The following is a 72,089-nucleotide window of genomic DNA, read 5'->3' on the forward strand; positions in this document are numbered from 1 at the left end:
TCAGCCACTCCTCCTGGTCTGGTGACATCAGCGAACCTGCTAGGGGTGCTCTCTGCCCCATCATCAACATCATTAATGAAGAAGTTAAACAGGACTGGACCCAACATAGATCCCTGGGGGTCCACCACTAGCTACCGGCCTCCAACTAGACTTTGCCCTGCTGATCACTACCCTCTGGGCCTGGCCATTCTGCCACTTTTCAAACCACCTCACTGTCTGCTCATCCAGCCTGTACATCAACAGTTTCTGTATGAGGATGTTATGGAAGACAGCGTCAAAGGCCTTACTGAAGTCCAGGTAGACAATATGCAATGCTCTCCTCTCATCTACCAGGCCAGTCACTACATCATAGAATTTTATCAAGTTGGTCAAGCATGACTTCCTGTCCTGGTTTTGGCTGGGATAGAGTTAATTTTCCTCCCAGTAGCTGCTGTGGTTTGGACTTAGTATGAGAACAATGTTAATAACACTCATGTTTTCAGTTGCTCAGAAATCAAGAATTTTTTCCAGTTTCTCATGTTCAGCTAATGATCGGGTGTGCAGGAGCTGAGAGGGAACATAGCCATATAGATAGCCCAAGGTGGCCAACGGAAGTATTCAATAACATAGACGTCACGCTGAGTTTATGAATGGGGATTGGCTGGGGGTTAGGAATCTTGCTTTCTTGTTTCCATGAGTTTCAATCCTCTGTTGTCCAGGATTTCAAACTTTTTTTGGAATTTAGTGAAATTTGCAATTTCTGGGATTGCTACTTCGGGATTGGCTGTGAATTGGTCAATGGGTGGTGAGAAAAACTGTAAATAGTTTGTTTTGCATATCCATTAATATTATTATTGTTTTATTTATTAGCAGTACTATTAGTAGTAGTATTAGTATTTACTTTGTTGTCTTATTGAACTGTCTTATGTCAACCCATAAGTTTTACCTTTTGTCCATTTCTCCTCCCCATCCTGCTTGGACGGGAGGGCAGAGATGAGCGAGTGGCTCGCTAGTGCTTAGTTGCCAACTGCTGGGTTAAACTATGACACTTCCTCTTGGTGGAGCCATGCTGACTATTCCTGATGATTTTCTCATCCTTAATGTGCCTGGAAGTGGCTTCTAGGATTAGCTGCTCCATCACCTTCCTAGGGATCAAGGTGAGGCCTATTGTTCTGTAGTTACCTCGGTCTTCCTTCTTGCCCTTTTTGAAGATGGGGATGACATTTGGTTTCCTCCAGTCTCTATGCACTTCTCACGGTTGCCATGATTGATTAAAGATTATTGAGAATGGCCTTGCAATGACATGTGCTAGTTGCCACAGCACTCGTGGGTGCATCCCATCTGGTCTTGAGCCCAGATAACGAGAGTTATTTACTTCATGTTATATGCTAGGGACTTCATATCCAGTCTAGTCTCACTGCAAGCAAATAAGACTGCTGACTCCTACTGGCTTTTGGTTTAACGCATCTGTGAGAGGAGAGTCCAAGTCACAACACAAAATAAGCACTTAGGCAAACAAATACTGTCCCTGCAGACAGTACCCCTCCAACATGACCTTCAAATAGAGCATCAAAGTGAAGAGTATTCATCATCCTGCAACCCCTCCCCCCCCGCCCTGGGTCCTTTTTTTGCAGCTTGGGACACTGATGCACAGAGGAAGTCGCTTTCCATTGCAAGAAAAGAAGACAATTTCCTCCATATTGTCTTTTCTGCTCTTAGCACAACACTGTAAAAAGTCTTCTGAAACTGGCAAGAAATGTATAGCAAAAAAATGAAGATAAAATTGCTTTCCACTACTTTTGACTTATATGGTTATTTAATGAAACAGATGAAACATGGGCACAGATTGAATGAATTACTCAGAAACTATTTGAGAATTGAATTGTATTTTCCCAGGCTGGTAAAGTGTTTCAACAGCAAAGAGTCTTAGAAATTACAAGCAGGCATGGCTACCTAATCTCAGGTGGGTTTGAACAACCTGAATTCTGAGAGCCACTGAAGGTCATTGTTTTTTCTCTATGCAAAAAATATGAAGATAGGGGAGATGAAAATAAAGATTATCCTGACTTCATAGACAGCAAGATGTCACTGATATTGTGTATATTAAACTTGATCTATAGTCGTGGCCTTTGCTTGTACCGTAGCCTGGACAGCAGTATGATTTGAAACCACCACTGTATGAAAGTACAACAACATTTTCACACCAGGATCCCTGGCTACTGGCCCTAAAGAATGACCCTTGGTTGTAGGGAAGAGTCTCAGACAACATGGAGGGGCAGCTCCTGATTCCTTTCTGCAGCGAGCAGTAACACATCATCTCACTTACTCTGTTGTGATTTCTGCAGCTCCTTTCATGCTAGGATTTTAAACCTCCTTACACATGAATTCTCATACCTTGCTGCAGTTACATATAAAAGATTTTCTTTCTGAAGCAAATCAGCAATAAACCAAAAAGAGATTCCAGATTTTCCAGCACTTGCTGTGCTGTTTGCCAGCTTCTGGATGAACTTCCATGATACAGATGGCATGACGTGAAATAAGACTGAAAAGTAGAAGAGATGTTACTAGGCTGCACCAGCAGCCTGCATGGTGTGAAGTGTTTTGTGCATTTCAAAGCCTTTGCACTTCAGCTCAGTAACCTGTGAGGCTTGCCATTTCCCTCTCATTGCTATCGTCAGATTGCAAGATCCCATGAGGGATAAAGCTGAGAATGTCTTGTCAGTCTCTGCTGCCTCCAAAATCACAAATTCAAAACAAGCAACTGTCAGTGGACATTTGTTTGTTTACACAGAAGAAACAGATGGGCATGAGCCGTACAATCATATGGTGCCCTCCTTCTTTTCATGCATCAATCAATTGCAAAATCTACAGCCGTGGGGGTTCGGTATTGATTGCTTGTTCTCCATTGCAATTTTCATGTGCTGACAGTCTAACACAAAATTACCTATATTGCCTTAGCCGTCCCCCTCTGTCAGAAGCAGATGGCACTGAAGGGTTTAGCTATCTCCAGCCACATCTCATAGATTGGCCTCAACAGAACGGATATAGTATTCAAGGCATTATGTAGATATCACATTCCTCCAAGATCTCAAGCTATATATTTCTGAAACATGACAGTACACAGTTGTCTAATCTTGAATGACATCGTTTTTATGGTCTCACCAAACAAAGTATTCCAGTGCTAAGTTATTGCTGTACTTAAAAAGCTTTGCCTATTTTCCGCTTTGCTGGTCTGTAATCCTGTTGCTTCTTGCTGTATTCAGAGTGGATATGGAGAAAGTGGGCTCCTTTCCTTTTTCTAGTTACTTTTTTCTGTACTTGTCCTTTGCAGCTCACACTAACCCACCTAATGCCTTTAATCTTTCCTTTAAGATCATGTATTTTGACCAGATACGCTGATTTCTGGACTTCTTTTTCTGCTGTCTTACACATTTTCTTCTAATGCAGGGTCTGAAACTGCCAGCTGAGGCTGGCCTAATATGGTAGCGTAAAAAAGTCACTTCAGAAGTCTCTCATACAATCCAACGCTTTTCCTGCAATGAGATCCTGATGATTCAAACTCCGGTTATGATTCCCCTACAGCTCTAAGGGTGATGCAGGTGGATAGAGGGGCCACCAGACAGGGAGGCAAGAATGCAGCAATAAGAGTAATATGGTCTTTTGTGAGTGAGACTACAGCCAGGGTGTGGTGTGATAAACAGATACAGGCTGTGATGACAGCCCAGCAGGTACTTGAAAGCATTTTGCTGCCACCTAGTACTCTGCATTAGTAGAAGCACTACTCTTTGGAAAAGCACTGAAGAGTAACATAAAAAAAGAGATGCCAGCCCTAAGTATGTAACATCTAACATGAGCTTCATGTCAGAAATGGAAGAACAAACCATGTGAGCCAATGCCTCTGTGTGGTATACCACTGTCCATATGGAAATAAGATGCATAATGTAGCAGTGTTTCTGTGAATGGTAATATTGCCGGTCTAACTTAATCTAGACCTCTAAACATAGGGAATTAGATAACTTTACTGCTTACTGCAGTATCTTTAAAATGTGCTCTTGATAATTCTTCTATCTTCCTAGTGCATGAACTTTTCTCAAGTCACTTGTTTACAGTGCTGACAGTCCAGACTCATCCAAGCTCAGCTTCCCTATCTATCTGTGAAATGTGTCAGTCAAAATATTATCTGCGACACAACCCAAGGGCTTGTCAAACAATCTTTGCCCTGTACTTCTCCTTCATTTGAAATCTAGGTAAAAAGCATCTCATTAACACACCAAGGGGTTGTACTCTAGCTAATTCTGCTAGCTATAAAGAAAAAACCCAACCTAATCAACTCCCTTCCTCACTTTGGTAGTCAGTAGATACCTCTCTGAATATACCGAATTCTATTGCATTTCTACTACCCAGAAACATGTATTCCCTTGCAAAGTACAAAGTATCTCCATTCTTTTACCCACGGCTGATACTCCTAATCAATCCTTACCCTTATGCTAATATGGCAATCATTTTTTACTTTACCTCACCAAACTTCTTTCATGCTATTTAAGTACTATCCAGCAGATTTGTGAATTATGTCCTACCAGGATATATTACCTGGATTTTCTTACACAGACAATTTGTGTCAGTGTCCCTCAAGTACCACTTTTGAGATATCCTTGACACTTAAACATGGAACCAAGAACCCTAAAAATTACTTTTAGGATCTGAAAAATGCATTTACGTATTTCACACTCTGAGTCTTTGGTAGAGAGAACTGCTATTCTTTCCTACATCTGCTTGCAAGTAATGCGGGCAAACCCCTCAGACATAGTTGAAGGACATGATGAGAAAATGTAAGAGTACTGAGAAGTGTACAAATTCCTTCCCTGAAAATTTACATTTGTGATAATATACATTAATAATGTACATAAAGAAATGTGTATTACACAATAGCAATTATGTAATATGCGTGACTTTAAAACAGTTACATATACATACGGAAAGGACCCTAGTTTATTGCCCTTTCAAGTGTAGGTAGTTTTTTTTGATGCTCTACACACCATTTTGTCTTTCTGTAGTGGCTACAAGACCAAAAATAAATTTCTGGCAAACTACCAAATAGAAGTCCTGACATTTTTTACAAATACTGGTTGCTGTCTTATTAACCTTTGTTACCCACCTACAACCCCAAGATAGGCTGAAATGTGCATGAGTGGATGCACAAATACAAATCTTAGTAAGAGCTGTTATTGTAACTTTCCCTCATGGGGACTAAGTTGCAGTGTTTTGCAGAGCTCCACCGAGTGACGAAAATTCTGGGGTCAATGCACAATGTATTTATCTTTAGAAGATACTAGCACTTTTTATGCATTGAGAGAATTTGACCTTTCGGATAACTTGCCTTCAGCATAGTGACATTAAATAAGGATGTTCAATTTAGTTCCACACTGTGATTCCATTTCTGAAAGCTGACATGCTTGGAAAAGGTTCTGTAACCTGTCTTCATCTACAGGCAACAGAATGTAAAGGGACTTTGTTTAGTCTGCACGACCATGAGCCTTGGCTTTATATTTTATGTATAATTTAAATCCTCTAAAGTGTTTTGTTTTGTTTTGCCTTTATTTTTGGTTCTCATTTGAAAGTTTAAACTCTTGCCGCAGGGATTTAAAACATCTGTTGTTTTTTAGCACAAGTAATGATGGATTTTTGCTCTTTAGTGTGAGAGAGTTATTGGATAAAAGGATATATTAAATTTGACTGGCCTACAGATTAGAAATACGTTTAGAATTCAAATACTTCTCTATATTTCGCACAAGCTTTTGAAGGAAAACAGGTACAACATTTGTCTTAGATATAAACAAGAGGCACACGAAAAAAGATACTTAGCATTAGTAGTGTTTTGACTTCAAACAAAAAACTTATCAAATTTGTCATTTTTCAAAAATGTGTTTTGGAAATTGTATATGAACATAGAATGCAATTTGGAAAGAAATGACTGGTTAGAAATTAAGCAGCTTTCTACTTTCCGTTTTTTCATAGTATCTCATTGGTTGTTGTGCTTACTTGGATATGATATTCACATTTATCCAAGTACATTACAAACTTACCTGGGCTAAACCTATATGTAACATAGAGCATGTGTATACTCTGTCATCAAAATATTTTGACTATCATGATGTTGTTTATTTGTCAGTTTATCTTAGAGAAAAACATTAAAGATAGATGCTATTTAGTACAGACTGAAATGTCTTTTGTCATCATTAAAAATATCTCCTATTTGTATTATGAGGGAAAGAATCTGGCACTAAACAGAAGCACGAGTCTGTTGAAGTATCTTTCCATTACATTGGACTCCGTATTACCAGTTTCTAAAAGCCTGTAGGCTTTACTAAGTGCTAAAGAATGATGCTGGCAGGTCTGACAGAGAGCAAAGTGCCAACAACTCCCATGGACTGCACTGAATCCATAACATAACTGCACTTGTTGGCCCATGAAAAAACCCATAAGCGTAAAAACAGTCCCAACCATGCAGAACTAGGAAACATCAGTACTTAATATCCCAGGGCTGTTTATGCATTTGGCTTGCCACTGCAGGGGAAAATATCAGCTCTTAGCAAGCATCTACAAAAGAATAGGTCACTTTTGCATTGATTACCTATTGTATTTTGTGTTTCACAGCACATGTAGGAGGAGAGTTGTATAATCAATGTGTTTGCCCTCTCACCTTAAGAAATGCCTCAATTGCTGCTCTGCCATGGCTTTGACGGATATCGCAGGAATTTTGTTGGACTCATCCAATCCAAACTGTTGACAGCTTTGCTAGCTTGAACTGGTGCAGCTGGCATTTGGCATTCTGCAATGGGAGGAAGGACAACACTTGAAGGATTTCTATAGACAATAATATCTACCTGAATTTTCAGCACTCCCTCTGCATGTCTTTGTGAGTGTTGTGGTTTAACCTGGCAGCTAACAACGAAGCACTAGACAGCCACTCGCTCACCCCTCCCCTTTCCGTGCAGCAAGACGGGGAGGAGAATTGACAAAAAGTAAAACTCATAGGTTGAGATAAAGACTGTTTAATAAGACAACAAAGGAAATAATACTACTAGTGATACTGAATATGCAAAACAAATTATAAACAATGCAATTTTCTCACCACACGATGACAGGTTTGCAGCCAGTCCCTGAGCACTGATCAGGGAAGCTGGAACTTGCGGGATTCACGAATTTAACTAAATTAGTGAAAAAGACTGATGTTCTGGACAAGAGAGGAGTTAAACTCATGGAAAAAACAAGATTTCTGCCCCCCAGCCAACCCCTATTTAGAAACTAAGCATGATTTTTGTGGCATGGCATATTTCCATTGGCCATATTGGGCTAGCTGTCTGGCTGTGCTCCCTCCCAGCTCCTGCACACCTGCTCATTAGATGAACATGGGACTAGATAAAGTCCCTAATTTCTTCGCAACAACTGAAAACATCATTGTTATCAATATTGTTCTTGTACTAAATCCAGACTTCTGTGGTACTGAGAGGAAAATTATCCCAGCCGAAATCAGGACAGTGAGTTTAGGACAATCTTTAAACACGTACTGATAATGAATGCACTGTCTGTTATTGTTGCATTTTTAAAAGAGATTCCCATTAAATCATTTGAGTTAACATCTGCAGGAAATTGGTGTGGATGATGAATTGTGTCAGCTCTTGCAAGAAAGAATTTCATTAAGTAAATGAAGATGTCCCAAAGAAACCCCAGGTGTATTCAGGGAAGAATTAGAGAATACAGCTAGTCTTAAAATGTCTTAACCCATTTAAATCCAAAGTAGTAAAGCCTTTACAGATTTCAACAAAATATGTGCTAATCTATGCACATAAACAGCAAATGTACTGTTTAGTCTGAAAATTGTGGTACATACCTGTGCATCCTCCAAATAAAGCTGACAAGAAAAAATAATAACCTACATTTTGTTTTAAAGATAAACAGTTAATTTGAAAGAAAAAAAATCTACCTCATATCTCATTAGAAAGCATGTATCTTTTAACTGGTATTAAACTCAATGTGCTACTCAATGAGAAAGTTACATGGAATTATTTTAAGTTGAGTGTAAGACTCATGATGGCCAAAAACATTAGGATGTAGCATTTACTTCCGTTTATTATTTCTTCCCTGTTCTGCTTTGTTTTGGCAAAATATCTACAGTCTTATCTTTGGAGCCTGTATAATTTTTTATTTCTACCTCATCTCCTATATGAAAAATGCTTTGAAATCCCTAGGTAATACAGGAGAGGAGCTGATTCTGAACTGGCTATTTAGTAATATAAACCCCTAGCCCTAGTCTGAAGTGATGGAGATCTACCTACTCAGCAACTCTGAAAGAAGAGGTGGAAATCAAATAGAAGAACTAGTATTAATGGTGGTATTAAAGATGTGTAATGCTAAAAGCTAAACATATTTTCTGTCAGACTTAATCACTTAACAATAGATATGTTTGCTACATGAACTAAGTGTAATAGATGCTAGTCACAAACTGAACAGAGCAGGATCTAGTTGCAGCAATATATTCTTTATGTTACTTTATTGGCAATACTGAGTTACAGCCAGGTACCTTGGGAGAAATCAGGTTATCCATAAATTGGATAATCTATTGATGGATAATGGAGAATTAGTAATATTACATGCTGTGAGTGTTCATCGCCTTAATATGTAAGGACTAGACCCTTAAAGGGATGCTGGTGAGTGCCTGCTTCTAGCTGCTTCGATTACTCAGGCACTAGTAAAACCTTAAAATTACTGCTCAGCTGCTTCTTAACCACATAAATGACTAGATTTCAAACCATGAATGTACCTAAAGATTTTAAACAAGTATCATCCTCCAAGCTCAGTAAATCTTCAACACCTGAGGTGGGACCCCTCAAATCAGTCCCTTTCACTGTGCTCATTGGTGGAATTTGATCTTGTGTATGTACCTGAGTGGATCAGTAGAATTTCCTGTCCCAGAATAGCTTACCTGGGGATACCCCTTTGATTGCAGAATGGAAAAAAAGGAGTGATGGAGACCTATAAAAAATAAAAATCAAGCTTCATTCAGACAAGTGGCCTGGAAAAAAAGAGTGCTTTTGTTGATAGCTCATTTTGTATCTTTACTTACCCTTCTCAGTCATGGAAGTAACCCAAAGCAACTGCCTCCTATATACTCAAGGAAGGAAGCTAACCTATGTTTTGCACGGAAACTGACTGCTAACACCCAAGGACACAGTTAATGATGCAAAAGTGTGCTGATGCCCTAATTTGACACATGCTCTTTGTCTCCTATGGCAATCTCTGGCCAAATGTGAGATTTCCAGCCTGATGTTTTGTTGAGACAGCAGTGCTGATGCAAGGTGAACTCAAGCTTTGTGCAAGGACAGTAAAATTGTACCCTGATGGTTCTTACAAAATTCTACCCTGAGAGAGTAGCAGTGGAGAGTACAGTGACAGAATCCTCAAATCAGTGGCTTTTCAAGCCATGATTTGTTCAAAAGCATGTAGTTTTATCAGGCTCTTATCTGACTGAGAGGGCACACCTCATGCAAGTCCAGGGACCAGGGGTTTACATATTGTGCAGGTTTTTTTCAAAATCACAGGTTCTTAGAATAGAACTATTTAAGAAAAGATCACTTTTGATATTTCAGACACAATGACCATCAACTTCATTTGTTGATGAGCCTCTCACAAAGATAACATTCTTGTGAGATTCATCCCTAACTTTGAGGGCAAAATATTCCAGCAGATTGGATTCTTCAGTCACGAAAGAAATAACAAATCATATATCAGCCATCATTGCCAGGAAAAAAAAAACAAAAATAAAGCCTCATTATTACGAAAGCCTTTGTGTCACCTTATTTTATTTTTCATCATCTTGGCGTGAAATGGCAGAGTTTTTTTTTCTTAAGGAAGAGAAAATGAGCGGCTGACTATTAGAAAGAGGAATTTATCTTAACGTGTCAATAAAACCTTTTAGTAAAAGATGCCAATAATTTATATGCTTCGGTTAGAAATCAAAATAGCTAACAAACAGCTAAATAAAAAATTACAATGAGCATGCAATGGGAATCTAATGCACAGAAACACAACACGTCAAAACACAAAAGAGAATATATGGATTTTTCAAGTTGTAATAAAAATAATGAATACTGGAAAAGTTCACTTGTATATAGAAATAACTGCACAGAGGAATTTATAGAACACAGACAACAAAGCTGTTTCTGCTGCAAGTTAAAACTCTGTGCTCCCACTCTTCTGATAGTCATGAATACTCCATTCTTAAAATAACTTCTGGAAATTTTCTATAACATTGTAAATTGGGAAAATCGGAAGTCCTTCAGCAGGTTTTCCTATTAGTTGGAGGGATGACCTGAGAGGCATGTCATCCTGTTCAAAACTAAGATGGCAAAATTTAGTCAGGATGTGCCTCAAAGGATAAAATTGTAATTAATATGCTGCATATCAAAGTTGAAGTATATAAGCAATGTTTGATTTCTTCAGTCCTTGATATCTCTTTTTTAAAGAGTTACATAGATCTTTTATATAGATAAGGATATAGCTTATTTATTAATTAGCACAGATGTGATTCTACAGAGTGATGATTTTAAGTATATATTCTTGGCTTTATGTTGACTGAGTACAGTTGTCAAGAGCTCACAGATCTGCAGATCTAGGAATAGCAAAACACTTGTCTTCATTGTTAACAGAAATTTGAAAAGAGTTTTGGGAAACATTGTTTTCCAGGAATAACTCCAGTTCCCTCTTCAGAGAAAGCCGACTTGAACCAGCAATAGCACTAAAAGGAGCATTTCTCACTGCCCCTTGGCTGTATGATCCTCTCTGCTCTGGTACTTCTGGACTAGCAATTATTTTTAGAAGATTAGTGTTTTGACGAAGTTGAGCTGACTCAATTGCAAATCAAGCATACTACAAATTTGCTTCATCCTTTTGCAGTTCCTATTTCCAGAAAGCTAAAACTAAAACAAACAAGAATACAGCTTCTGAAATTCGGATTACTTGTACACTATTAAGAAGAATATAAATTAAGTATTGTGAGAAGACAAACTTCCTTCTCAGTTTTATTTTATCACGTGACATCTGTCAGAGAGAGACATAAGCAGAACCAGAAAGATGTGAAGATTCAGATACAGCTTGGAGAAGTCCAGTACAGAATAGAGGAATGACTTTTAGGATCACTTGCCAGCTGGAAAATCTTTGCAAGAGTATGTGCTTTTGTTCACACCTAGAGAAGCTGAATTTTCTATAGTGTCTGTGAAAATCCAAACCAAACCAAGAAACAAATCTGCACTGATTTTTTTTTATAATTGGAGCAACCTATAAGACCCTGAAATATGTATCTGCTTTGAAGAGAAGGCTGAAGAAATACAGTCTTCACCATTTACACCTTGTTTGCATGGTCATACTTGCCCCTTTCATATTTCTAACTTTTAGGTTTTAACCTTTTGATTAAATCCCAAAAGATTTGATTCGATCTGATTGTTTCCACACTTAGACATAGACTCCAGGTGACAAATCTAATATGATTGCGTACCTTTCTAGTCACTAGATGTGTTTTACTCAGTATAAAATACTTGATATCGATGATTATTTATTTTAATTTTTATCTTCTAGACAGTCTAAGAGTATCAGACCTCTTGGAATGTTAAAAATTATGCAGTTTATAGCCTTGTTTGAATCACTCACAGGACAGAATAACACATTTTGCTCATTCTTTTTATAGTATTATCATTACAGACACAATTTTTCTTTTCTATTTTCATAGTAGAACCTGGGAAAGCAAACTGAAAACATTTTTTTGATTTTTCTAATTTGTGCTGAAGTAAACAGTATTTCATGCTTTTGACATACATTCTCATACTGCTTCTCTACTGTTTTTTTTTCTTTCTTCTTACTAGATTATATGTTCTTGGTTGTTGTCTGCTTTTTCCAAACTCAGAATAGAAATGGGTTTTGTGTACTTTTTGTAGTCAGGACGGGTCCAGGTGATAAAGATCTTCTGTCTGCTTTCAGATAGTTATATTATTTCATATTATTGTTCCAGGAACCATTCTTCCAAGTCACTGTTTTTTGTCTTCTGACATATTTTTAAAATTTTCTTTATATACTTTTTTCTTTTTTTTCCTCTCTGCATTATGTTGTGTTAGAAATAATTTCCTTCAGTTATCTCTGACCTGTGGATTTCACTTTTAGTTTCTTTTTCACTTTTTTATTTCTTTTGTATTTACTTTAGCATTTCTTTTTCAATTTTTTCCCTTCATGTTCAATACAATTGCTGCAGCTTCAAAAGTCCCATTAAATTACTGTGTTCTGACAATGCATATGAAACCTTAAAACGGTTGTTTTGACCCCTAAGTGGAAAAGAGGACGGAGGCACAAACCAAACCTCCCTCCTCTTCCATTTTAATCAAGAAGCACACCATGGCAAGAGATTTTAAATAGCAACTGTGTTTGTCTGGTAAAAAACAAGTCTTAATGCTGTTTATCAACATCTAAAATCAGCAAGATTAAAAATTTGAAACCACCAGTCTTGCTTGACAAGTGACAACTCATGTAAGATATCAAATAACAATTAAAATATTGTAAGAAAACAAGTGGAGCATTTTTACTCCAAGTCCCGTAACCTGAAAAGGATGTCAGCAGGCCCACATCTTTTAACAGTCTGGAGCTCCTTCCTGCTCCCTGGGGTAAGATGTTAAATGTGCTTTTTCTTGGCATAAACAAAGTGAATTCCAGAGAGAGGGCAACTTTCTTCTTTTCAGACTTTTGCTATAAAAGAGGGTGATGACCTTAGTGTTGATAATGTGGCAATATAGGTTTTTTCTTTATTGATTCCACCAAATGAAATGCCTAATCTTTACTGGTACTTCACTGAGAGGCATGAAGGTCTGGAACTTCATTTTATTAGCAATTGCAGATTTGTTTTACACAAAAGCTTGTATGACTTGTCATAATACAGAGCGAAGAAAAAGCCTCTTCACATGCACATGTGCATCACATATATCACTATGTTTCAGTCTTCAGACACACTTTAATTATCACCAAAGGACTCTGGTTTGGGCAGAAAGAGAATGAGAGAATGTAAACAATCAAAACAGTCAATGAATACCATACATACATCTTTCTATTATCTTTTCTGTATCAACTTCCTTGGGTTGGCACAAAATAGAGATCCTACTTCTGACCTCAGTAAAAGAAATGTTAACATTTCTGCTGATTTCAGTTTTGCTCACCAAACAAGTTATTGTTTCTATATCTATAAATTCCAGACAAAGATTTATGTTAGACTTTACAGCTGTATGGGTGTTGAGGGTACGTCTATATTAGTAAACTCAATTGTTCCCAGGAATGTTCTTAGGTATTGAAACAATTTCTTATACTAGTGATTTGTGCAGACGTTGCCTGGCATGTTTTTGATCCCTGTGTTCTCCCGGCAGATTGCTGGTGCTGCTCACAGATCTGCATGATGCAAAGACAAACTGCAATTAGCACCCTGCATGCAGACACACCATTTCCAGCACTAGTGAAGTCCACTGGCATAGGGGTGAGACATTCTTTCCCAGGTAGCCCAACCAGCCAATGACATTCCCAAGCAAAGGTTTTTACTAGTTAAGATGCAGCCAGAATTGCCAGCAGGAAACATGACAGAAAAAGAAAAATGACAAAGAAAAAACTGTAAAATAAAACACAGTGAAATCTTATCTCTTTCTCTTAATCCATATTAAAAAATAATTGCAAAAATTGATCTGCGTCTGTCTTCCTTGATTAATTTGTTCTATACATAACTGTGATGGAAAAATTGTGGAAAAGATTGGGTTTCCAAGGGGCTTCTTGGTGAACTTGCCAAAACTTGTCAAGCTTGGTTATCCAGGTTGGCATCTTCTGCACAGGATATTGCCAGTGTCAACAATGCCCTCACAAACTCAGCACAAGGGTGCTGCAGACTGGCCTGGGCAACTGGGGAACTACATTTTTTTCTCTATCTTTTTCTCCCTGAAGTCCTGCTCCCACGTGGTGGAGATTTGTTGCCCTATCAGCAACACACTTGCAAGCACAGCACAGCTGTAAGTCTGTATTAGTTTTTGCTTTATTAGTGATCCTATTTAATGCATGCTTTCCGTGGTAATAGAAGATACTTCAGGTAGAAATGAAGCAACTAATTGAGACAGACACCTGGCCTTTATGTTGTATTACCGCTTGAATTTATCTCCAGAATATTTAACTTGATTTGCTAATAAAACTTTAAAATCAGGACTCTGTTTCTTCACTGTGACTTTGATTCAGCTAACCTGAACCAAATTCTGGTTTCACAGTAAAGACAGATGCTTAGAAACAATCCCAGTGAGTACATTGTAGAAATGTAGATAGATTAAAATCTGATTTTCTGTTTGTAAATAAAGTCAGTTTTTCCTCATGGAAATAGTTTGCTTATGATTTTAAACTGATTTGGCCAAACTCATTTGTCAAAAATACCTAGAAAACAAAAAAATGTTCTATTGAGACATTTATTAACATAGCATTTCACAAATTTAATAATGTAAAAAACCGTTTATTTTCATATTCCATAACTTGGCTATGTTTAATTCAGGAAAAAAAAAAAGGTAATGAAATATGATCAACATTTCTGAAAGTAAAGCTAAGAACATTGGACTAAGAAAGCTTTCGTCATCATCATTAGGTCCCATCTTCTACTATTAAAGGCAACTAATCAATTTTATTTATGGATTTACTGAGATTTATTCTTGTTTGTCATACATGTTTTTGATACCAAAAAAATTTTTTTTTCATTTTACACTTAACCAGGAAAGCCACATTAAAAATGCTTAAAATAAATTTATTATATTATTAATCTCTATATTTAAATACCTCTCTTCTCATCTTCTGAAGAATCTTCTAAAGTTTTGAGACCATAGGCCTTTCCTATGCTTGTCAATAAAATAATACTAATCACAGAATCACAGAATCACAGAATAGTAGGGGTTGGAAGGGACCTCTGTGGGTCATCTAGTCCAACCCCCCTGCCGAAGCAGGGTCACGTACAGCAGGCTGCACAGGATCTTGTCCAGGCGGGGCTTGAATATCTCCAGAGAAGGAGACTCCACAACCTCCCTGGGCAGCCTGTTCCAGTGCTCCGTCACCCTCAGAGGGAAGAAGTTCCTCCTCATGTTCAGACGGAACTTCCTGTGCCTCAGTTTGTGCCCATTGCCCCTTGTCCTGTCACTGGGCACCACTGAAAAGAGCTTGGCCCCATCCTCCTGACACCCACCCTTCAGATATTTGTAGGCATTTATAAGGTCCCCTCGCAGCCTTCTCTTCTTCAGGCTGAACAAGCCCAGTTCCCTCAACCTCTCCTCGTAGTGGAGATGCTCCAGTCCCCTCACCATCCTTGTAGCCCTCCGCTGGACTCTCTCCAGTAGCTCTTCATCCTTCTTGAAGTGGGGAGCCCAGAACTGGACACAATACTCCAGATGAGGCCTCACCAGGGCAGTGTAGAGGGGAAGGAGAACCTCCCTCGTCCTGCTGGCCACACTCTTCTTGATGCACCCCAGGATCCCATTGGCTTTCTTGGCAGCCAGGGCACACTGCTGGCTCATGGTTAACCTGTCGTCCACCAGGACACCCAGGTCCCTCTCCGCAGAGCTGCTCTCCAGCAGGTCCACCCCAAGCCTGTACTGGTGCATGAGGTTGTTCCTCCCCAGGTGCAGGACCCTGCACTTGCCCTTGTTGAACCTGATCAGGTTCCTCTCTGCCCAGCTTTCCAGCCTATCCAGGTCACGCTGAATGGCAGCACAGCCTTCTGGTGTATCTACCACTCCTCCCAGTTTGGTGTCATCAGCAAACTTGCTGAGGGTACATTCTAACTCTTCATCCAGGTCGTTGATGAAGAAGTTAAACAAGACTGGGCCCAATACTGACCCCTGAGGGACACCACTTGTCACTAGCCTCCAACTAGACTCAGCGCCGCTGATGACAACCCTCTGAGTTCTGCCATTCAGCCAGTTCTCTATCCACTTCACCGACCACTCATCCAGCCCACACTTCCTGAGCTACCCTAGGAGGATATCATGGGAGACTGTGTCAAAAGCCTTGCTGAAGTCAAGGTAGATAACATCCACGGCTCTCCCTTCGTCTACCCAGCCAGTCATGTCATCGTAGAAAGCTATCAGATTGGTCAGGCATGATTTCCCCTTGGTGAATCCATGCTGACTACTCCTGATAACCTTCTTTTCTTCCACTTGCTTGATGATGGCCTCCAGGATAAGCTGCTCCATCACCTTTCCCGGGATGGAGGTGAGGCTGACCGGCCTGTAGTTCCCTGGGTCCTCCTTCTTGCCCTTTTTGAAGATTGGAGTGACACTGGCCTTTCTCCAGTCCTCGGGCACCTCTCCTGTCCTCCAGGACCTCTCAAAGATGATGGAGAGTGGCTCAGCAATGACATCCGCCAGCTCCCTCAGCACTCGTGGGTGCATTCCATCGGGGCCCATGGATTTGTGGACATCCAGATCGCTTAAGCGATCCCTCACACAGTCCTCCTCGACCAAGGGAAAGTCGTTCTCTTTGTAGGCTTCATCTCTTCCCTCCGGGGCCTGGGATTCCTGAGAGCCAGTCTTAGCACTGAAGACTGAAGCAAAGAAGGCATTCAGTAGCTCTGCCTTCTCCGCATCCTCCGTCACCAGGACACCCTCCTCACTCAGCAGCGGCCCCACATTGTCCCTAGCCTTCCTTTTGCTGCTGATGTAGTTGAAGAAGCCCTTCTTGTTGTTTTTGACATCCCTTGTCAGCTTCAATTCCACGTGAGCCTTGGCCTTCCTCGTCGCATCCCTGCATGCTCTCACCACGTTTCTGTACTCTTCCCAAGTGGCCTGTCCCTCTTTCCACATTCTATGCACCTTTCTCTTCTGCCTGATCTCCGCTAGAAGCTCCTTGTTTAACCATGCAGGTCTCCTGCCTCCTTTGCTCGATTTCTTTCTCAGGGGGATGCATTGCTCCTGTGCATGGAAGAAGTGTGGTTTAAAAAGCGACCAGCACTCATGGACCCCCCTGCCTTCGAGAGCCCTGGCCCACGGGATTCCTCCCAGTAGCTCCTTGAAGAGGGCAAAGTCAGTCCTCCTGAGGTCCAGGGTTTTGATCCTGCTTATCGCCCTGCTTCCTCCACGCAGGATCCTGAACTCGACCATTTCATGGTCACTGCAGCCGAGTCTACCTCCAACCTTCACGTCCTCCACCAGTCCCTCCTTGTTTGTTAACACGAGGTCCAGCAGCGCGCCTTTCCTTGTTGGTTCCTCCACCACTTGCATCAGAAAGTTATCATCGATGCTCTGTAGGAACCTCCTGGATTGCGCCTGCCTAGCTGTATGGTCTTCCCAGCTGGTGTCAGGGTGGTTGAAGTCCCCCATGAGAACCAGGGCCTGTGACTGTGAGGCTGCTTGCAGCTGCCTGTAGAAGGCCTCATCAACCTCCTCCTCCTGGTCAGGTGGCCTATAGTATAATCCCACCGTAATGTCACCCTTATGAGCCTGTCCCTTAATTCTAACCCACAAGCTTTCAACTCCTTCTTCACTTGCCCCCAGGCCAAGCTCAATGCATTCCAGTTGCTCCCTCACATATAGAGCAACTCCCCCACCTCTCCTTGTTGGTCTGTCTTTCCTAAAGAGTCTGTAGCCATCTATGACAGCATGCCAGTCATGCGAGTTGTCCCACCACGTTTCTGTGATGGCGACCAAGTCGTAGCCGTCCTGCTGTATAATGGCTTCCAGCTCCTCCTGTTTATTGCCCATACTACATGCATTGGTGTAAACACACTTGAGCTGGGCTGTCAATCTCACCCCTGGCCTTGGCACTCCAAGCCTAGGCTCATCCCTAGTGAGCTGGGCAATATCCCCTTCCCCCTTCGAACCTAGTTTAAAGCCCTCTCAATGAGCCCCGCCAGCTCGTGGCCAAGAATTCTTTTCCCCCTTTGTGATAGCTGAGCTCCACTTGTTGCCAGCAGGCCCGGTGCTGTGTATACCTCCCCATGATCAAAAAAGCCAAAATTTGACTGATAATATTAGCACCTAGCCCAAAAGAAAAATCAAAAGACAAGATATGCAAGTCTATTGGTATTGTGTTTTACACTATGAACATTACACTTTAAATTGTAAAACGTGATAAAATGTAAGCTGATAAATTGTTATTTTTTTCAATGCTGATAAATTGTTATTTTTTTCAATTCTTCCATAACAAAAAATGAGCTTTGTAAATTAATAGGCTAAGCGCATATCACTATAAAGTGGGAGAAGAGAGACTGCTCATTTTATATTTGTTTATTCAACAGATTACTTTTTTACAACCCACTTATCTGTAAGATCATGATAGTACAGCAAATACCATGGTTTATTCTTTAAGTGAAATAAAATGCATTTTTGTTAACACTGAATATGATTTTTTAATGAAAAATACACTTTTTTTCTCTTCTCACTATCACATATCTATACAAAGACTTCATTTGACCAGAAAGTAAATATTTTTCAGGAAAAAAAAATACGTAAAGCAAAGAAAATATAATTAACCAAATCAGTGCAACAACTAAATGAATAATTTTCCCTGGCTTCTTGGCACTTGAGTGTCTCACTACAGTGCCCTATTAATGTTCTCAGTTATAAATAATGAGAGCAATGAAAGTTTAAAGCAGGTTTACAACCCTATACATTTTTGCAGCCAGCTTAGCCAGCTATAAACCAACCTGAATATATACTTTTTAAATAAAAAAAAAAATCACAATTATCTTAGCTGTACTGAATTCTTTTCACCATCGTCCATTTGCCAGACTAGGATATGTCACTGTGAGCTGTAACGCAATATGGAAAATGACACAGTGCATAAATGCACTGATATATTCTAGGGTAGAAAACTTACTGGTATGGAAAAAGATCTAACCACTGCTTGCTAAAATGAAGTAGTTCAACTTCAGTCACTTTGAAGTCAGCCAAAGCAAATTTGACAATCTAGGTGATGAAGTTTGCATGGCAGATTATAAAAAGTTGTGTTGTAAGTACGGTTATACACTATTTCCATCTTGAAACTCTACTTCAGACCTACATGATTAATAACTGGAATTTAGCTATATATATAATCTATACATAATTTAAGCCTGAGGACAGTAGGACACATTCACCTCTCTGCAACAGGAATCTGAACTGTGCAAATACAGTTTCTGGTAACCCTGAGAGTTCTTTTATGAATGTCAGTGTTTTCTGTTCTGAAATGTTTACTTAGTTACAACAGATCAGCAGTGTCAGCAACCTGCACTGACACCTATACTGATATCTAGTGTTCCTGTAGCACTAGATTGAAATAGAGGTGGTCTGCAGGCCATCACTAGATGGTTAATTTTTTTGCTTTTGCTGACAGGGTCTGTCTCTTGGTGTGAGATCTCTCGGGATACCAGAACAAAATAGACATAGTACCAGTGCAGCACTATTACCTGTACAAGGGCCTTGTGCTAAGTTGACAGTTAATCTCTGAGCTGGCTCCTGATCTGACATTAGTAGAGAAGAATAGTAGTGCTTGATCAAAATGATCTCTTCTATAGAAGATGGAGAAGAAATAAGCTCACAGCCTGCTGCTAGCTCCTCTGTTAAGCAGCCAGGAACACGACAATTCTAGAGCCAAATTTGACATTCTGCTTTTTAATGGAACATATGTTTTATAAGCAATGAGACAGCTGGTCCAAAAAAGCATATCTTGGCAGATCCCATTTCTATGGTAGTGAGACAGAAAATCAATGTGAATGGGAGTTAATTTTAAAATGACACATTAACTTAAAACTTTCACTTCCATCTAATGATATTTCATCTGTTCCTCTTGCAAGATTGATTGTTGTAATTTATAATTGTGGATTATTTTAATTTATCTATTTAGTGACAATGACAGCGCTATACCAAAGCAGTCCCATTGACTTCATCATCCACTCTCAAAAAACAGCAGATGTATTGAAGCAGAGGTTTCAAAATGTCTAAGAGGAAATAATGTGTCACACAAATTTCATCCTCCTTCCTAGTTTGGTTAAATGTATAGATTGTGGATCACAAACCCATCTACAGTATCAGGCTTGAGTTTAATTCCTTCTGGAGAAGCAAAATGAAGTAACATTTTTGGAAAAGGAGAACTATCAAAAAATCAGATATTCTGAGATGTTACTCAACAAATAGGAAACAGAGAAGTCAGTAAAAACTTTGTATACACTCATATTTTATTGCTACATCCCTAGTCATGGTCTTAAAAGGTATGCTTATTGACTAGGTGAAAGGTGTGTATGTAGGATTGATTCAAGCTTTGTTTGTATCAGTATATTTTTTCCCTCTCAACAGCACTAATTCACCTGGCTTTGTTGTGGGACATGGACGTAAAAGTCTGATTCTGGTCACTTTTCTGGGTTGCCATGAGGTTTTGAGAGGTATTATAGAAAGACAATTACAAATTATGAATTCAAATCAGAGAAACTACATTTGCACTGTGAAGTAAAACCTTTAATGTTTTCAGCGAGTAGTAAGATCTTTACCTGATATAGTTTGCTTTTTCCATCTGCACGCTCTAATAGCTAATACTTCTTTTTTCACTTGTACCTGTAATTCGTATGGGATCTGACAGTACCACTACTACAGCTACTACTCTTTGCACTACATATTCACATTAGGGAGCTACAAAGTACCACTACTACTTTAACCAGTACTACAGCTACCTAACCACATCATGGCACTATTTGTATCATCCTTTATATCTGACACAGAAAGAAAAAATACTAGTGCAGGCAACATGGCATAGCCCTTCTCATCTCCGCTACTTATTCTGTGCCATTCAAGTTCTGTGCTCCAGACCGGACTGTCTTCATAGGCAGAGCTAAGAGCTTTAATTAGACAAAGACATGTCATGGTAAAAAGTAGGCAAACTTTTCAACTCGTGCATCTGAAATAGAAGCAGCAGACTCCAAAGGTGTGTTCAAGAGAAGAAAAATTACACACAGTTTGCTGGGCTACGTAAGAGAACAGGGAGTGAAAGTGACACAATGCAGTGGTTTCGCCAGAGGAAAACGAGAAAGAAAAGCTATTTGCTGCTTTTGGAATATAGAAAGATAAGTCAGGGTCAGAGGGCTTGTGATATAACACAAAGTGGTATTTCTATTGATTTTTGGTATCCAGCAGAGTTACAAATTTTGGTTTCAATCTCATTTTTGGAAGACGTTCCTTAGTTCTTTGGTGATCAAAATTAGAACAAGTTGTCCTGATCCAATATCAGGGAGGTTTCAATGCAATCCCAGGAGACGAGATTAAGATGCAAACGGAGTCAGATGCCATGCAACCTTGTAAACTTTATTTCAGTGAACTGGGAATCGGAGGTTGGGCGGGGACAGCAGCGGGGGGAGGATGTGAGAAAGAAAGGAGAAAAAAAAAAAGGAAAGAAAGGGTGAGAGAAAGAAAGAAAGGAGTAAAGTCGAGCAACCCCAGTGGGCGAGGAAAAGAAGTGCAGGGAGGAGGGATCGGTTACCCCCACCACAGATTCGGCAATGTCCAGCGATGTCCGGTTGGCTCAGTTTCCATGCAGGCATGGAGGTTCTGGCAAGGGCAGAGTCTGGTAGCAAGGCAGCGAGGAGGAGAGCAAGACAGCTCAGAGGCGCATGTGCTGTCCTTTTGTAGGGGCATTTGCCCATGTGCCGTACGTGCAGTTCATGCCATACATGCTGCCCGCTTAGACAAGTCCTCTCTTGCCGGTCCGCTTGCTAGTCCGTGCACAAGCGCTTTCCTGCAGGCGGTTGTGGCGGTTTTTGGAGGCCAGGAAGAGATGACAACAGCAATGTCAAGACGAAAACAGTTCGTAGCAGTATTCTACACAAGTATAGAGTAAATGTTTTGTAAAAGACATCCCTCCACTGGTAGCTTCAAACTTTGAACTCTCTACTAGTAACACGGAGACAAATAACAGGAAAAACCAAGGGCTCTGCTGATCTATTGGGATACAAAAAAAGCCTCAAAAAGAGCTGTTTGGGAGCATGGGTTGTAAGCAGGACTGAAAAGGTAGTTTTTGTGTATAAAGAAGTGTTTCATCTGGAAAACAGTACAGAAATTAAAAGGTTAAGATGCTATCAGTTGCTTCTGTATGACAGAGATCAGAAAGACCACGATTTACATTATAAGGCTGAATAGAAGAGTGTTTTAATCGTACAAAATATTTTTCATTCTTCCCTTAATATTTACTACAAGCCATTCATACATTTTTCTTCCTTTATGAATGTGCTGCTTTTTTTCAAGTATGTGTTTCATGCTTATTCTTCCTGAAGGAACCAAAAATTCGGTTAAAATCAAAGTTTCCCTGTTCTTGAGGAAAAGAAGATGTAGTAAAAATGGTATTTTCTGTCAGGAAATTATTCTAATAGGAGGTTGTCACTTTTCTCTCTATATACATAGAGGAATACATATCCAAGACCTATCTTACAAGATTACACCATCAGAAAAACAGGGGAAGAAGTGAGACACACTAGTTAGCTCTCCTAGGAAATATAAGCAGAAGGCAAGGCAAAGGCTGAATCAAGGAAATAGAACCCTTTTTTTTTTCTTTTTTTTTTTTCTTTTTTTTTTTCCTTTTTTTTTTTCTTTTTTTTTTTCAGCCTTAAAAGCTGACAGGAATGTATAGCTTGATGTCTCTATAGGTTTGAGCCATCTCATATGTCAGCCATTTTCCATCTGTTATGTGTCTGTGCACTGTTTTATAGTTTGTAGTCATCTGTCAGTGTGAAAAGCAGAGGCTCATCGACCCTTAGTTCTTCAGCCTTTGGTATTTCTTCAGGTCATGATGAATGATCATCCATGTAACTACTGCATTGTGTTCACTTTCAACTGCATTACTGTCTCTGGCCATCTTGCTAATATGCAGGAATCATAGTGATGTTTCAGTGTTTAAAAAATGGGCTGTAAAAACAATCAGAGGAAGTTTTCCTACTGTCAATTTCAATGTTGCTTCAACTAATAACACTGTCTCAAATCAGAAAGGATTCAGAAAAGGTTAACATTCCAATCAGTGGACTTGTAAGGAAGGATGTATAATAGAACAATGAAGTATAACATTGTTTATGCTACATTTACTAGCTAGCTAATAAGGCTAATATCTAGGAAGTTAGCTAGTGGCACAACACAGCAACCTGCAGTTTTAAATGCTGGTTAGCAAAATCATTTGGTTTAAATTAGCATTTTTGTCTGTTATGTGTGTTAAAGTATACTTCAGACACGACAAAGAGGCAAAATGCTTCCCCTTTTAGTGAACATTTGAAATATGCAAGCTTTTGTCTGAGGCTGTAGCTGCTGGGGCAAACTGGGCAGAGAGCTACGGTGATGTTGACTCTGGTTCTCCTTGCCTCCAGGACGCATGGTGGCACAGGCACTGGGCTAAGTAGCTGTCAGGCTAAGTGTGAAAAAGCTGTTCCTTCAAGGTGTCTACAGGACACTAAACAAATACAATACCAGGACTTGGTGGCAGAAGATACCCCGTAACACAGTGCAGTCTTACAGCATTTCACTCTACCTCAGCTTTAGCTCCTCCTGTTCTGACTTAGCTTCTCCTTTTTATCTTTTCTTCACCGTGCCACTTTATTTTACTATCAGTGTAAATCATTTACTTGCTCACTCCATCAGACTTTGCTTTCTCCAGGAGATATCACAGCAGAGAGGTCTGTTAGCTCCTGGCAATCTTCAGCAATTTGGACACCTTCCCTTCAGACTTAAGCCATGCTGCTGCTTGTTGGCAATTACCTACATTCCTAGACTTCACTGCACCCTTCCAAATTTTTGCATTTTCTACTAGTTGTCCTCTACCTGAGGCCTGATTTTGATCTCCATGGCTGTTTTCTTCTGAAATTCTTTTTGCCCTGCTCACTACCATCTTGGCAAGATGCGTTTACTTCACACAGCTCTAAATCTGTAACTCCAACGTGAATCCTCCACCTCATGATGTGAGTGTAGGATGGCCTAGATCCTAAAGGATCAGAAGGAAATCACAATGTGCTTCCACCATTTCACCCAAGTATTAGCAAATACAAACTTGGTTAACTAATAAAATTAAGTAAACAACAAACTGCTTCATGTGGGTGTGCATTGGCAATTTCTGGTGTTATGCAAGATTTTTTTCCCTCTCTTTCCTGCTAGGCAGCTGATATTATCAGTGACCCGACTGTGACGTTTTCAGAGGAGAACAGAAGCTTTTCCTTATTGAAACCAGTGGAAGATTTGATGTTCGCTTACAGAAGAGTAAGTTTTCAACTGCTGTCAAGTTCTTATGAAAAAGAGATTGAAATAAAAAGGATTCAAAAAAATCCCAAAACCTACCACCTCAACATTGAAAGGTAAGTGCTCTTTCACTTTTCCTTTTTTTTTTTTTTTACTTCATTCAGTTACCCATTCCATACAGGTTAAGTGAGAAGAAAGCCAACTGCTTCACAAGAGCACTTTGGAAAAACCTATTCGAAAGCTGTCAGGAAAACCAGAGGCTCTCAAGAAATCAGACCAGTAGCAGTTACAGAAAGCTTAAAGTGTCGCTAAAAGTGTGATGCACCTTGACAAAATATAGAATTAGGAATACTTCAAAAGGCTTTAATGGTTTACATCAATATATGGCAGTCTCTGTAAACAACTCTGATTAAAGTATGACAGTCCATTGAATCCTGTGGGTACGATACAGAGTGTGAACAGTGCTCATTATGCATGCAGTAAGAATGACAGATTTCATGGTACACAGAAAATTAAGATGCTTGTAGGAAAAGATTCTGGAAAAAAAAATACAGCTCGATGAAGTCTGTTATCAGTTACATAGCCCACTGGGTAGAATGCTGAAAGAAATTTTTAAAGAACTGAAGGTTTTAATTCATAAAATGGAAAAGTAACTAAAAATTTCATGAGTATAACTGCATATAGTTTTAAAAATCACTTCTAAGGTTCAAGCTTCTGTTATTTCAGCACAATTAAATATATTTGGAAAAGTCTTCTTGAAATAAAGTTAGTGGAGGTAATTTTTATCCTTCTTCAAGGATTATTTATGTGGAAGGCAATCAGATGTTAGGGTCATCAGTGACAGTGAACTCTAATAAAGATCCATCATTTTAACTAAAAATGTTATGACAAGAATTTGTGCAAATGTCAAATATCTATCAAAATATTTTGTTAATTAAAAAACTACAGGTTGTAGAATAAAGACAGACTATAACTATTTAAAAATAGATTACCAAGAATGATTTTCATATGCATGGAACACATGAGAAATCTGGACAGATTACAGAATCACAGAATCACAGAATAGTAGGGGTTGGAAGGGACCTCTGTGGGTCATCTAGTCCAACCCCCCCGCCGAAGCAGGGTCACCTACAGCAGGCTGCACAGGACCTTGTCCAGGCGGGTCTTGAATATCTCCAGAGAAGGAGACTCCACAACCTCCCTGGGCAGCCTGTTCCAGTGCTCCGTCACCCTCAGAGAGAAGAAGTTCCTCCTCATGTTCAGACGGAACTTCCTGTGCCTCAGTTTGTGCCCATTACCCCTTGTCCTGTCACTGGGCACCACTGAAAAGAGCTTGGCCCCATCCTCCTGACACCCACCCTTCAGATATTTGTAGGCATTTATAAGGTCCCCTCGCAGCCTTCTCTTCTTCAGGCTGAAGATTGTGTTAATTGAGAGAAATGGATAGCTGCTACCAAAACAAAGGACCTTGGGAATTCACCGAGTTAATTTTGCTAAGATGAAAATCTGTTGAGTCATAGAATATCCTGACTTCGACTCAGCACCTGGCTGATGGAAATGTTCTGCTTGGCTTTCATCTAGGAAAATGATAAAATCTGAGGTGGAGTTCTAGACTTCCACAAAATAACATTGCCTGATTTGCAACCTCAGTGCAATAGAATGAAACCTGTACGCCTAAACCATATCTGAACTTCAAATTCGAGTATTTGGTTTAGAGTATTTTGACATTAAAGCTCCTAAATGTTTGCAGCCTAAATTGAAGTGTCTGGCAGTGGTGGGGAAAACACGAATTTTTCCTTACCTGAGGGGACAACTTTCTGTAATAATTGTCACTTCAAATCCCTCAAAAAAGAGAGTGAAAGGAATGCTCATAAAGATTTCTGAATCTTTGAGCAACTGTTCTGGATATTGGGTTGCTTTAGAACCAGAACAGCTTTTTAAGGGTTGGGGGAGGGAAGCACGAAACCAAAACCCATACCCTATTTTTGAGGCTGCTGGTATCCTCAGCTGAGAGTAATCCTGATGTGGTTTTAACAAACTTCACTGAAGCATCTAGAGTGAAGGTATCAGCATTAGCTGGCCAACAATCTCAACTTCTTACTGTGTCAGCAGCAAAAAAAATGTTGGCTGCAATCTCATGGGTTTTGGAAGTAAATTAAATAAATGATGAATTGTGGTTTTGGATGCTCATCTGAATGTACTAGAGCTGTAATCTGAAAGGTAATTTATTTACTTGGTTGTACTTGTGTTATGATTAATTTGCTGCAAATGTTTTGGTTCAAATACTCTCAACTGAAGGATATCTCACAGAAGAAGAAAAATCTGATATGTTTAGAACAAAAACTGTAAGACAATAAAATGCATCCAGGAGATTTTAGGCATCCACCTCATTTTATCTCAGATTGCAGTATTAGAGATCAACTTATTTATTCAGAAAATACTTACATTTCTTGAGAAAGTAAACTTCTGCTTGTTGGTTTTGTGAAGGGAATTTCAACAGTGTGCTGTGCCCTCACAGTGTCTGAAACCAAAGAGGTGGCTGTGACGCCTACTTTGTAATGCAAGGTAGTTGTAGAGAAATCTGTGTTTTTCTTAGGTTCATCTGTTTCTTGTAATTTCAAAGAAATACTACTGGTTTAAGTGCATAACCTAGAAAGTATTAATTTTTTTTTTTTTATTTACTCAATACTTCCTGAATTGTGAAGCTAGATTGCAGTGATGACTTGTCCTTGATATCAGCTGGAGTACTGCAGGAGGAGAAAATATTATTTTTATCTTACTATTTTGGACACTTTTAATTGCAGCTGAGACAGACTGATGTGGTAGAAGTCAAGTGGGATTGAAAACCAGGAGTGAATACCTGGGAAACTGTTGAGAGAGTTTCCAACTGAAGACTTTACTACAGCTCTGAAGTTCTTGGTTGATGCATTTGGAAATGTACTGAAGAGTTTGCTCTAGAGGGACCAAAATACACTGCATATATTTTTCAAAGGATTTATGGCTTTTTTCAGTAAGTTCATGGCATACTGAACAGCATAGTGATCTTTGAAGATGTAGGTAAACCTGACTTGTAGAGACCATGGCATGGGATGTCTATGTCAGGCAGACTGGAGCAGAGCTCAGGAGGTCTCAGTCCAACCTCTAATTCATAGCAGGCTCAGCTGTGAGCTCAGACCGGGTTGCTCAGGGCTTTGTCCTGTCAGGTCTTTAAAACCTCCAAGCATAGCGACTGCACAGCTTCTCTGGGTGACCTGATCCACCACCTGACTGTCCTCAGGGTGAGAAAGGGATTCCTTAACCCCAGCTTGAACCTCTCTCATTTCAACTTCTGCCCATCGTCTCTCATCCTCCTGCCATGCACCACTGGGAAGAATCTGGCTCTGTCATCCTACTAATTCTGCCAGCAGGTGCTGGGGGGCTGCTATCAGCTGCTCCCCCACTCCCCTCCAATTTTCTCTGCCCCAGGCTGAACCAGCCCCTGTCCCTCAGCCTCTCCTCACACTTTCCATCCAAGGAATTGTTGTTTTATTTCATCCAGAAACCACTGAAGGATAAATCAAGTTCATTTAGACTAAAGACGCAGTTAAAAGTTCTAGATAATGTAATATATTGGACTATATCATAGGAAATACAGGTTGTATCTGTATAGCAGTACAGCACAATTCAGTACTCTGCATTGCATTAAAGCTTCCTTAGATTTTAATTCAGCTGTTGTAAGCCCTCTGACATCCATATACCAGCAATGCAGGCTTGCCAACAGTTAGTAAGCATATAATACAGGATTTGCATTCGATTGCATTGTCTTCACTGTGACAGGGATAATTATTTATCTCTGTGATTCCAAGGCAAATGAAGAGTTCAGTACGGTTTACATGGGCCCCACAACTCACAGTGGAAAATCTGCAGGACTGAGTTTCTGCTGAAGGTCTCTGCTCTGAATGTCTACTACTTTTGAAAAATCAGCGAGGCTGAAACAGATCATATTTGTTTCAAAAATATACTAACAGTAAGATATCTAAGTAGTATACCTAGGAATATTATGGTATTAAATGTGAGACTAAATCCCATAGTTAGCGTCTCTGATTGGGAGGATGTGTAGGGGCGGAGAGGCTTAACCTTGGCAAACAACCAAATGCCCACGCAGCTGCTCATGGATCAGGATGAAGACATGGAGGTTGCTTACAAGTTACTGTCATGAGCAAAATAGACTGGACTTGGAGAAAATTAATTTAATATATTGCCGATTAAAATTGATTTGAGTAGTAAGAAAGAGAAACATTAAAATAACACCCTTCTATTTCCCTTTCCCAATTCAACTTCAGTCCTTCACCCCCACTTCTCTCTACCTTGCCCCAAACAGTCTAGGGGTGGATGGGGCAGGTTATGTTCAGTACCTACAGATTTCTCTTTGCTGCGCCATCTTTCTCACACTTTTCCCCCGCTCCAGCATGATGCTCTCTAAAGGCTGCAGTGTGGCAGCCATTAGCTTCTCCTCACAGAGTCCACCCCTGCAGCCCCCGCTGACAGAACCTGGGCATGGACACTTGATACACCGATATAAATCAGTTAATCTATCAACTGTAGGACTTAAAACTGCAATGGATTCAGCGTGACCTGGATAGGCTGGAAAGCTGGGCAGAGAGGAACCTGATGAGGTTCAACAAGGGCAAGTGCAGGGTCCTGCACCTGGGGAGGAACAACCTCATGCACCAGTACAGGCTTGGGGTGGACCTGCTGGAGAGCAGCTCTGCGGAGAGGGACCTGGGTGTCCTGGTGGACGACAGGTTAACCATGAGCCAGCAGTGTGCCCTGGCTGCCAAGAAAGCCAATGGGATCCTGGGGTGCATCAAGAAGAGTGTGGCCAGCAGGACGAGGGAGGTTCTCCTTCCCCTCTACACTGCCCTGGTGAGGCCTCATCTGGAGTATTGTGTCCAGTTCTGGGCTCCCCAGTTCAAGAAAGATGAAGAGCTACTGGAGAGAGTCCAGCGGAGGGCTACAAGGATGGTGAGGGGACTGGAGCATCTCCCCTATGAGGAGAGGTTGAGGGAACTGGGCTTGTTCAGCCTGAAGGAGAGAAGGCTGCGAGGGGATCTAATAAATGCCTACAAATATCTGAAGGGTGGGTGTCAGGAGGATGGGGCCAAGCTCTTTTCAGTGGTGCCCAGTGACAGGACAAGGGGCAATGGGCACAAACTGAAGCACAGGAAGTTCCGTCTGAACACGAGGAAGAACTTCTTCCCTCTGAGGGTGACGGAGCACTGGAACAGGCTGCCCAGGGAGGTTGTGGAGTCTCCTTCTCTGGAGATATTCAAGATCCGCCTGGACAAGATCCTGTGCAGCCTGCTGTAGGTGACCGTGCTTTGGCAGGGGGGTTGGACTAGATCTCTTCCAACCCCTACTATTCTGTGATTCTGTGATTCTGTGAGTATTTGATGGTCTATGAAGCTGACTTTTGGATGAACTGTCCTTCTTTTTCATCCCTTTTCAGCCTTGATTCAGCTATTCACTGACCTGCTACAAAGAAATACAAGTCTTCTTTCTGTAATGCATATTTTTTGTATGTTAAATGCAGTAATAAACAGATGCATCCATAGTACGTGTATTCAACTCTTCACTGTTCATTTATACCAAAATCAAGAGCAGTTTCAACTAATTTCACTCAATTGTGTCATTCTAGGAAACATCTTTCTGATGAGTATGGTACAGCTAATATGCAGATGCAATAGGAATGTTTTCTACAATGAAATGCTGTTAGACATGTCTTTTTATAAACAGTATCTTTTTATACACAGTGAGTATATTGGCAACACAATATGTTATCAAGATATATTCATCATATATTTAATTTTTTTTTTATTGTTAAAGGCAGAAAAAGGAGTTATAGGTCTCTCTGTTTAGCTTACTTTCCCAAGACTGAATGATATTATATACAAATTCTGAGCCACATTGTGGGGACTAGGTTTACAAAAGGTCGGATACCTTTATTTCCGTGTAATAAAGAAAAACAAACCAAGTAGCACTAACTCCAGATCACCTTGTCAATAAAAGAACTCTCAAGTTCATCTGCAAGCAGGATTTAATCCAGTGCTTGTTGTAAATTATTTTTATAATGAATCCATTATATTTTGTGCAGGATGGTTTTGTGAATTTCAAAAGAACTTTTTCTGTAGCTCAGCATTAAGCATTAGTTATGAACACTTAGTTAGATACATGACTGTCAACTCACCAAGTTTTATACAACAGACACTGGGATTTATAGTGCATCGAAACGACACAATGACAGTCACAGTAAAAAATGCCACAAAGATAACATGAAGAACAATGCAGAGGTTTATTTCTGTAATGCACATTTCATTTTGTACTAACTCTGTCTCAAGAATCAGCATCTACTCTGCAATTCAGAACTCTTACTTCCAAGTACATTATATTCTTCCTCTCCTAACCAAGTGCTGTTCGCTGAAATTTAAAAATGACTAACCTGGCTTGTGGTGAGCTATTTCGTTAGGCAGGCCAAATGAACACTGACTTGTATAAGTCCTGATTCTGTAGTTGTTAATCATATAACAGCCACGTGAAATAAAGGAGACCAAAGTCTGATTGGTCTAAAAATTATTCCCTGTTATCATTCTGAAAGGTTCTTTGAGGACTTATTAAGACAAGCAGAAGACACTAGTTTTTTGAAAACTCTTTTACTTGTCACCCTGTGTAACTGTCTTAGAAAGAAGTACAATAGTGTTTTTTCTTTAGATATTTAAGCCTGAAAAAATACCAGCAAAAATAATTCTATCATGATCAATGGTACAGCACAGGTCCACACTTCAGCTGGTGTCTCTATTACATGTGTACCAAAGATCTATAAATAGGTACAGGTCATGGTACTTTGACTTCTTTATATCTTTCTATGTTACCCTTATTTACAGTATTATCAGTAAGTATTCTTTGGCAGGAAGTTAAGAGTACAGCACATTCATTTCCTTGCCTGACACTAAGGCAACTACATAGGATTATTACATGAACAGAAATAAAGAGTTTTTTAGAAGACTTGGCTTACTTCTGGAGTCACAGAAGTTCATATGATTGCTCAAAGTGATTACTACTTTAAACAGAAGTTTTCTTTGACCTACTGGATTTGGCATATGGCATTAAAATGACCCATGCAGAAACAATGAACTAAATGGCATGTAAGCAGAAAGAAGAGGAAATTGAATAAAGATGATCTGATAATAGTCTTTAGGGGCATGAAAAGTTATTGCTTTGTCTTCTCAAAGATCTAAACTACACCAAAGGAAAGGAAATTCAGCTGAGGTGCAGAAATAATTATCTGATGCGAAGAGACTCAAGCATACTACAGTTCATATGAGGAGACTGTAGCATCTCCCAAAATGAAGGTATTTAAGAAGCTTAAAAATGCTTTCTCAATAATTGTATATCTGGCTAGTCCTGCATCGGGCAGAATTATAGATTCAGTAGGTCTTACAGTGATTTGATGGTAATAAAGTCTTCAGTTTGTCCTGTACAGAATTTTTTCTTTTGGGACTTCTATCTTCCTGATCTTTGAGCACCATAACAATGTCTTACACACAAGTCCTTACAGGCTTTCTTCATGTAAATTCTGTAGTTAACAGATCACTGTTAACATCATGAATCAAAATCGTAAAAGTCAACAATATTTTTCCAGCTGGGAGTTTGGTCAGGAAATTGCACAAAGAAGCATGCAAGGGTGAAAGGGAGTGATCAGTATTGTGATTCTATACACCAGTTGGTTTGACACAAAAATTATTGCATACAAAAGACATATGTTTTATACCCATTTTAATTTGATTTGATACACGGGAGAAAAGAAGCTCAAGTACACAAATGGATTGACAAATACATTCTTTCACTTTAATCCTTCGATGTAATGACCAAAATGTCTGATAAGAACCATTGATTGGCTTCCAACTGTGATAAAACACTGCAAATGCAACCAGGAAGGGTGATAATGCTAAAACTGCTGCATGACAGCTCTGATTTACTGAACTAAAGATATGAATCCAGTAACGAAGCCTGATGAGGAGCCTACAAAGCACAAATCCCAGTTAAAATGACTGAATTTCAAGTCAAAGTTCTAAGACAACCCAAAATACCAAAATCATGAAAAAAAAAGATCTCATTCCTGACTGGGAGGACGTGGAATTGTTCTGTATTTTCTTCTCTGGTAAAATCTCTGTAGCTACATGTCTTCTTCTGAGTATTGTTGTAGTATATCTTTGTGGTTAGTATTTTTCATCCCTGTTAACAAACCCATTGTAACAGTACTTCTAGCTTTGAAAGAAGAATGTGTGGAGCATATTTCCCTGGAGTTCCTGCTTCCTGTAGGTTCTTTATCTTTCTAGTCAATTCCATTGGATTGAAAAGAATGCTTTAACATCTGTACCTCCCCTAAGCAACACAGATCTATTGTGGAAAAATAAAATGAGAAGCAGGTATGAGGGTTTCATTGCTTTTTTTTCTGAAACACAACAGTCACAAAAGGCGACAAGCACAATAAAAATTGTGTTCAGAATAGTAACTGCCATCAAGGATTTTGGTATCATTGTCCTGGAATGGAGTGGTAATTGTGGAGAATTAAAGTAAAACCTAACATTGTATGCTGGCAGCTATCACAGTGAGAAAATGCTACAGAAATTCACAAGGCTTCCATAAGCACTATGAGTTTATTTTAAAATTGATTGACTAAAACTGCATTTTCCAAAGGTGGTTTTTTTTTTTGGTTTCCAAAACCTGTTATGAAAAACAGTTTTCTCTAGTCAAAGACAGCATTTTGTTTAAAAACAGCAAGAAAGAAACAAACCCAAACCATAAAACTACAAACAAAACCTCTGACATGGGAAGGAAAATGTGAGACTGCTTGAGACTATTTCAGTAGGTTAGATGTTTTTGAATTATCCAGACCAAGTCTCATGAAGGAGAATTGGCTGAACAAGTGCTTTGACTTTCTTCCCTTCTTGTTTTCTTTCTTTTTGCTTTCTTTCTTTATTCCTTACTTTCTAAAAAAATATTTAAAACTTCATGAGTTCTTGTTTTTATCCTTGTACATATTGGGAATATCGTTGCAATTTCAATTATTTCACAACTAATTTTTCACTCAACTCCGACATTAGTATATTTTGTTTATACATTTTAAATCTAAGTCCAGCTTTTACCCTTGGAATGCTATTCAGTGTCATTATGAAAAAGCTATTGATCACACATGACTCATATGCATAGTTCTACTACAAGAATTGCTACAGATTTCCAAGAAACTTTGATAAGAACTTTTTTAAAAAACCCTTTTTATTAAATGCTGTAAAGCAGATTGTTAAGTCAATAATAATTTGGCTTGGAATTTGCTTCAGATTCCCTGTCTGCTACTTTCTTTGATGGCTAGCTCCACAATAGATATTTTTTTACGCCAGTAAGACTTCATTGTATTGAATGTGGTGCTTTGAGGAGGGTATGGCTCCTTCTCGAGTTGTGAGGTGATACGGGCTCAAGCACACAGGGTTGTTTTTTTAAAACCTTTTTTATGTGAGTTATATGTCAGCCTTTAACTGTCAACAGGGATACCAGCATGCTAATTTAGTCCTTTAATTTTGTTGTTATCATGCCTTCTAAAATATTGCTATAAATTTTTGTTTTTATTTAGGTGTCTGAACCTGGCTGTACAAATTGACAGGAAACCTCTGATGTTTCTGCAGCTCTGCCATTTTATACCAGGTAAGTATTTTGTCTCATGTTTACATTTTCTTAATTGTTGTAATGATGTATCACATGCTTCTTGTCTTGTTAAAGAACTTGCTTCACTTTATCTGCCCTCCAAGACAAGGTGTACCATTTGTAGACACTTCTATTTTTACTGATAGGGAAAAGTCACTTGATAAAATTATGGGAGAGAGGATAGAAGCACATAGTGTGTTATTTCTGTATCAGCTGCTCTACCTTCTCTGTGTTTGTAAGGCACTCAACTCAATATACTTTGTGGAGATAAAACTACCTTCTTTTAGCTGGTACAGAGGGGAAAGAGCAAAAAGGAATGGTGTCTTGTGAAGCCTCAGCAAGTAGCTTTCACCTGCACCCAGCCAAACTTCACCTAGGGAGGTTAAATTAAACTGCTGCCTGGAAAAGTCCTGTCAGACCGACTAAATGAATCCGAATGCCGAGAGCTCTTGCCAGCGCTGCTGTTTCTCTTCTGGCAGCCTGCACTCTGCAGCATGCTGGATCTTAGTCTTTCCTGCCTCTTACCTGAGGGCACAAGAAATCTCTCTACCTCCACCACCCCTTTAGCTGCAGTATAACTGTCACGACTATTGATCAATGACACACTTGAATGCAGCAATTGGGACGTAAATGAAGAAGAATGTACTGCACCGGGCATCATATAAAATGTTAAAAAGAAAGACTGGTTTTAATTACAAAACTTTATAAAAAACTATGCAACTATTTTGTCAGTGGTGGAGAAACAGACACTTCAAAATCATCACAGAGGCTAAAATAACATGATTTTACTGCGTTTGGTCCAAATGCAACCTAATGCTACTCTGTGAAGACACACATGGAATTTTTCATTTTTCTGTTACAGAACAAATGCTAGAACTGTACTCAGAGTATGAGTGGAAGAGATTGACATTTAAAACCTGTCCCCGTCTGCTTCCATTATATTCACATAGACACAAAGTCAGTTCAGTGGCTCCGAAACAGACCTCGGTGTAAGAAGTTGGGATGATTATCTGAATAGTACATAAGGACAAAAATGTTTCTAAAAAATTTAAAATAACTTCTGAACAAAACAAAGTCTTTTCCTCAGAGATGTTGTAAGCTAAAATATTTTCCCATAGAAACAGATTTTTTGGTTTAAGAATTTTGGTCATATGAAGGAGGTAATTGTTATCCCTGACTTGCACTAACAAAGATTTATCTAGAACTAACTAGAATTTAGGGGTTTTTTTAAGAGAGTTCAGTGCACTTTTTTCCTTCCTTAATTTTTTGCCTATAGCTTAGTCTGCCCTAGATGGCATCATAGTAGGTATCAGCGTTATTTTCCTTTACAGCTTGGACCAAATACCCTTCAATTACTTAGAAATAAAACTAATGAACAATAAAATCCAAAACTCTTTAAAAGTATTTGCTTTTAAATGTATACCTAAACATTCAGCTTTTCTTCTTGAAAATCCAGTTTCTTCTATCAGTCAAAAGAATACACTGAAAGCCACCCTACAGATTTTTGCTTAGCCAAATAAAGATTATTGCATCATTCTCTGATCCTGGCTATGCTCTACACTCGTTTCTGATCCACACCATGATGCGACTCATCTCCACGATGTTGAAGGAAGCAAGAGGTTTTCAGTTCTATTTGCCAAGTTCAGAGATTTCACCCTAAATCTGTGGGACTGGCAACTTGCCCTGCGGGCACTAAGTAAACGGTTGGTTGTGTGATCTTGCTTCGGTTGACTATTGTTTCAAAATAAAACCAAGAGTTTTTAACAATATTTTAGAAGGCATGATAGAAACAAAATGAAAGGACTGAAATAGTGTACTGCTGTCCCTATTGACATATCTTTGCTGGCAAATATCTCACAAAAAAAAGTTTTTCCAAAAATGTTGGGTTTGGATGAATTTATCACGAAACACTAAGAGCTGTAACAGCCACCTGAAGTTAGTTCCAAAGTCACTTGCTTGCAGAAGATTTATTTTTCATTCAGAAAATTTCTGAGAGCTGTGAATATTTTTAAGCAATCATACTTGATAACTTATCCTCAATGAAAGTGCAGAAATTAATCTTAAGATTTCAAAATTTAATTTAAAAACATATTTTATTGACAACATAAGAAAATTGATGTTTCAGATTCTCTGAGATAATACATAAACCCCTGAAATTATATGGATTGTGAAGTATCACAGTCATTTTACCATTTCAGTCTCTCAGAAAAAAGGTATGTTTAGCTCATATATTTATTCAACAGCAAGCATTCCTTCCCCTTTGCCCACTATCATCCTGAATATCATGAAGCCAGATTTACAATACTTAGACAAATGGATTCACTACTCCTAAATTTTTTTTTGGTCTTCCAGAAGGATATTTCTGATCTGTTTCAGATATAATATTTTATAGAATAAGGCAGAAATTGGAGGAGTTCTTATACAACAGAGATATTATAGAAGATAGAGATTAAAATTATTGCTCCGTTAAAATACATGCCAAACTATAGTCTTCTTTGACTGGTCTAGGATTTTACCATGAGTAAAGACACCGTATCATCATAAAGACAGCCTAAAACTGAGTTGAAAAAGCTGGTAATATCTTAATGTCATTAAACAACAACTGCTACATGCAGTAACACACACTTTGCAATCGCATGGATAAAGTGGGAGTTGAACTATGTAAACTCAACTGACATTGCTGAGAACAGACTATCCATTCTTAAAGCAGTGGCTTAGATAATTTTAAGGTATTAACATGTGTGAGGGTAAGGATGGAGCTCCTAAACATTTGTAGCTTTAATGTTGCTTCTGCAAGGTCAGGACAAGGTAAAAGGAGCCACGGGGTTGCAGGCATCAGGAAGCTCTAGCAGCTTCTAACAAGAATGCCAGCTACCCTTGACTGAGGGTACCTGAGGCCTTTGCTGAAGCTTCCCCCTGATTAGGGAGGGTCAAGCATCCTTTCAGTTGGTGCTAGGGACAGATCTGCACAGAGTCGGGCCCGGAGTGCAATTAACACACACAGCAAAGTCTGCAGAAGGGGTCCTGTCTGGGTTCATACCAGCCTGAACAGTGTCAGGCACAGTGTTGTTGTGCCACAGGGCAACATCTCAACTGGGTGATGGAGCAGCTGCCCCTGCCAAGGCACAGGCTTTGACCCAGTGACCCAGACAGAACTTCTGATGGTGGTTGCAGCCCTCGAGGTTCTAGGCTACAGGGAGCGCCTGGAGCCTATCCCTGAGGCTGGGAGAGATGGCCTTCAAATTCATTGCAATCAAAGACAAGGACGAGCTTTGCCTTTTCAAGCAAAGCATTTGGGCCAGCTAACGCTGAGCCATGCGAAGTTAGTAGGAAGATGTGGTGAGTGACAGTAATGAAAGACTCTGCTCCCCCTCTACTGACCTTACCTGTCTTCTAGAAAAGTTTGCTGCTTTCTGGTAGCCTAGATCTGGGATGCTGTTGAGAGACCACCCCCTTGGCTGTTACCCTCTGCTGTTCTTCGATGTGGAGACTAATGATACTGCCAGGGGCAACATGAAGAGTATCAAAAGCAACTACAGAGATCTGTGGGTGATAGTCATGGGCATAGGGGCCCAGGGCTAGATTTTGTTGATTTCACTCAATTTGACAAGTGTAAAAGTTCAAGAAAAGATGACAAAGATTATGTTAGGCAATATGACTATGTTTTGAAAATAATCTGGTGGATGGCAGGAAACAAGTCTTTAGGAACAATGTTCTCTACACTAGAAAAAGATGTTTTCACTGATGGAACATCTGGAAAATTGATGAAGGAAACCGGGCTAACAAAATCAAACAAGCAAAAGCTTCCTTAACAAAACTCACTGGGGCTCTGTACAGCAGTTTTCTTGTCTTGAAAGTTTAAAAATTGCAATTAAACTAGTATAATGATTTTCGGCCTGATACTTCCACATCATAGTTATTTGTCAGTTGCTGACTGCTATATAGCTAGCTACTGTCAGTGTATTTTTTTCCTGCTGATGTATTGAACATTCTTGTGAAACAGATGTTCATTCAAGTCTCTCTTTCAGGAGGTTTTAGTTCTAAATAGCTAAGCAGTGGGAGGCAAAGATTATGCAGAGCCATTCCAGTGATATTAGAAAATGTAACTCTACTTGCAGGCAGAGTCAAAAAAATTCATAACGAGCCATCTGTGAAAAGAGTGGCCTATTTTTTTCTTTAGTCATATTAAGAAAGCTGAAGATAACAGTTTTTCCCCATAAAAACATCTTATCTCTTAGCCCTAACCTCTCTTTATGTTCATTTCTAGTATACTACTAGAAAATAACCTTAACCTCAAAAGCTAAAATAGAAAATACTAATTTGGCAAAATACATATAGGTATTTTTCATCATTATTATGAAGCTAGACAGCTATTTCACATAAATCATGTATTTCACTGATAACCTTTATTTACTTAGATTCTTTAAATAACCTATCATAACTTAAAAAAAAAAAAAAAATTCAGATTGTGCCCAAGACAGAAAAGTCTACTTTCATCTTTTTTCCCACGTTATTCTCTTTTCTTCCACTATTTTTTCAAACCTAAATAGAAGTTACATCTTTACATCTATATCAGGCATAATACTATAACAGGAATATACTGCAAAGTAATTTTGTTCAATGTTTTAGACTTTAGAAACTGCAACAGCAACCAGACTAGATACTAGCTGGCCTTGCCAAGCAGCATGCAAAGTAGATCACTTTTTGTAGTCTGGCTTACCTTGTAGGTGGCCGGTTTATTTGGCTATTGTTTTGCCACTTGGAAGGTCCAGTTATCTTTTTATTAATACATTCACCTGGAAGTGGCATCTTGGAGTAAAGCTTAAATTCCCACTTGATCTCTGGAATCTACAGATACACATAAAATTCTGCCCCTTTAGTCTTGCAGCAACCAGTCGGTTATTATTTGAAACACCCTTAGTGATAAGTGGAGGTAGAAATTGTACAACAGGATGATAGCAACTCTGCAAAGCATCTGGAGAAGGGAGTTGCAATTTAGGCTTCTGTGGACATTTAGAAAAAAAAGTCTAGAGTTAACTGTCCTTTATCACCAATAGAGTCCAAATGCAATAGTAAGCAGAGTTACTGAAAGAGTGCCACAGCACTAAGCAGACCTTAATAATGATGGAAGGGTATGGTGGGAGGATATCCTTCAGACAGTATTAGAAGGCCAGACAAATGTCTTCACTGTATAGACAATCCAACATTTATCTCCAAAAATACTTGAAAATACACCTGAAGGACATCATATCTCCAAATTAGAATAGAAAGGGATCACTGGGGTACCAGGAATGACTGTGCATTTTCACAGGTGGAATCGGCAGATGCGTGCTGCCCTGTGGTAGTATGGACATATCAAGTTATGACACAGACAGGAGCATAGAAGATATACATAAATATGTAACTTTTAAAGAAGACATCTCTAAAGACACCCAGAAAAACTACTAGTAGTTTTTGTTACATTAGAGTATTCAGTGCCAGCTCTTGTAATTCTTCATGACACAGCTTCTTTCTCAGCTGCTGAAAAAACTTAATGAGGCCACACTTTATCAGGGAGATGATAGAACCTAGGAAAATTCAAAATTTTTCTTCTACAGCTTCCCCTGTTGCTATCTGCCCCATAAAATGAGTCCACAGGAGGGAAGTAAACCCAAATCTCTTGTATGTTATTGTAAAACACCGCCTTTAAGTAGTTGGCTGATATGAGGTAGTTATCAATAATGTTTTGCAAAATTCCTTCTTGATTCATTTCTCACCACAATGTGAGAAATAGAAAAGCAGCAAGAAAGTGTTTGTTGACTGAAATCTACATAAACACTGTATTTTACAGTATCCCTCACAGTAAATCAGGTTATCGTGCCTTTGGGGTTGCGGGCTGCTTCTTGAAGGTGCTGCAGATGAAGAATATCGAATATGTTGGTGCTTATCTTTTTTTGCATGCACTTTTTTCAATTTTATTTCAATTTTCTAGAAACAGATTTGAAGTAGTAAGACACAGTGGAGTGTTCAGATATTTTGAAACAACAATGGCAAGATTAATGGTAATTTAATGTAGATGCACCGCTATCTTCAGTAATGCTCCAATATTTCAATGTTGTTCTTTTACTGGGAAATCAAAGCTTGGGCAATTAGAGCCCACTCTTTTGCAGTCCTCTAATACTTCTACATCTCTGATTTCTAACCAAAATAATTACAAATTTCAGTTGGAAATAGAAACCTTTCTTAACTTTTTAAGAAGAGTTAACTTAAAAAAAAATACTCAGTATCACCCAAAGTATTTCTTTCTGTCCAAGTCTGATACTGTCAAGGGGAGGCACAGCTTTTCCTTCATTTTGCTTCAGAATGTGCCCTAACAGGAAATCCTGACTGCTTTAGAAAGCACACAGTCTAGAACACAGTGTGCTTAAGTTTCTAAAGGAAAGAACTCTTTTCCAGTCAACTAGAGTTTTACTACTCTTTTGCTTTTAGCTTCAGTGAAGCATCCTTCTTAATGAGAATCATCCAACTAATAGTCACACTGAAATTATGTTAGATTTGACCTTTATTCTCATGAGGAAATACAGGTAACATTGACAAAGATAGAAATATTGGGCAGAGCAGTCATGATGAGGATAGGGCTAGTTTTATTCTTTCTTAGGAATTTCTTGTGGTTGCTTCTGAATCCTCAGGCTTTCCATATGAACTTGGGCAGATGAAATGCATTAATTCTGACAGCAAGGACATAAGATCTTCTGATCTCAAACAGCTGAAACAGTCTGGGCCCAGATCTGTTTTGTGTCATGTGTTTGTTATTTCTTCTTCTGAACTGTAGACAATAGGTCTGCTCTGAGATACTGTTCAAGGCTGAGACTTTGGCATGTTGTTTACAGGTGTCTGTTTTGCTGGTCCTCCAGGCACTCTGTAAACATAGTAGGTGCATAATTACTGGTGTGTTTGGGAGACTCATTTTCAAAGCTGAACAGATTCTTGTCAAAGAGAGGTATGAATCCCTTCCTGCCTGACAGAAAATATTGACAAGAATGTGACATTATACAGTGAAAAGAAACAAGATTTGTAGAACTGCATGATTAGGCAACAAAGAGGGAGAATCTCCTGTGTCTAGAGGGGGTCTGACAACACTTGCCGTGTGAGCCAGGAAACAGTTGGAACTAATATAATGGTAGGTAGAAAACCAGAATTTTTTTTTTACATCTAGAAAATAGTCTTCTACTAATTTATCAGTAAGGCATTCTACAGCCTCACATCCTTGTTATGTCTATTTGATTTATACAGATACTTCAGCCACTTTTTCGTGCAGCACAGGGGAGTCAGGCACACTGCCTATGATTGAGCCATATGTCCTGTGATCCTGAAACATGTTCTTACAGATACCAGTGGGCACATAACACTTACCCTCTGGGTTCCCATGCTCAGGTAATTTTTACAATTTGCAAAGAGACTTTCTAAGCTTGATATACAGTTTAAATGTACAAAGTAAATACTTATTGACTAATGCGCAGAATAGATATCATTAATAAGCTACAAAGGTAAGCATTAATATTCTCACTGCCACCGATGAGATGCCAGTGACATTTTGCCTGCCGTACAATCACTACCAGATGTACAGGGATTGCCTTCCTGTGCTCTTTGCAAAGGAGTTATTTCAGTGCTGAGCTGCCATCTTCTGAATCCGTGATTTTCCCCCTCCGTCCGTTCATTACTAACTCTCTTCACATCAACAGTCTCACCTCTGCCTTTCTTAGCATGCATGGCTCCTGTCTACCTACTTTCCCAACTTTTTCTCAGCTGAACAGAATCCTCAGAAATTGAAGCCAGATATATGCAGCTGTGCTGTATCAAAACCAGACCTTGGATCACATCGTGCTGAACCCCTGGCAGGTGGGCTTCATAGAAGCCTCATGATGACCTGTGAGATTTTTGGATTTTTACTTTGAAGTACTGTATTTCTTTTAGGTTTTATCCTTCTCTGCTTTTTCTCACAAAAACCTCTGAATTTCTGCAATATGATATTGAGGCTAGTTCTGCCAAACTGTTACTAAGAAGTGTTTTCCAGAATGACAGAAGAATGTAAACTGCCTTTCTGTTATAACCTTTAAAGAGCTTTCTCCTGTCCGTGGGGAGAATGAATGTATCATGTAGGAACAAGACCTTGCAGATGACAGAAACAGACCTGATTAGTCTGTATGGGCAACTTGAGCAAATGAGTCTGGCAGTTAGGTTATGAGCTGCAGTTATAGATTCACTGGTGTAAGAAAGCAGTTCAGTCCCTTTTTACATCTTCCCAAGTCAGATGTTATACAAAGCTCCAGTGTTAAAAGACAAAACAATCTCAGAGAAACAGCCTAAATACTTATCAGGCATAAGTTCATTATATGCCCACCATGAAAGCAGAATTACTGCATCAATGGAGGAAAAAAACTTAATGCCATATCAATTTGCATTGCTTCTCTGAATGATACGATAGGACTGGATGATTTTGTTTCTTTACTATCTCTAGATAAGAGGTGTGGCTCTTGGAGCTCATAAACATGGCTACTGTGGCACCAATATCCAGAAAAGTCAAATCTGCAGCACTTTCGGCATGTGTGTACTGGAAACATGATGTACAGTCACTGCAAAAACAAAAATGGGAACTATCGGTTTTTAGAGGGAGAAAAAAATAAAGATCAGTAGGTTTAAGCACAAAGTGATGCTTCTGTGAAAGCTGAAAGATCAGAGATGATGGAAATACAGTGGTGGCAGAAAGAAATATAAGTGAATACCTCACTGAAGAGCAAAGAAAAACAAAATGTGTTACTTTTTATTTAGGAAAAAAAATCTGTGAAAATAGAAATATCTTTTAGCAGAAATGATTTTAAATAATCAAAATGACTACACGCAACAGTGATAAAGCATGCTAAGTTAAGGGCTAACATGATTGCAATCACAGATCATTTCAGAGGTCCCTTTTATTGTTGATCCTGTTAACATGCAATTCAGAGGAAATGTCCTCCTTAAGCTCCTGAATCCCACGGATCTGCCAGTGAAATTGTGTATCTACTTCTGGCACTACTGTCACAAGACCAAGAAGAAACTAAGTAACTCTTACTCATGAAGACATCTGCATTATGCAAAAATGAGAAAATGATGTGATTTTGACACTATAGAAGGTATTTTTAAAATTGTAGATATAAAATTTATGTTTGTAAGGTAAACACCAAAGAGTTCACACAAGTGAGTTTAACAATTTTTTAACAAATGTCACAAACAGAAATCTGTACTGGATTAAAGGAAGAAAAAAAAACTTTTCTAGGTGACATTCATACTACCTAGAAAATGGATGATGTAAGGATGACCCTTCAGATGGACTTATTTCATGAATTCTTTCCCATTGTGTTTAATTAAAGGAGTCAGTGTATCTGACTCAGAGGTTTTAGGAAATTAATTGTAGCTTCCATTTTGTAAGAAAATTTCTGAAGATGGAGGACTTCCACTCACTGTAAAGTATGGCAGTGAGTGATGATGGATGACTTATTTGGAAAATACTAGGCCTTTCTATGGTGACAGAACTATCTCCAAATGACCATGTTTTTTCTGCTCTGTATCATTGATATATTTTTTGCCTAAAAAGAATTTCAAAAAACAGATTGATCAAACCAGAAGTCTTTCAATGTATTATAGGCACTAATCAAGGAATAATGTCAAATATAAAGACAGTCATTCTCAACTTCACAGTGAAGCAAGAGAAATAGGTACCTACCAGCAGGTGAGTTATACCACCCTGCTACTGCTGTAGGACTAGACAGAACGAAAGTTTAGTTATTGAAACTTAGGGCGCCTGAATCTCACACTAATTATGTCTTTGAAACAACCTCATGATTTTCCTCTTTCTTTTCTTGAAATCTCAGGAAGTGGAATCCTATGGTTTGTACAGGATTTTTGCTTACACAACTCTCTGCTTTTGAAACTATTGCTAATACCTATACAATCAACAATTAAGAAGGAAGAGACATAACTGGATTTCATAAGTAATTTTTTTCTTTTTCTTTTTCTGTATTGTAGTTGTTGAAATAGCCTCCTGGAATATCAGTACAGGAGGTCCAGACGTGCCTCCAACAGTGTGTGCTGGCCTAGGCTATTTTTGTGTGATGCAGGCTGCTATTTGCTTAGTCCTCACACTTTCTTAAATTGTTATTTTGGACTGTTGTGATGGACTAATATGTAATTTTTTTTTTTTTGAGACAATATTCTTTCTCCATTTCTCTGTCTCTACTACTTCACTAAATATCAAACAGATTTGTCAATTCAGACAAACATGCACATGAATGGTTTTGCATATTTTTTTCACAGGAAGGTTAAAGATTATTGAGCTCAATGAACTTTTTTTGATTCCTGGTACTAACTTCTGATGACAAAGTCCTTCACTGATACCTTTAGCTACATGTAATGGCTGGATCTGTTCTGTATTTGAATAATCTCCACATTTCCATTTTAACAAATTCATATCCAATGACAGCATAACGTGTTCATGAAGATAATTTCTTGCACACCGAACTGTATAACTAAACCTCAAATCAAGGAGTTTCTCAGTTGCTTTACCCTGTGTGTTAAGAATATTTTTTCTCTGTGTTCTTAAAAACCTTAAGCAAGAGACATGTGATCGAAGGAGTTGTAGACAGTCCTAAGCATAGGTGTACCTTACACGTCTCTCAGCCTTAAAGCTTCTTTACTTGTAATTGCTTGGACATACGCTGTATCAGATTTACCAGCTTTCTTCTTTTGTCTTTAGTGCTAGATTACCAAAGCCAACATTATCAACCGGTAAAATGCCTGGTAAGATGCCTCTTTTTATCATCACAGTTGTGGTGTATTTCTCCATATTTAGGGAGGAGGTAGTTCCGAGGGGGAAAATTAATGAACTGAAGAGATGAATGAAGGCTAAAATGGTATTTTGATCTGTACTTTATAATGATTTTCTTTGTTGATATAGAAAGGTCTCCATGAAATCTTTCATCTTCACTGTTTAGCTGAACAGAAGTAACAGTGCAAACCCACAGAAAAAGTGTTGATATTAAAAGGTGCAGATGATTTCAGCAATATAATATGAATATCAGTAGCACAAGATGACTGCACAAAACTCAACATCCAATTTTCACTTCAAGTGCCATCTAGGAAAAGCTCTACTAAGCTTCAGAAAAAAAACCTGATTCAGATTGTTCTACCTCCTTAGAAGTATCACTCACCACTGGTTCATAGCTAAATATAAACATATAAGAATAAGCAGTCTGTTTAGTGATTGACCACACAATGTCATTTTCATTTTCTATGTCCTGAATAACTCTCAAACTGAAGCTTATTAAAAATAATATTCTTTTGCAGGAGATTCTGAAATTCTGCAGAACATGTATATACGTGGTTGAGATTGGGGGTGTGTGAAGTCAGTCTGGAATAACCAATAAGAAAAAAATCTACAAAAGAATCCCCAGTTTTAATGAATAGAAATTGCTCTAAAATACTCTGGTTTGGATCCCAATTTCTGAAACTTTTTGCTAGTTCTTTATGCTTTCTGTTCAGGCAATTTGGGAATGTAGCATCTGTGGGTGTTCAGAAATGTCAGGCCTTTCACACAGAGATAGTTTTTGTGCTTCCCAAGACTGGATTAAATTCCAGTTAGTGCTATAGGTTCCAATTACACACTAAGGAAACTGTGAACGTTGAGACTGGGATCTAGGATTATCAGCATTTCTGGATTCTGTTTCAGAGCTGTCTCCCAGTGTATGTTCAAAAACTGCTAGGCTCCATGATATGTAGTCGTCTCAAAGTCCCTGCTTCAGGCACATAAAGTTATCGTGTGCTGGAACATAAAAAAAAAAATTATTGTTACAGAAAGTCTATTGTGTGAGGAATGTTCACCAAAACTGCTTGGCTTACGTAAGGCACCCCAGCAAGTTCTGCTAGCTCCAAGAGACCATCCTTTAAGGACTCTTCACGGGTCGTATGTATACACAGAAGAGTCTGAAGGCTTCAAGAACCCAGATGAGGTGGACACATAAAGTAAAATATATGAAAGTCTATGATATGATGATGAGAGTTTGAAAGAAATTACTGAATTAATTGGTTTACCTAGTCTTACATCCTGGCTATTATAGACCTAACATGTATATCCATGAGTGGGAATGACCTCATTGGAAGAATCTAGTTCTGTTTCATGGTGGCAACAGATTCTTATACATCATTAGTTTTGCATGACAGCCTTCACCAAACAGCATTTGTCAAATATACAAATAGGGTACAATCCTATAGAGATATATCTTTTTATAGATAAAGTAGGTGAGAACTGGAGTTGTTTTTCAGTTGCTGAATATTACAGTTGTGAACCACTCTATAACAGTACTGAACATTGAAATACTCTGGAGTTTATTATTGTAAAAATAAGAAAAAACATACATAAAACGCCATCATATTTCAGTGAAAACCAAATATAGGTAAAGAAAAACTTCAGAAAAAGACTGGGTATGAAACGTACCAGTATTTTGTAATCAGTAAGGACTTTGCTTTTAGATGTCTAAAAGCCAGAGATTGTTCTAGTATTTTACGGAGTAAAAGGTTGAACAGTAGAACTCCTGCTTTCCCTATGGAATGCAATACCCCTGATTCAAGCCCATTTAGCACAAATAGCAAGTATGGGAGAGAAATATTCTTGTCTCACCTTTCTCCACTCTAACCTGTAATATCACAAATATAAAGATGAAGGAAAAATGTTTGCTTTTTTTGTATATAACAACTACGTTCGCAATAAAATTTTGAATATCAGATTGCTGTAGCAGTCCTACACTAAGTGCATTAAAAAATAGATTGAAAAACTTCTGTAAAGTGTTGTGCTGTGGATGTATAAAGTTTAGAAGATCTGAAAGGTACTTCCAAAACCTAATTTTACCACTCACTATAATACAGATTTATTTTGCCTATACTTCCATGAAACATATTTGGATTATAATTCTTCATTGAGCCATGAACTAAACTAATCAGTCAGAGATATTTTGAAGTTAACAGCCCTAGATAACAACAGTAAATAGCACTAAATTTTGTATCCATCTTACAAAGTGAATTGGTTCCACAATGCTGTTATTATCTGAAGAGACACAAAGCATCCAAATGAGGAATATACTTTTCATTTGTGTGCACGAAATAAGTACAGTATCTAAAAGAACCTGATGATTATATCACTTGTGGGAATGAGGGAACTCATCATGTGAGAAAATGACTCCATTATCTGTCCAGTTCATTAAAAAAACTTCTTATCTCTCTGCCTTTTGTGGTGATATTTTAATGCAGAAATGAATGCTTGTAAATCAAGGGGTTTATCTTTTAAAATTACTATGCATTTTTCATTTGCATTTAAAGTGTAAACATTTGCTGTGTTACATGTAATACACAAAGGAGTTGAGCTTTGAAGGTATTTCTCTTTTTTTGCTTATTTTCTTAAATCTCAATGAATTTACCTTTCAGAAACTATATCTGTACTGTGGATCAGGCAAATATAACCTGTGATGTAGTCAATCGTAGATATGGTCAAATCATGCCAACAATGGTAACAATAGAAAGTTGAGACTGGTTCTCTAAATCAAGTTCCCGGTTTCTAGTCCCACAATGTTATATCACAAAAACCTTCTTCACAATAGTTACTAGCCTCACAGCATAGGTGAGATGAAAATCGTTGTAGTCTTCACTTGTAATCTTGGAGCAGGTGTTTAAGTCAAGCTAGTTAAACACATGTACTTTGCCAGCAGTTCAAAGTTCCCCCAGCTTTAACCACAGTTATTGAAATGATACTGCAACATGTCTGAGAAAGTACTTAGCAGGTAACAAAAACTAGGATTTATACAGGCCACTGATGAGGGACAGTTTACTGATGGATGATTTGATGGAGAATAATTAGAAAAAATAATATAAAAATGTTAACTGAGTTCTAAGCAACATTTCTAGTGAAATCAGATGTTCAAAGAACAGGAAAATAAGTATGATCAAAGAGAAAGATGCTTTATTATAAAAACAAAGAGGTTTTACTGTAGTCAAGGCACTGTTTTTGGCCTTGTGTAGAAGCAAATGTCAGGGGTGACGGAATAGGAATGTGGATCGTGACCTTGTGTCATGTGTTTTTTGCCTCACAACTGTGAGGTTTTTTTATTCAATAATACATCTATAAAAATACAAAACAATGAAAGAGTGACTATTGTGTGCCCTGGCATCTTCTTACATCGATTTTTTCTTCAGCAACAGGTACAAGCCTATGGAGACACCAAACAGAGGCAATGGAGTGCAAAGTTCTTCAGGAGAGAACCTGTATGACTGCACTATATAACTGTGTGTTGTAGTACTATACAGAAATATTGGCTCCCAAGGTGAGACATCTGAATCACTGGCATGCCGCTTTACAGTTTGGCACTGCACTGTTGGAGTTTTAGTACTAATCTGGTTTCCAGTAGCTCTGGGATGTGTGATCTACCATTGAGAACAAATGTGCCCTAATCGGCTTTTATAAATAATAAACCTGGCTTCCAGTTTGACAGTTGAAGAAATCTTTGATTTCAGCCTAAGTGCACCACGACAAGCAGATATCGTTTACTAGGTAGCACAAGGGAAAATGGGACTTTGTCTTAGTCGGACTCTATGATTATCACCGTAACAAAAACAGTACTGGTCTATCACTATCAGACTAACTACTTTGAGAAAAAAAAAAATGAAGAAAAATCCGTATCTTCCCTTCTTTCTTTTCCTGCATCGTAAACAGACCAGAAGATTAACACTGAATCAGTAAGCAGCTTGAACTTCTTTGTCACAATGGGGTTGACCTGCCGACCAACACTCATATACTAGGAACAGAACATATTTTTGAACACATCTCATAGGTAGATTTCTAAGAAAGATATGAAATTTCTGATTTGTCTTATTCTCTGGAATAAAAATACAGAGAAGCCGTGTTTCTCTTATTTTGATTTGGAGAAATGGAGTTGAATTCTCAAGGATCATATTGTGTGGATTACATTTGTCATAGAGAAAAAAAAATTCTGTATGATTTTTCTTTAAAATACTTCGACACTCTAAAATGCTTTTACTGAATGTGTCACGATTAAATTGCCAAGATTCTTCTGTTTTACTACAGAATTTAAACACATTTCTCAGAAAATGTCAGTTAAAGAGTGCAATTTCATTTTTTAAACTTGGTTTCTTCTCTCGGTGGAGTGCTATCTTTTTAGGCCATTGATTGAAGTTAATAGTTTGGACCCAAGTCCATTTCTGCCAACATCAAAACAAACAGAAAAAGCCAAAGGCAAGTTAATGTCTAACTTCTTGAATTCCAACCATTCTCTGATTTCTCCTGGTTCAGTAATGAAACTAGGTTCAGAGGTCTTTGCTAACACTAGCATTTCTACTCTATGACCTTGGCAACATTGCTGTCTTGAAAATTTCTCCCTTTCAGTACTTAAGCATGGGGAACAAAGAGGAAAAATTAGAGGTCTGTGTGTAGCTCTAAAGAGAAGCAGGGTCCAGAAGTGCCAGATGAGCTTCAGGGATCACCTCCTCCAAGCTCAGAAATGGTCTAGCCCTATGTGCAGGAAGTGAAGCAAAGGTGACAGGAGGCTTTCATGGAGGAACAGGTTTCTCCTGACTAAATTCAACCATGGAAAGAAAGCATACCAGAGGCAGAAGCAGGGGCAGGAGGCCGAGGAGGAGTATGGAGACTCTATCTGAGCATGCAGTGATGGGGTAAGAAAAGCCAGAGTCTATGGCAACTGCATCCTTGGACATGATCAAAACCTGGGTGGATCCAGCCCTGAGCTATCTCCTATAGCTGAACCTGCAACCTGGGGGCTGGACTAGATGATCTCCTGAAACCCCTTTCCATCTCAACAATGCTGTGATTCTGTGCGGTAATGCATATATTGTCTGGAAGTTCCTGAAGACAGTAACTGTTAAAGACTTAGACTTTTGTAGTGACTGAAAAAATACTGGAAAAACTAGAGAAGATTCTACTACATACTGAAAATTTTTCAGTGCCCTTCTCTGCTCACCTTGCAGAGAAAATTACTGTTTCTCTCTTCAACCGTCAAACCTGGGCACTTCCGAACAAGATGTAAAGCTCGTGCTTTTCTCTCTGAAGGGCTCCATTTTACCTCTGGTGCAAAGCAATACATAAATCTCATACATGCATTCACTACCTACATGATACCTACTTGTATTTTAACTGTTTTAGCACCTTAACACTTCCTGCCTTCCTAACCATATGGTACACTGGTTTCTGTGCAATAAGGAATCATCTGTTTTATAGTTTAAAATAAAATGAACAATTATAATTGAAATTATGAACAATCACATGTCTAGGTGTCACAGATATTAATTTCAGTGAGTTTCACAACAGTTTTTTGATGGATTCAGTCCCTGGCTTTAGTAATTAGGTGATACGGTAAGAATTCCATCTTCCTTGCAAAAGAATGTATTTTGAAAATAGGATGGTTTTGGAAGACATAACTCATAATTGTCTAAGCCTTCAGATTCATATGTGGGACTCTATCACCAAGGTGGATTTCACTAACTCCTTGAATGAGTTTTCAAATGCTTAGCAGCTTAGCAACTCTTATCAGACCGGTTACTAGTGTCACTTTTGTTTTCCGTATTGGATGCACTGTTTGGAAGTTTCACCCAAGGTGTGTGTGGCTATGGCATTGATCTTAGTGTCTCTTAAAAAGTCTCTGATCTTAATACCCACTTTAGTGCTAATCTCGCAACTATTTTCCAAGACCATGAGCCATTTCAGGTCTGAAAAACATAATGATATCTGTTTCCTGACATGCCTTTTAAGTCCAGCTGTATACTCCTTTGGGAAACAGCTCAGATGGAAAGCACTAAAGTATCAGAGACGTGCCGGACTTAATGTTTTGCTGTCATTGAAGAGTGAGTGTTCCCTATCACATATAAATGCATTTACTTGCAAATCCTGATCCAAAATGTTCTGCTCCTGAATGGTTTCTTTCGAAATTAAAGGACCGACTTTTTTCTTCCTTACCCTCTGATTTAGCAGCTGGGGGGTGTAACTAATCATATCACTGACTTCCTAAAAATGGTTTTCATTCCCCTTCTCCCACCACAACTTTTGAATATATGCATACAAAAGACTTGAAGCTTACACCCTAGTAGAAAACAAAAAATTGTTTGGACTATAACTGTAGGAGACAGCAGCAGAGAAATTATTTATGCAGACAGATGGATGTACAGCTCTTAGGTTACTCCAGTTACTTTACTTTCCACGTGTTCTTTGATCAATCTGTTCATATGTAGGACTGTTGTGTCATCTGTAATCCCCAACAGACTTCTTCTTTCCAGTGTGTGTGTAACTGCTTCCTGTCCTTAAATGAAACATTTGGGACACACAACTGAAAAGCTTTTTCCTGTTTATACTACTTTTATACTTGTGAACGTCACTAAGCTAGATGTTTCGCAGCTCATGAAAAAAGGATGAAAACTTGCAATCATATAGACAGGCACCTAAGATTAGAACAAAACATGGGACCACTAAATTCAGTCTTCTGTCACCACAGACTGCTATGGAAGGTCCAAAGTCCAGAGAATATAAATTCTACATGACTGTATACATTACCTGTCTGAAAGCACTGACATTATTACTATCATGCATTCTAAAGAGTTGCAACCATGCTGAGTTGAGTAGAGTTAGGTCTCAGATATGTGATTCAGTTCAGCTGAGTTGTGCTGGCTTAGTCGTATAGGTCAGCCTGCAATAAACATGAAGACATAAACCTTAGTTAAAGAAATTTAAGTGAAAGTGCTAGCCCTGCATCTACAGTGGCTGAATGGAGGGCATGCAGCTTGTTACCTTCCCCAGGGGACACATGGCAACTCTACTGAGTTGTGGTAACTGGATTAGATGTCTGAGTCTATAGGCAGTCCTCAGTGTTTCAGTTGCTCTGATTCTACTGCAATATTCACACAGGTTATTGCTATTGGAGAATCTACAGTGCTGGGACTTACACATTTAAAACTCGAAGAAAACACTTCTATCACAAAGCATCTCAGATGTCACCTATGTCAGTATTTTATAACAGAGCACATCAAAGATACTCTGTGCTGACTGCAAACAAAACTGTGTGACAGGCAGTAAAGGCAGCTTGAGAAGTCTGACTGTGCTTTAAAACGTTCCAAAGCCATATGGTATTTTCCATATAGTCAAGTAACTCTGCTTCTGTAAAATAATCTTCCACATCATTAAAGTCTGCAAACAGACAACAACCAAGCAGTCACAATCTTCACAGAAAATATTTTCTAGGTTTCTGAGGGATGGGAATGGAGGCAGCCATGTAAATGAGAAGACTTTGCAACTTCCTGCAAAATGTAGCGACTGGGAGAATTTTAACGATAACTCTTTGAAAATTTAGGTGAATATTAATTCCTTGTAGGAGGCAAATATTTTCATCTTTATTTGTTTGCTTCATTGGAATGCAAACAGTGAATAGTTTTCCATCAGAGGAACCGTTACACCATTTGCTTGTTTTAATGCTGTGCTGCCTAATATTACATCTAACATTGCACCTGGAATACTAATACAATAGTTCCAGGTTAATTTGGGTCTTTATAAGGTTCTGTTTTACCTTCATAGTCTATAAATCATTGCTTATCTTGGTAGGCCATGTGTCAGCTAGTGTGCAAAAGACAACAATTGAAAAATGAATATAGGTCATTATCAGTGAAAAATGAGACTGATTTATTGTTGGCAAAAACTGACTACTCCATCTTCATAGGTGGAGAAGGCTGCTGCATGGTTCTATCAAACAAATTTTCAAGAATTCCTAACAATGAAGTGTCTTACTCTTTGCTTTTGAAACTGCTGCTGGGGATCTTCAAAATTTCAATGTAAATGTTGTTGTTCATCCACTGATACTCAAGCTTGGGTTCACAGAAGTTTGCAATGAGCACACAAAATATCTCTGGAAAATTTACTATGTATTTTCTTGGTTAAACGTACAGTAAGACCTGAAAAATGTTGGTTTAGTTCCAGTTCATTGTCCTATCTGACACGGAGGGAATTAATTTGGTACAAGAGATTAATAGTGTTTTAATGGAAACTAGCATTTCATATTAATGTGTCTTATTTCATGTTTACATTGGTGTATTTCATACTAGTGCATTTTATGTTTTGCTCACATGCTCTTGGAAATGTCATAATCACCTCTGCCTCCATTTCAGTGGAAACCTGGAATAAAGCAGAGACATCTGATCCATAAGCAAATTCGGGAACTAGACTATTTTGAAGAAATAAAAAAATATCGCAAACAAGTAAAATGGAAAGTGTCAAATGAAATGATAGTAAGTACCAACACAAAAAATGTGTTCGTGAATAATATCTATTCTATCACGGTCATAATTAAGATAATATATATGCATGCAAGAATATCCACACCCAGACTACACTATTCTTTCTACTGTCATTACTTAGGACAGCCATCCACCTCTCTTACAGCAGTAACAGGAGAATTGTAAATCCTTTGTTTCAAGGAATGTAGTCCTTAATCCTCAGATGTAACTGAAAAACACGTAAGCATTTTGAGGGTAAAAGGATGCAGAGATCTTTACATTTCATAGTGATTCAGCTGATTACCTTGACTAATAAAATGCAGATAACACTTCTAGAATATCACATTAGCCTCTTGACAATAAGCTCACTCAAAAGCATTTTTCACTATTATTGTTATGATCATATCTAGTTGTAAATGGCATTCACCACCACTATTCAGATTAATCATCTTAAGGGAGCATACCAATAAAGCAGTAATGTCAATTAATCAATAAAATTAAACACAGTGCATTCTTGTGGACATTTCATCAGACTAATATTCTGTTTATTACTGTTTCACTGACAATTGTTAGAGCATAGTGACATAGTTTGAGAGCCTATGTTTTGAGATTTTACGTAGTATAGTATTTGTCTGTGCAATAGGTGAGTACACAGCATGTGTCTGAAAACAAATGACCTCAATGTTAATTTGATAAATTCAGGCAGTCATACGTGCAAACTAGTACAGTGAGTTAGCTGGAGTACCAAAATAAGCAAATATTAATACAACTAATTTTAGGAAATTTGGCTTTACTCGGAGAAATAAATAAATTTACTGTGTAATTTTTTTTCAGTTATTTTGAAAAAATATGCATTTTATCATTGTCTTTCTCTCAGAAGCTATTAAAGGATTCCCAGAGAACTGAAGCAGAGATTCAAAGATGTCAGCCACATGCCTAGGAAAAGATATTTTAGTAGATATTGACAGTCATTATTTACTATACCTCAGATACTTTAAACCTCGAAACACCCACGGAATTGCCATATACAAATTTAGAGGATTACAAGGTGTTTAAATGCCTGGACCTCATTCTTTTTGTGCTGTGTGAGTCTCAAATACCTGCTAGTAAATTTAAAAATTCAAATTATTAATAAACACCAAATATGGGAATTTTAACAGTCTTTAATAGTAAAGGTTTTCTCAGAATTTTGTATTCTGCTGATCTTGTATTTTAGCCTCTTTTCTGAAAAAAATAAAAAGAAATATTTCTTTAGCCTTGACTACTTCAGCTGCTGAGTAAGGGAAACTTTCCTAACAAATAATAGTATGGACAAAAGAAGAGTAATCATCAACTGTATTTCTGCCTTTGCACTGAGTATTTTAGAGGGAATAAGCCACTGAGTTATAGTTGTAATGTAAAAAGCAGTCTGCTTCCTCTTCAGAACAACACTCACCTTACTGATTCGTAAAGTCAGTAATGTCATAAAGTCATAAGAAGGAGGAAATCTTGGAGAAAGCACCACGATGACTGGGAAAACTGAAAGGCTGACTTCCAAGGGAAAATTTGCAAAGCTTAGTACACATACACAAGGTATTAGAGAAGGAGTTCTATTTGTGAAGAATCACAGACATTAAAAACAAATCTGAGAAAAAAATAGAGATCAAGAGAAGGAACATAATCAGGTATTGATTCTTTCACCTAGTGAGAGGTCTACTTAATTTCAGGCAATACCTCCCTGCTCTTTGCTGACAGTTTATGCACAGTAGATTAATTTCTGACTTTTTTCCTGAAGGCTTTATCTTCTTAAGTTTGTTAGCAACAAATTGCTAGTCTAAAGGAAATTTACTCTACACTTGTAGTGCTCTGCAAATACGAAATCTATAATGATTACTTTGTGCTTCAAATGAATTAGATTGGCAACAGCTGAAAATTTTCATTTACCAGAAGAATATTACAAAATTAATAAACTTATAGTCAAAGACATGAGTGCAGCATTAAATGTAGTAGATTAATTCTAAATTGTTGAAACTTACAGTTTATATGCTAAACTTGGTATCATTTACCTGTTACTCTTGTTATTGGTAAGAAAAAATGTAACTAAGAAGATCTATGTTAAATCACTTTCAGAATATCAGGAGAAACCCTGGATGCCAGTAGTTTTTTGCAAAAACTGGAAGGGAACCTCTGACATATCTTGAACAGACTCATAATTTCAGTCATCTTTGTAATTGGCTTCAGACAGAAGAACTGATTAAAGATATTTCATACAAACTCCCAGCATAATGAAGCTGCCTTTATCCATCATTTCAGCAGAGGAAATTGTTAGCCTAAGATATCTCCCTGACAGAAAGAGGGGTGTGAAGAATGTGAGAGAAAGTGTCATGCAGTGATTTTAAGGAAAGTGGGACGTACCAGCTCCCAGTATGTAGGAGAAATAAATGCAGCCAGATTGCAGAGTGCAACAGTTGTGTTAAAAGGGGGTGAAGGAGTTTGATAAGTGGACGTACCAGCTCCCAGTATGTAGGAGAAATAAATGCAGACAGATTGCAGAGTGCAACAGTTGTGTTAAAAGGGGGTGAAGGAGTTTGATAAGTGGCAAAAGGAAAGCCCTTCCATTGACTCACGAGGTTCAGAGCAGACCCCCTTGCCTTCCAAATTCTCCCTCAGAGAGGAGTCTAGGTGTGGCTGGATCCACTGCTAGTCCCAGACTTCGTCAACGGTTCATGTCTAAAGGGTTAAGTGTGTAGCCACTCATCAGATTCATCTTGCCTGTCAGAGCTCCTCCAAGGACTTTCACTGAATTAGTTTCGAAAAGCTGAAACACTAGGTAGTTTATTCAAGCCACAGGTATCACAGATTCGGGATTGCGGTTGATAAAGGCAATGTCTACAAATGTTGAGCTCCAGGTAATCGTTTAGCGCTTTAGATAACAAGGTATTCCCAGTGATAGGTCTGACAAAGTCAGAGGCATGACTCTTAACAAAAACACATCCCTTCTTGGGGGGGGAGAGAGATTCAGGCCCGTTGACCTGTCTGTCAGGTAAGGTTCTCACTTGGCTCCTCCTCCCAAACAGAGTTTTCAAGTGCCCTTTTTATACATTTGAAAATCTTTTGGCGAGGTTGGACGAAGTGAATTATTCTGTGTCAATTGGTTCTTGGCACGGAACGTCGTGTGGTCACAAGTGGGATTCGGCAGTTTGACACACAGTGCATCTTGATATGTGCTCAAGGGGACCAAATGTTTTTTTATCTGAAGCAACCTCTGGCTACACAACATCCAGCAGTCCTGGAGATTACTTGATTTACAATGACTAGCTATTCCTCTTTTCTTCTTGTCTGATAAGATAAGCACAAGTCAATTGTTTTCCTCCGCTCTTGGCACCTGAGTCTGAGCATGTCATTGACAAGTCCTGCAAGGCCATTGACTCACAGCAGCCTAAGAGAGGGAAGAAAGAAAATGAAACACATCATGTTCCATCATGAATATGGACTTTTATTTTGGGAGAAAAATCGACACTCAATCTAATCAAGGGAATGAATAATAATTGAGGGAAAAAAGGATTATTTGGAAAGACACACACAAAACTGCTGGTATGTGGAGTGAGAAGAGAGTAAGAGTAGGAGTGCATGGACAAAGATCCTCATGCAGGCAGAGTACATGAAACAGTGACAAGAAAGGACTTGGTTCTGGAAAGTGCACAAAGTCCAGAGCAAGGAAAAGAAAGTGCAGTGAGGGGAAAGAGAGCAAGATACCATTCAACTAGGGTGAATGAGAATGAGAAGCTGTGAAAGGAGTCAGAGGTGTGAGGTTGCACCTGTCCCTAGGGAGCAAGGGTGTGCATTTAGGAACTGTGTGAGTAAGTAATTTAAGTCTCTGACATGAAGTGGCATGCTTAGCCTATCACAGAAGTAATGTGTGCCTGGCTTCTGTGCAGTGCTCTCCAACATGGAGAAATTCTTTATCAGCACTTGTACTCTCCCTAACACTTTGACTCTACTGTCCTTTGGACTGTATATTTTTTCCAACTTGAACTTTTTGTTATGTTGACTGAAGAAATTAATATGTTTAGCTGCATGTTAGCATGATAGCAATAAATACTATATATTGCTTATATCACTGAATTTAAAAGGGGACTACATTTTTATAGGACTAAGAGGTGACCACCATCTATCAGACAAGGAATCAGAGGAAGTCAGCTATGCAAAAAGCATCCCAGATAAAAATACAGATCTTTTAGGACTTTCAAAACATAAGATAAATACTGTGATCCTGAAAGTAAAAATAGTTTGGAAGTATAACTTAATCAGACGAAAGATAACTTGTTTTCAAAATTAAAATGATACCCGTACCTTGTACATAATCTAAAAGGAAGTGAGCTTTTATTATTTCCATCTTTTTTGGATATATCTTTTATTCCAGCTCAAGGCAGTTGCAAAAAGAAACAGAACGTTCCTACGCCCAATAACTTAGCTGCTGTTTTTTTTTTTTTTTCCCTTTAGTGGCTGCTTGAGAATCATCTTTAATATAGAAGAATCAGTTCACAAGTGATGAGGGTAAATAAGACTTCTTACACCATCAGGTTTAATTCTCTACTTCTTTTCAGGGTGATGTCTGCTTAAAATCAATGAATAAGTGGTCATGAATAGCTTAATATATGGCCCTTGGAATCTGGACTGGAGATCTGTTCAGAGAGGTCATTTAAACTGCAGTCCATGCTGGGAAATTTGTCTGTTGCTTTCAGTAGATATCAACAATGTGTGATGCCAAACTGCTTGAAACACCACATGTGAAAAGGCTTCAATCATACGCAGCGCCACTTCAGAGACCATAGCTGAACATTACGCTGACTCTGTGTTTTGATTTGGCCTGGATAAATGCCAGGTGCCCACCAAAACTGCTCTATCACTCACCCTCCTGGGCTGCACAGGGAAGAGGAAATATGATGACAGGCTCGTGAATCAAAACAAGGACAGGGAGAGATCACTCACCAGTTACTCTCATGGACTAAACAGACTGAACTTGGGGAGAAAAGGGAGTTTAATTCATCACCAATCGAATCAGAGTAGGATAGTGAGAAATAAAACCAGATCTTAAAACACCTTCCCCCCACCCCTCCCTTCTTCGTGGGCTCAACTTCAATCCCCTTTCTCTCCCTCCTCCCCCCGAGCAGCGCAGGGGGACGGGGAATGAGGGTTATGGTCAGTTTACCACACTTTGTCTCTGCAACTCCTTCCTCCTCAGGGGAAGGACTCCTCACACTCTTCCCCTGCTCCAGCATGAGGTCCCTCTCATGGGAGACTGTTCTCCACAAACTTCTCCAATGTGAGTCCTTCCCACAGGCTGCAGCTCTTCATGAACTGCCCCAGTATGGGTCCTTCCCACGGGGTGCAGTCCTTCAGGAACAGGCTGCTCCAGCGTGGGTTGCCCACGGGGTCACAAGCCCTGCTAGCAAACCTGCTCTGGCGTGAGCTCCTCTCTCCACAGGTCTGCAGGTCCTGGCAGGAGCCTGCTCCAGCGCAGCTTCCCACGGGGTCACAGCCTCCTTCAGGCATCCACCTGCTCTGGCGTGGGGTCCCTTCCATGGGCTACAGGTGGAGATCTGCTCCACCATGGACTTCCACAGACTGCAGAGGGACAACCTGCCTCACCATGGTCTTTCATCATGAGCTGCAAGGGAAGACTCTCTCCTCCGTCATTTCAAGCACCTCCTCCCCCTCCTTCTTCACTGACCTTGGTGCCTGCAGAGTTGTTTCTCTCACATCGTCTCACTCCTCTGTCTTCACTGCCATTTCACCACAGTTTTTTTCCCCCCTTCTTAAATATGTTATCACAGAGGTGCTACCACTGTCGCTGATTGGCTTGGCCTTGGCCAGCATTTGGTCTATCTTAGAGCCGGCTGGCACTGGCTTTATCAGACATGAGGGAAGGTTCTTGCAGCTTCTCACAGAAGCCACCTGAATAGTCCCCCCACTACCAAAACATTGCCATGCAAACACATAACACTCTGCTAAACAGCTTTACACAGTTTTTGTACCTTTGCAGAATTGTTAACACCCAGAAAATCATCAGTAATAAGTGAGCACCTGTTTTAGGAACTAAGCACAGTCATATAATCATAGAATCACAATATCATAGGATTATAGGATCACAGATTCATAGAATGCTTTGGGTTGGAAGGAACCTTTAAAGGTCATCTAGTCCAACCCCCCTGCAGTGAGCAGGGATGTCTACCACTAGAAGAGGTTGCTCAGAGCCCTACCCAACCTGACCTTGAATGTTTCCAGAGATGGGGCATCTACCACGTCTCTGGGCAACTTGTTCTAGCATTTCACTACCCTCATTGTAAAAAATTCTTCCTTATATCTAGTCTACATCTACCCTCTTTTAGTTTAAAACCATTACGCCTTGTCCTATCACAACAGGCCCTTTAACTTCATGTTTGAGAATGAGTTTTAAATGGCTCTTGGTTAAAAGAGTTTCCTTAACAAGGAAAGTGAAGGCCAACAGCTTGTATGTATGATATTCCCAGAGCTGGTTGCACAGTTAGGTATTTGTGCTAGTGTTACATGCTGTTTTCCTAGAGAACTGAAGAGTGCATCTTGCCATTGTTCAGACAGGACTTGGTTCATCCAATGTGACAAAACCTGTTTCACCTCATTGCAGAATGGGAACGCCTGGACAGGTTTCAACAGGAATGGGGGTGTGTGGTGGGGTGGGATGAGAAAAGAATAAGCTAGGCACTTTTGAAAGTCATAAATGTATACAGCCCCCCCCCCCCCCGCCCCCAAAGCTTACACAGATTCCAAATCACCTTGTTGAAAATATTTGTAAAACTTTTTTTTTCTAACACCACGTTATTACAAATAAAGCTTGCATACTGTGTTTCTTGGAATGCATATGCTTGTTTTCTTCCATTCTTGTTCTGAATGCAGTTTAGAGCTTTTCTGGAGGAAAGATGAGGGTAAGAAGGGAAATACGTCTCTATTTCTTAATTCATTTGAGCGGTTGCAGAGAGAGACTGCCGAATGCTGATGAGTGTTATTGAATCAGAACTTTCAGAAACTGCATGTTTCAACAAAGATTTAGAGAACTACTTTGATAATACTATGAGCACTTAAAATTTAGACTACAGAAATGCAGTTCTAACTGCGTGGCTTTAGTTCGTATATTTGCTATCTTAAAAGAAGTGAGAGAAATCAAATCCATTGTGCAATCTTGACATAATTGGGATTTTCTCTTATGTCTATGAGAGTTTTAACTAAGTTACTAGAATACATATCAAACCTTTAAGATGTGACTCTGCCTCTGATAGAAGAGGACACTGGAGTTCAACATCATATCATGAAAGGTCTTCTCATGATGAATTACTGTGTCCTAAATCCTTACTATAGATCACTAAGAGTAAAGCTGGTGCAGCAGCTTTTGTGCCTGTTTTTTTGCTTATTGTGCTACTAATGTAGTAGAGGAAGTGCAAGTTGAAAATATATGTCAGATGAAAACATATGCTATAAATGACACTATAGCAGATATGAGGAATGGGGACGACGAAGACTGAGGGGCACTGTGGGACTGTTAAGATGTAACCATAGATGTCAGAAGGCCAGGAGAAAATCAAAAAAAACCAAACAGCAACTCAAATACTTTTAAATAGGGAAAACCAATGTGTAGGAATCATTTAGAGAATAACCATCTTTGAGCCGTATTGATCAACCCTTTCACACATAAGAAGAACAGGAAATTAATAAGTTGAAGAAAAATACATGCAAAATGGAAACAAGGCCTTCACTTGAAATGAATATGCCTAAGGAAGTGTACTAATTGCTCAGTCTGGCGGAAAGAACTGAATAATCTCTGGAACCTTTTGTATGTGTTTTAAAGGATTTTTTCAGAGATTTTGGAAGGATTCCAGTTCAGTGAGAACTTGATCAGTTTGAAATCTCAAGATACATATTTCAATTGAAGGCAATTATCATTAGGTCACTATAAATTTGAATTAACTATCTTTGCAACTAATTCACATAAAGGTAAATGTCATGTCCATGTTTACATCAGGAGAAACATGGATTTACAGACTTTTAAGATTTGAACTTTTCCAGGAGAGAATGAGCATGCAGCCAAAAAGTACTTAAGGTAACCTCTGAAAGATGTCTTTCCTCATTAAGGATTTTCAAAAATAACAGAAAGTAATACCTAAAACATTTAGCAGTATACATAGAAGTGTAGCTGATTCTGTACTTATTGACAAAGAAAATGCAAAAATCAACATTGTTTTTTCCTTACAATCTGACCTTAAAAATTTTTGTCTTCGCAAAAAGGAAAAGAATGGAAAAACAGTCAATACTAGCATTTGCACTGACTGATTTTAAAAAAGTTAACTACTTATAAATATAGTATGATAAATACCAAATTTGCTTCCTAACTAACTTAGGATTGCTTACTCTCTGAATTCTAACTCTGGATGCAGTACAGTAAAATTGTCTGCTAATTAATCTTCTCAAATCCCTCAAATATTTTCTGTAAAGCATTCAGTGTTACACACAACAGGACCGTGGGTAACTTGGAAATTTTTTTCAGTCTTATCTTTCTAGAAAACTCTTTCACATTTCTGTCTGTAACATAATACCCTGTACTATCATATTAGCTTGACAGATTAGACGTCGTTTGTGACTAGTCTCCAGATATCAAAACAATAAAAGCGGCCGTAACTTCCCATACTGAATAAACAGCAAAGCTTATCCTTTTCACAGACTGGACGTTTTTCTAAATGAATGTAATTCTTCACAAGCAACTGTTCCATTCTAATTTGCTAATATACAAGCTATTTTGTAGGTGTTACAACATACTGTGATGTCACTCAGGACGAAGAAATTAATCCAGCAAAAGAAGGTCCTGCTCAACCAATTTCCACTGAAATGCTGCTGGACTTGCTGCAAGTGAGGATGATGCATATGGCATCTGCTCCACTGACATTCAGGTGATCTCACCAAGTCTGTGATCTGGCAGCTCTCCATCTGAATACTCACTTTGCTTTACAGCCACGTGCAGGAGTTGAGGCATTGGTTAAAGAGGCATATGAGGGCAGAGACAAACAACTGTGGACAGAAGAAGATCTGAAATGTTTCTGAGGAAAAGGACTGCTACTCTGACAATGAAGTCTGTGAGCGGAATGAAGTTAATGGCCAGCAGCACTCTGAAGACACGAGTGCAATGCACGTGCCCAATTTAGCCTATTTTAATGATGTTCGGTAGCCCACTTCACTGTTTATGGTGAAGTGTTGTTTATCCTTGTGTATTTACATAAGCACTGGCATTAAGGAGCTGGTAGGGAATTGGCTGGTCTGTAAAGGTATATTGGAAGACTTGTGGAAGACATTGTATTCAAGGAGTCAGTGATCTTGGCAAGGCTGTGTCTGCTCTACTGGGGCTCTCTATTCTTATATATAGAATATAAGCCCCACAAGGAAAAAAAAACACTTTAGGTATTAAAATGTTCTAATAACATTATTATAATATAATAAAAGTATCTGTTTTGCTTTGTTTCTCTGGTCCTGCAAAGGAATCTCTATGATTTTTGGCTTTTCAATATTTGATGCACGTATTCGGTGTTGAATAATGGGAGATAAGTAGGCAGACTAACCTCATTTGGTAACATTTTCGACTGGCAAAATTAAAGTGACAATTTATTGCTAGAAGCCTGAGGACCATAACCTCTGAGACCATAATATATAGAAACAGGTTGATGACTGCAGAACACAAGTTCTAGAAAATCTGACTTCCTAAGTGCACTATACGTTTATATTCACTAGAGAAGTTGGAAAACTAGTGCTGTGCATTTTTACACATTTCTTTCCCTGATGCTGTGGAAGACCTGAACAAATATTTTATCATTAATATTAATAGTAATCTTTTACTAGTGATGGTCTCAAGGCTTAAAAGTAAGAAAAATTTACATATTTATGGCTTGAAATTAACTGAATAACAAGTGACTTAGAAAAACCCCAACTGTCTCTTTAAGTGCATAATCTTTCCTCGGAAGTCATTCCAGTCCCCAGGTATAATTGCCGAAGGTTAATCTTTAGTCTCAGTTATCTCTAGTTGGCTCTGAATTCACGGTTGATATTGATAAAGCATTTTAGAGATTAAAAAAAGAAACCACGCAAAACATAGTGTATAAATGTTAAATATAATTAATATTACGTAGTCAACTTGAAGAATGTCCTTAGTCTTTCAGGGAAGGCACATGACTCAATAACTTAATTTACTGGCATAAGGAGGCAGTGATGGAGGAGATACAGCACTCTAATGCAATGCTGTGATAAAAATTAACATTACACACGCTAAATGCTATATTTAGCATGTGAAACAGTTGGATCTCTGCAAGATAGATGATTATTGATTGGATAATTTTGATTTTAATAAAATTCTGAGTGGAATTCTCAGGTTTGTTAGTGTCCACACTGTTTTATTTATTTCATTTCTGTCAGATGTGTCTATATGGTGTTCTTGGTACATAACCAGACAATTCATGCAGCAGTATGTAGGCTGCACCAATTTATACCTTGGGATGTCTCCCCTAGTCAAATGTCCAGTGTGCATTTCCTGTGCCTCAGTCTTCCCAGTTCCTCAGTCTTCTCAAAAAAAAATAGCAACAAAAAAGAAGTCCCACCCTCTAGGAAATTCAATAAGCTAAATACACTTGAGATGTGTTTATTTCAGCCCATCAGGGACATTACTTCATCGGGTAATGACATACCAGAGGAAATGTCAGATGAAAGAGCCTTTGTTTTCTGTCTCCAGAGTATTTTATCAAAACAGGGAAGGCTTACCACTGAAGTACAAGTTTTAAAACGACTAACAGTATTTTGGGAGGAAACATCCTATTGGAAGTGAAAGGAAAACGTACTGGGACATGAAGCCAAGGTTTTCACTTGGCTGTTAAAACAAATTGAAACTACTGCAAATCACACAGTGGAGATACAATAAATTATGGTTGAGTGAAGAAGCAATTACTTTTTATATCTCACATCAATGAAATGTTCTTGCAGTGTTACGCTAGAATGACTCCGTAGTAAACTATGACAATCTGTGGAGGTACCAGCTGCCTAGATAAATGTTCATAAAGGAGCTTTGGTCAGTATGGCCTATTTATTCATTACATGAAGCAAGCATTTCTGGAGTTGCTAAGGATACTGATGTGTAGGAGGAAAAGCAAAACTACTCCATTTTGTAAACGAGGTTAGAGAACACAGACAAAACAATTAAGTTTTGAATAGTGAAGCCTCCTGGGATGCCTACTTCATTAAAGGTTTTTGGACAGTTTGCCAAAACTATCATAGATTCTGAGAATCACAGAATGGCTGAGGTTGGAAGCAACTGGTCCAGCCTCCCTGCTCAAGCAGGACCCCTGTTCAAGCTAAGCCAGTTGCCCAGGAAGTCCAGATGACTTCACAATAACTGCAAGGATGGAGACTCCACAACCTCTCTAAGCAATCTGTGACAGTGCTCAGTCACCCTCACAGTAAAAACCTGTTTCCTCGTGTTCAGACTGGACCTCCTGTGTTTCATTTTGAACCCACTGTCTTTGGTCCTGTCACTGGGCACCACTGAAAAAAGCCTGGCTCCCTTTCCTTCATTCCCTCCCATCAGGTGTTTAGATACTCGGAGAAGATTCCTCTGACCCTTCTCTTCTCCAGACTGAACAGTTTCAGTTCTCTCAGCCTTTCCTCATGTGTCTGATGCTCCAGTCTCTTAATCATCTTTGTGGCCGTTTGCTGGACTCTGTCCAGCATGTCCACATCTCACTGGTACTGAGGAGCCCAGAATTGGCCACAGTACTCCAGGTGTGGCCACACCAGCGCTGAAAAACGCAGAAGGAGTATATTCCTCAATTGACTGACAATACTTTGCCTAAAGCAACCAAGGATAGCCTTTGCCTTCTTTGCAGCAGAGGCAAATTCCTTCTTATTTATCTGAATATTAACAGCACTACTTGTCTGGCATCATTTTTACAGGCTATTCAAATTAGGTTCTGCATCTCTGGTGCAATATTCGACATCGACTGACTGTTTGTAACCTATAGGCTGCTACTACTGAATTTTGCACATGATGGTGCATTAATCAGGCTTTTTCCCACTGTCTTTTTCAGAAAGTTTGTCCAAGATCCTGTCGACAGAAGAATGGAAGGTTGTTTTCATGGTACTGGAAGCATCTGTCATGGATCAGAAAAATGTTCCTCTGAGTGCTCCAGGACACAGAAGTTGATTACCTGCTGAAAAAATCATACAAAGATTTACACCTTTTATATACATCCAAGTGTTTCAATGGGCAGATTATGCTCATTATTGAATTAACTTTGTGTATAGTCAGCAAGATTTTATTAGCAGAAACAGATTAAGGACAGTTCTGAGCAGTCTGTTTGATAATGTCACATCAACATTATTTCAATGAGAATTGTTAACAGATTCTTTCAAGGACAGCACGAATTTTATGAATGGTAGTTGTCCCAGTAAAATCTAGGAGCAAAATAACTCTAAAATACTTTGTCATGCACTTAAGTTTCTGTATCCTGTATTCAGGATGCAAAGTAATTGGTGGTTCAGATTACTGGAATCAAATTTTGGGACTCTCCTCCACTGCTAGTAATGGCCATCTGGACGCAAGTGACACACACACAAGAGCAAAGCATGCTTCTAGACTTGTTTCTTGGGCAGGGGCATCAGGCAAATCATGAGTATAGAGTAAAGACAAGATCAGCTGTCAGCATTATGGAGCTCTTCTATGTTTCAGGAAAGGGTGAATTGTTGCATAGAGACTGAACTACTGTGTTCTAAGGGAACAGAACGAACTATTGACAGAACAGAACTATTTGACAGAACTAAATATAAATCCAGTTTCCCTTCAAGTTGCATTGTTCCTGCTGAACTACTTTAATTCAATATTTTTCATCTTTTCCACTCAAGACAAATACATAATAAAGTATTCTAATGAGGGAAGATGTAGTTTGTTTTTTTTTTAATGTCATACTGATATTTTAAATCACCTCAAGCTTGATATAGAATCTTTCCAGTAGAGATGAGACCACTGATTTCTTTTAGAGAAGAGAATTAATTTGTCTTTAAACACATTAGATTTCCTCTAGCTGCTCCCTTTTTCTCATTCTCTTTTTGAAAAATCACAACCAAGTATGCTGTCATTCTTTGTTTTGAGGCTTCTCTAGTAAAAAACAGACAAGAAACACATCATGATGCTGTTTTAGAGAGAGTTCTTTTATTGCAGTGTGTGCTTTAAGCATTATAGGCCATATGCTTCTATTTTGAAATCTTTACTTATTAATGAATTTTTAAAAATCTGAAAAAAATTATTTTTTAGTATCTACTTCAACAAGATTTAAATATTTGATGACTTTGTTTAAAGAGGAATATTCTAGTTTTTGCTTGAGTAAATTTTCAATTATAATTTCTTATTGTTGTATTCAAAATTACAAGCATGAATAATACTACAGCAAATGTTCAGAACTTATGTCATTTTCTTTGCAATGTTTCATTTCATGTGCAATTTTGAACCTGGCTTGTGTGCTGCTCAATGTCAAATAAAATCATGTTCATTCAGTTTCCCATGAAATGCCAAGTACTGATACTGAGTGAATCCTTTGAAAACTAGAGCTTGAAAAAGTAGGGAATACAGATCAGAACTGAGATCACACACAGTGTGAAGCCAGGTCTGAGAAAAGAGAGAGGAGGTAGGAGAGGACACAGATGAAGTCACACAGCTGAAGAGTTTTCTGTTGTGGTTGGTGGCTGTGATGTAATCCTGCCTAGAAGGTAGCAACCATTTTATTCTTTTAGAAAATATTTTAAATTAAAGTAAGATAAATAGTCAGCTCTGAAGTCAGGCCTAACTTACCTTTCTTTATTTGCTACTCTTTTCTGACAGGCATGGTGATGATGGGTCAATGGGTGGAAATGATGATCTTAGAGGTCTTTTCCAACCTTAATGATTCTATGATTCTGCAATTTGCCCAACTACAAACCATTTCTGTGACAGTGCCCAAGTACCTAGTATTCCCTTTTCAGATTCCTCACCTGTCATGTGCACACAGATCATGTGAGTTCAGGCTTCTTCTTCCTTCCAGCTAGCACTGCCAGCACAATCATCTGCAGAGAGCATCTGAACAGCAGATGTTTTTGGTTTGCTGTTATCAGGTCTGCCTCATTACCTCTTCTAAGGCCCTGGAAAGCAGAACTGGTATTATCTTCCTGCTGGCCAGGAACAAAACACCTTCTCCTCTGACTTATCACTTCATGGCTTCTGTGTAATTTAGAAACAACTCTAAGAATCAAAATATTTCTTAGTGTTACAACAATAACATTCACAGTTGCTAGTAATATAGTCGTCATGGTAACAAAGGAATTCTAAGCGTTGATCTTTAACTTCTATATTTATCAACCAGTGAAAACCATACTTTTGAATCCCCAATACCCAAAGCTAAATGCCCGAACTCATAAACATCCTAGCTTTCAAAAATCTGAAACCTCTCCGCCCTCACTATCCACTGAAAGACACATTTATTCTGATTTCTAAAAGTCAGCCGAGAAACCCACAAAATTATTTCAGATGCAGACTGCATCTTTGATTTCCACTGGTACAAATGTAGCAGTCTTTGGAAGACAAAGTGTACACAGAGAAAGAATTGTTATAATTTTGTGTACTTTTAGAATTTGAATTCCTTGGTATTGTAAGCAATTTCACCAATCCTATTTGTGCATCAACTGCAAGGTATACTTTGGAAAAGAAGGAATGAAAGAGACAGCTTTTATAATAGTGTCCGGTTATGGACCTAAGACACAGTGTAAGAGATTGTATTTTGGTTTATAGTGTCTCACCAGGCAAAAGCAGTACAAGGACTAAAGTTCATTGTTATGCATTGATTTGGGACTTGATTGTAACATATTCGCTTAATCCTATATTGAACTATGAAAAACTTAAGTCTTCTAAAATAAAAGACCAAACCCCTCAAAACTATGGTGTAACACAGGAGGAGAAGGAACAGATTTAAAAGAAAAAAAGAAGTTTATGCTCAAGTGAATAAGAACTTGCTGTCATTATGAACCCAAACTCCAATTTTTATAGAGATGACAATATTTTCAGATACAAAGCAGTCAAATTGTGAAATGGCTTGTGATTTATGTAGTCAATTGAAACTACTGGGGATACTGATTGAATATGAAACAGTGAAAGAGTTAGTGTACTTAGACAAATTGCATTGCCACTTACAAATATGAAATTTCAGAACTACCATAGTGAAAAATCCTATGATCTTTAAGGAACAGCAGAAGATGACCGGTTGTTTGACAGTGTCATCAGCACTCAATGCCTTTAGAAATTGGACCACAAATTTATTTTCCTATGAATACAAAAATAGTATATATGGATACCTCCCTTGCTTTCGTCTCATCTCCATTACTTCAGTTTCTGAAATCATATGCAGAAAGCCATCAAGATATGTACTTCAAGTTCGTTTAAAAATTGGAGATAAAATGTATTTAGTTGCTTGGTAAAAATCAGCATTTCTAAAGGAAGTTTAGAAATACATTTCAACATAGTGGTATTATATGATGTACAATATCTTTCTGACCACAGTGACAACATCACAAACAGTTAATGATAATATCTAAAATTACTCTAACTACTGATCTAATCTGAAGTAATTCAGTCCTTAAATCATTTTCATATGTCAGCTGGTAAATCTAATCAAGGGTTATAGTTCTAAATGAGAGGAAACCTAGTTTCTCCTCATATTCTGCACAGTTCTTTAGCCTAAAGAATTTCCCTGGACATCTTGGTAGTTGGAGAAATAATGGCTGTATATTGAATTCAGAAATTAAATGTCACTTACCTTGCAATAAAAATGTGCTAAACAGCACTCAAATTTTCTGTACTGTTTATGATTCAATTAACCTGTCAATCAATCAATGAAGCTAATTACTATCAGAGGAGTATGACACTATTTATTTGATATTTGAAGTAACAGACAGAGAAGTCATTAATGCAGATCTACTGTTTTGCTGTTGATCTTTCTGCTGTGCATTGCAGAATGTACTCTTTAGCTATTTTTATTCAAAGGCATACACACACTTTCTAACCGCCATAAAAATTCTAGGATGTCCCTATTTGGTGTGCTTGGATTATTTTTTTTTTAATGTGTTTTAATACAGTTTTCTGATAACAAACCAGAAGTATTTTTGTGGAAGAATTAACATTATAAAAGTAAAACCTCAATTTAAGGAAAATTTCTTCCATTGGTTGTACTGTAGATTACTTTTCAGAACGGTCCTAGATAGTTTTATCACATATTACCTTTTAATTATTTTCCAGACAGAGTGGAGGGCTTTTAATAGTTCTTTAAGGATCCATTGAAAGAAATATTCCTTCCATTACATAGAACAGCAATTTGTATAACAGTGTGAATTCTTCTGGAAAAATTCTTTCTAATTTGATTCTGTAGAGAGGTTAGGTTTTTACAGAAAAAAGGCAACTTTCTCACAACATGTAGGCATAGAGTTCTACCAAGAAAGTAGTTCCCTTTGTGAATAAAATCACATACAAGGAACTTACAGAGTACTTGACAATGACTTACTTTTAGCCCTTAACCTCCACTTGCAGAGACAAATTAATTCTTTTTCACTCTGAGATAGCAAAACATTGGAATAAGGGCCCAGAGAAGCTGTGGAATCCCCATCCCTCCTTCAGAACTCAAGGCCCTGAGCAGCACGACCCAGTTCTGCAGTTGGATCTAAATTCATGGCTGGCCTTATGGCCAGCTGGGACCTTAGATCTTGGACCTTGGAGGTTGGACCAGATGACTTCTAGAAATCTCATCCAATGTAAATTATTATACTATTTGATTGAAAATTTTAGGTAGAAGCTCAGCCTTGCTTTGGGTGTGTTAAAATTTTTAAGAAAAGGTAGTTCTACAAAACTTTTTGCTAATTGTCTCTCTTTTTTTGGTGCTGTTACCAAGGTCTGTGCTGCTTGCTGCTCCATGGACTTCTATATGTACCTTGCACAAGCTTCATCTCTATCTAGATGTTTAATTCACAACAGGGAGGATTAAATCTTGACAAAGTAGAATTTGAGACAGTGTCTTATATCTTGAACCAACTTTCTGACACATTATCATAGAATCATAGAATCATAGAATCATAGAATCATAGAATCATAGAATAGTAGAATCATAGAATCATAGAATGGTTTGGGTTGGAAGGGACCTTTAAAGGTCACCTGACATTAAATACGTAGTGATCAAGAGCTATCTCGTACTAGCACCCACCTACTCAGTACAAATATCACTCCTGAGGGACATTTGATACATAAATTTTTTAATACGCAAAACTTTCCGTATGGAGTTTTATAGCAAGTAAACTCACAAAACAGTAATAAAGCTTATGTGCCCTGTGAGGATCCAAGAAAATAATTGACTTTGCTCTGTGGGTAAACGAATGCAAGTGCTTAATATCAGCTCAGGATTATATTACTAGCTGAAAGATGTAAACAGGGACTCAGCCGGTAGCAATGTGTAGTTGCAAATGCCTAGTGAATGCAACATTAGAGAAATGGAATCCTTCTGGGTTCAATAGCTATAAAATCAAAAGACAACAGCACCCACACTCATTAGGGCGGTTGTCTTTAGCTGGGGAATTCCCATGATATAAAACGGATAACAAAAACCTTTAAAAGACAGTTGGAACAGTTCCAAGTCTTGATTATTCTGTGTTTCTGAGAAGTCTAAATCAACTTGAGAAAGAAGATCACACAGGAATTTTCCTTAAAATAAAAGGGCTTTTTGTCTCACACCAAAAGTGCCTACAGGAATCAATCCTTCTGACCTCTTGCAGATTTAGTTTCTACTTGATACATTTTACTTAAAAGACTTTTCCATTCTTAGACTGATACAGTGGAGACCTGCCTAGCACATGTTGTCTGTCCTCTGCATGCAACCACAATTAACAGATGCGTGGTATCATGGAAACTTTGGTTTCATTAGTGTAAAGAAAATAAGAGCATCAGGCAGATCCTTGCTATAAATTTTACTATATGTTTCTAGTATCACAGTGGTTCTAAAATTGTCGTATGCCAAATGGTTACTTGCTTAAATTATCCTGAATAAGATTTGCTGGAATTCCTACTGCAAGATGTAGGAAAACATTCCATTTACAGTAGATTTTCTAAAATCCGAGTTATTTTCAGAATAATTTTGAATCAACAACTGTCTTTTAAAAAGTCTCTTATTTAGAATGGAGAGACGAGACAATGTTGCATCATCAGTTGAGTCTCCAGATTATTTAATAGATACACTTGAAGTGAAAAGCAAACACTTTGGGAATCATCAGCTACAAGAAATAAATAACATTTTTCCCTCACTGATAACCATGGTTGTACTTAGCAGGTATCTTTCTCTAACCCCAAACGAACATTAAATAAAACTCTTTAGAAAAGAATTTAAACCATTCTGCAGGTATTTTTGTATTGTTATAGCCTAAGTCTTGTGAGTCTTACTTAAACATTTCAGTTACGTGTGCTCAGAGGTCTAAAAGAAAATCTAATGCCAAACAAAGATTTTTGCACCTTTTCAAACATAGCTATATGTTAAATGTGCAGCATTACTTCAACTGAAGAAATTTTTGGTATTTTAACCCTCCCAGATCATCAAGTCAATCCTCGACCAGGAAAAGCTTAATTTCTTTCAGGTATGTGTTCAATGAGCCCCAGTTTTCCAA

General features: G+C 38.5%; 1 long non-coding RNA gene across 1 annotated transcript; it reads left to right on the forward strand.

Annotated features, from left to right (window-relative positions):
• The first annotated feature begins 24,251 nt into the window (after positions 1-24,251).
• LOC142365598 (uncharacterized) lies at positions 24,252-53,336 on the forward strand. The gene is made up of 5 exons (XR_012766499.1): positions 24,252-24,364; positions 33,916-33,986; positions 41,259-41,399; positions 48,240-48,367; positions 53,223-53,336. It is a non-coding gene; the product is annotated as an uncharacterized LOC142365598 (long non-coding RNA).
• The last annotated feature ends 18,753 nt before the right edge of the window (positions 53,337-72,089 follow it).

Source organism: Opisthocomus hoazin, chromosome 2 (assembly GCF_030867145.1).
Source record: "Opisthocomus hoazin isolate bOpiHoa1 chromosome 2, bOpiHoa1.hap1, whole genome shotgun sequence".
NCBI lineage: Eukaryota > Metazoa > Chordata > Aves > Opisthocomiformes > Opisthocomidae > Opisthocomus > Opisthocomus hoazin.